At 34.5% G+C, this 72,089-nt stretch overlaps 3 protein-coding genes, 1 non-coding gene and 1 pseudogene across 5 annotated transcripts; 3 read left to right on the forward strand and 2 right to left on the reverse strand.

The window, feature by feature from the left end:
• Positions 1-4,021: 4,021 nt before the first annotated feature.
• LOC122306420 lies at positions 4,022-7,218 on the reverse strand (annotated as a pseudogene).
• A 10,479-nt stretch (positions 7,219-17,697) lies between these two features.
• LOC122306673 (IQ domain-containing protein IQM1-like) lies at positions 17,698-21,168 on the reverse strand. Of its 2 annotated transcripts, none has more exons than XM_043119135.1 (9): positions 20,821-21,168; positions 20,132-20,611; positions 19,914-20,028; positions 19,740-19,805; positions 19,331-19,419; positions 19,110-19,197; positions 18,760-18,990; positions 18,564-18,665; positions 17,698-18,415 (listed from the first exon to the last, which is right to left on the reverse strand). In XM_043119135.1, exons 2-9 carry the CDS (start codon positions 20,539-20,541, stop codon positions 17,978-17,980), a joined length of 1,539 nt encoding a protein of 512 aa, XP_042975069.1. In that variant the 5' UTR covers positions 20,542-20,611; positions 20,821-21,168; the 3' UTR covers positions 17,698-17,977. The 2 variants fall into 2 exon arrangements, with proteins under 2 accessions (XP_042975069.1, XP_042975070.1); XM_043119136.1 differs by having other exon boundaries at positions 20,132-20,590; positions 20,822-21,167.
• Positions 21,169-34,029: 12,861 nt separating this feature from the next.
• On the forward strand, positions 34,030-35,145 carry LOC122306421. The gene has a single exon (XM_043118848.1). It carries the CDS (start codon positions 34,030-34,032, stop codon positions 35,143-35,145), a length of 1,116 nt encoding a protein of 371 aa, XP_042974782.1.
• Positions 35,146-54,246: 19,101 nt separating this feature from the next.
• LOC122307915 (BTB/POZ domain and ankyrin repeat-containing protein NPR1-like) lies at positions 54,247-59,073 on the forward strand. Its single transcript, XM_043121043.1, has 4 exons — positions 54,247-55,132; positions 55,662-56,409; positions 57,577-57,777; positions 58,561-59,073. Exons 1-4 carry the CDS (start codon positions 54,578-54,580, stop codon positions 58,788-58,790), a joined length of 1,734 nt encoding a protein of 577 aa, XP_042976977.1. The 5' UTR covers positions 54,247-54,577; the 3' UTR covers positions 58,791-59,073.
• A 5,008-nt stretch (positions 59,074-64,081) lies between these two features.
• Positions 64,082-64,188, forward strand: LOC122308607. Its single transcript, XR_006242126.1, has one exon. It is a non-coding gene; the product is annotated as a small nucleolar RNA R71 (small nucleolar RNA).
• Positions 64,189-72,089: the final 7,901 nt, after the last annotated feature.

The following is a 72,089-nucleotide window of genomic DNA, read 5'->3' on the forward strand; positions in this document are numbered from 1 at the left end:
AATTTGCAAAGAATAAAGCTCGAGCAAATGTCCAATCTTACAGTTGGTCCCAATAAGTTGACTTCTCTGAGGATCCTGTACATAAACACCATTGTTGAAAAAGGTTAGCGTAAAACCTAACTCGCAAAATTGACTAACAGAAAATAGATTTAAGGATAGCTTGGATAGGTATGTGTTTGCAACAAATAGTGTGTTGAGAAAGAAATAGAGCCTATATGACTAACAAGTAAATGAGAACCGTTAGCAATGTAAATGACATGATTAGGTGAGAGTGCAAATTTTTGTGAAAATAAGGTAGGGTCAAAAGTTGTGATTATAATACATAGAGTCAATAAACCAAGGAGATTTACCTAAGGTGAAGGTCAAGTTGGTAGAGGATTGAGATAAAACTTGATGAATGAAGACCTTAATGTCAGCTACAATAAGTGGAGTGGATTGAGAAAAAGACTTTAGTGTAGAAGAAGCATTGGAAGCTATAGTGCAGCCTGTGAGAAAGAGGTATTTGCTTGATTCTTATGCTGTAGTGTTCGACATTTAGAGACAAAGTGGCCTGACATTTGCAGTATTTGTAGAAAGCAATCTCAGTTGACAATGGAGATAGTTAAGCTCTAAAGGTAGTGCTAAGAGAAGAATTGGAAGACACCAAAGAGGTAGGGTTGGAACAAAATCTAGAGATTGTAATTTCACTATAGATCACTGATTGCAATCTCAAGAGTTGGAAGTGGAGTGCAATGCAAGAGAGAGGCCTACGAAAACTTAAAGCCCTCACGAAGGGCCATCATGAAGTGCATAAACTTCTAACAATCATGATAGGCTGCAAATAGTCTAATATCTTCAAAACATTTCAACTAAGGATCTGCAGTAGATAGTTGCTCCTATAGATTATTAACTTGAGAATAGAAATTAGCAATAGACTAACCTGATTCTTGTTGCATCTAATAAAGCTTAGTCTTAAGCTAAAAGTGTAATAAAGCATCATGCGTACAATTATATTGCTTCAAAAGAATACCCCATGTAGTTTTAGTATTTCTAGTTTAGGAGGCAAGTTGTGAATAAAAGGAATGAAAGTGTTGCTAGACCAAGAGAGCATCTTGTAGTGCATACTATGTCAATCTTCAAGACAGCTTGCATTGACTTCAATACTTTCACCATATTGTTGCTTAGGGCTAACAGTATCTCCTGAGACGTAGCGCCACAATTTATGGCCACGTAGAAAAATTTTAATGTTTTGAGCTCACAAATTATAATTGAATCCATCTAAGATATTGTCAATAGGGAGGATAATATTATCAAGGTTGGAAGAAGAGGACATTTTGAGAGGTTTTTTGGTCAACAATCAAAGTCAACTAAGAAAGTCAATAGTCAAAGGTCACGATCAACTGTAGGTGACATGCTACTGACTATGGGCTATGGGCTAAGAGAAAATATGGGCTTAAGAAATATAGGTAGCTACACAGTTAAGAGAAACTTACTTAAAGTGGATTGGATTTTAATGGGTTGAGCTGGGCTGAAATATGAACTAAGCTATTGCAAACAAGAATGGGAGCGTGGAACACATGCAATGTGTGTACGGAAGCACCAAAGGAACGATCGGCATGTGGAGGTATGTAAAGTGTGTGGAAGCAAATGCGCAAAAGACTCAAGAGTTGCATGTGGGCACAAGAAGGACCAAAATAGTATGATTTTGGCACTGAATCACTAGCGGTAGCTCTAAGGGGAGGTTTGGATATAAAAACCCTCTCAACTCATCTCATTTAATCATTACAACTTTTTCAAATTTCCTCACAAAATACAATAAATAATTTAACTTTTTCAAATTTCAAAATAAAAATAATATTAAAAAATAATATTCTAACAAAATTTTGTTCAAATTTAATCTCATCTGAACTCACTATCTAAATCTCCCTTGAGTCATATGGTGGCTTGAGTTTATAAAAAGTATAGGCTTACATGGAGTAGAAAGTGTGAGGAAGTGGCAACTGTCAAGTATAATGGAACCAACATATCAATTGTGGTAGACTGCAAATAAAATAACAAGGGGATACCAATGGCTACTATAAAAATTAAAAAGGTGTGACATAAATAGTAGTGACTAGAGGCACCAGGAAGGTGTCCTCTATTATACTAGGTAGAAAACTATATGTGAGAAAACCCTAAATTTTTCATATTTTTTGACAATGTACATGGGTGACTTATTCATAGTGTAATAATGCCTATGTAACAAAGGAAATGAAATAAATACCTAAATACAAAATATTCTGACTTAGAATATTTATAGAATATTACCATAATTAAGAATCTTAGAGAAGATACTAATCTAATTAAGTTAAATATATGCTAATAGTATAATCTCACAATTGAGACCTTCAAAATGTGTTAATGATCCATGAATAAATTCTTAGGTATTGATTTACTCCTAAATATTAGTGAAACGGGAAAGATACCTCTTGCATATATTTTTATAATTAAGTTTCAAATATTCACAATTATTGAGAAGTGAAAACCTTTGAATGACGAATAATCATCTCACTTCTATATCACAAGGAACCTTAAATTGAAAATTAGAGACAAGTACAGGGCAAAGAGGAAATGATGCAAAGTGCATGGTTATCAAAGGCATATAAGGGCTTAGAGGATGAGATGGCTTTAAACTGGAAGAAAATCGCACAGAAAATGGTCAATCCGAGAGTTTGTACGACGCTTGTTTGGCATTTGGTCGAGGGTTAATGAACTAGAGACTTCACTCGAGACCTTGCCCATGACTTGAACTAGTGAAAATCGCTAAACTAGTTTAAATTAAATCCACATTTTAGATAGAGTTTTAATTTAATTTGAGATGTAATTAGTATTTGAGATAAAGATAATTAGAACATCTATCAACAACATTACTATTATTATAGGGAGTTGGTTTTTAACAAATAAGGTTTTACCTAGAGTTTGATTAGGATTAATTTTAGAACTCTATTTTATTTTAAAGACTTCAATTATAAAGCTATAAAAAGGCAAGCCTAGGGTTATTTGAAGTGCGTGTTGATTATTATTATTGCTTAGATTTGATTATGAAAATACTATTTGAGAGAGGTTTTCCTGTTACCTATTATCTTAGAGAGATCTTTTTTAAACAAAAAAATATAAGGATTCATAAAACAAATTTGGGTGGTATTTCATGTTGAGTCACTTGAGTTCGTGTCTGATCAATCAAGTTTGAATGATTAAAATATAGATGTGCTTCATAAACATGAAACAACTCTTAGGTCTGGTTTAAATAGTGATATGAAATGAGATATTTTATATGAAAGTTGAATAAAAGATTGTTAAAATATTAATTTTTAATATTATTATTGTTTTAGAATTTAAAAAAGTTGAATTATTTATTATAGTCTGTGTAAAAATTTGAAAAAATTATAATGATGAAATGAGATGAGATGAGATTAGATGAAAGTGCAAATAATGTTTGGCCTCGTTTAGATTCGGAAAACATTTCATTTCATCTCATCTTATCATTACAACTTTTCTAAATTCTCACACAAAATATAATAAACAATTTAATTTTTTCAAATTCTAATTTAATTTTTTAAAATTTCAAAAAAATAATAATATTAAAAAATAATATTTTTATAATATTTTATTCATCATATGAAATGAATATTGCATAATGCATATTGCTTAAGGAAGCAAATATTGGAATATGAAAAAAAAAACACACACACACACACAAAAAAGGCTAAAAGGATACAAAAATCCTATGAATATTTATTAACTCCACTTTCTATTTATAGGAAAGAATAATGAAACCCAATAAGCAGAGATTTGGACAATGACCGAACATTTTTGGCACCCTCAATAAATAAATTTGACACTAAAAATCAAGGAGGAAAGAGAGAGAGAGAGAGGTGTTAGAATCAGGCCCTCTGGGCCCTCATGTGCTCTCGGTCTATGTCAAGTGCCATTGGAGCCATAACTACTGTCTTGACTCTTTATGAACAGCAAGTAACCTACTCCATGACCCTTTATCTTTTAAGAGAAATATTCATTAAATTATTACGAGAAATACAAAAAGAAGGGGTGGAAAGCCCTATAAATATCCCATTACAAAAAAGACAGTGCACAGAAATTAAAAAACAAAAAACAAGGGACCATGGTGGTATCAAAAGTTTGGCCGAACCCATGCCCCTCGACCAAGATGGAGAAATTGACCTTCATAAAACATGATTTTTGTTGGGGGTTGAGACTCTACTCCACGACCCTGCCTTTGGAGCCATTTTCCTCGGGTGAATTGGCCAACTTAGATGTAGAAATGGGGTCTTCACTCTCAGACTCGGGCAAGCCTACAATATCAATCCATACTGGCTCTTTGGGGTAGTCACGGACACAACCAACGCGAGGTCCAGCCCCTGTTGCCCATTTGCAAGGTAAGGGCTTGCCCAACCGATAACCGGGGGGTGTATCACTATCCACATTAGCATCGTCGGCATTCTTGTTTGCTTGTGGATAGGCGGATGTGATTTTAATCTCCTCTGGGACCAGTGTATTTGTATCGTCTGATTGCATAGATTTAGCGCCCCCTATAATGGGTTTTGGATTTGGCTCTTTACTGGTACTGACCTTAATTGGTAGACCTTCATCATCATTTTCATGATACCTCCGAAGATAAAATTTGTCAATATCAGAATCAACTATTTAATGATGTTGTAACTTAGGAGTGTAATTAGTTCAATTCGGTTTTGGATGTACTGTTGAACCGAACCGGTCCAAGTCAATATTCGAATTCTGTGAACCAGAAACGACATGATCCGCTCATCTAGGGAATTAGATTTTTTTATTTTTTTTATTTTTTCAGTTCAATTTAGTTTTACAGGTGTGGTTTGGTTATGGACTTTTTTGTTGGGTCAGTGTATTTTTTTGACTCAAATGAATAATTATTTTAACCTAAATATGAGTTTTTGAGCTAAAAACACTATTTTCAGCTCAAAATACATGCGCATGAACTTAATAGGTACTTATGCTACATATATATGCGTTACACTACTTGTATCATATTATATATGTAAATTATATAACTTAATTAATATGTAAGTATAAATAATAACATGTTAATAACTCAATATTCATATTCATGTTTAAGAGATAAGTTTACATTAAGGAAGCATAAATAATAAGATTAAAATTTCTATTATATTTTGATTCGATTTGGTCCAATTTGACCGGTTTTCAAATTATAAAAATCAGAACCATACCAATTTTTAATTTGTTTCCATTCTTGAGAACCGAAACCGACCGAATCGGTATTGAACCGGTCGGTTCGACTTAGTTTGGTCGGTTTGCCAGTTTTTTGTTTTAGCCCTAGATGTGTTCTCTTTCCGGAATTTGACCATCAAATTCGGTCAAAACGTCATTAGAGAGAATTTCAATTGCAAATGGTATGGATTTGATGAGGTTAAACACAGAGAAATTAATGATATGTACCTCAACATTTGTAAGATCTACATGGTTCTCATCAAGGAAGCTAATGAATTCCCTGAAGTTCTCTTCTGTAGGGTGATAATGATCACTGTATGGCCAAATACCCTGAAATAGTATGGTAAAGGTTAAAGTTGCATATTTAAGTAGAAGTTCAACAAGCTGTTAACAAATACAAACACAGGCATCGATGAGAATTGTACCTCAAGAACCCCATCGTGGGCCACTAATCTTCCAGCTGCTGTTGTGGCACCCCCGGCCAGAAAGCTCGAATGTTCAAACGCACCTTTCTTCTTCTGACCCACATACAAAGCTCTTGTTGTACTGAGAACAAATATCCACTCAGATCCTTCCATGGTTTCCAGGAGCAGTCCACTTTGTCTGTAAATAAGTTTCCCATCTTCTACAATTACTTCATATGCTTCCCTTTCTTTCTGAAGTTCCAATATCAAAAAGATCATCTTACACATATACATCAATTAATGCAACATGCATTTGTATATTAGAGAGTTAAATTGCAGGTTAGTTCAGAAATACAACGTACAGGTCCAAGATATTTAATGCATTGGCGTTGCAGAACAGTCCTCGGGCATTCATCGAGGCTTATATCTCTCCCATCTCCAACATCCAGCCTTCATTTCAGAGAACAGTGAGTAAATAGAATCAAGCTGACATAAGATCCCAATCTCTAAATTCTTTCCAACAGTCAGGGATCAACCAAACGGAGTAAAGTAAACAGAAGGCAGGGGTTTCTAAAGGAACTACTTACCAATAGAAGAATGGTTGAGTACTCTCACTTTGGAACCATACATCATAGTACAAGTGGAGATTGTGCCCATACCTATGGTTTGGGTCAATCTGTAGGTAGAGATAAAAATTAAAGGAGTCTGATTAGATCGCTGGATCGGTTTGCTGAATAAGATAAAGGGTATAGCCGCATGATGTTAACTTCAACCCTTCTTTCAATTGAACCATACAGAAAAACTTAAAATGTCATGGAGCAAGTTCAAAGTCAATTTTGACAACAATGATGTACCCAAGTGTCAATGAAACTTTCCCATTTTGATATATATATATATATATATGCATGATACAGCATCAAACCAAAGTAGTATCCAGATCATTGAATCTCAATATGATTTTTGGGTAAAAGCATCTAAAAATGTTTGATAACTCACAGCTTCAACCCAGTCTTGCAGCGCCAGTTTTTGAGCCTTCTCATCCTTGGACAAGCCCTTTCCCACCTGCACTCAGTAATTAATCTCTTGATTTCTGGGCCTTCTTAATTTTTCTATTAGTAATTCTTCTTAATCAATATCCAAATAATTCTCCAGTAGATCCAGATATAAATTCACGTTATGCAGAAGCTTGGAATTCTTATGGTGTACAAATACCTTGGCTGCTCTAGTCTTTGCCCTCTCCCACCTTGAAACAGCGGTTTCTGGTTCCTCAACATTGAAGAATGAAACAGAACACCGCTTTAGATCAGCGAATTCCAATGCTTTCCTCCTACTCATCGAACCAAGTTCTCAAAATTAAGAATTCAAGAAACATAAAAGAATTCACAGTGCAGATAACGCTGCGAGAAACTAACCATAGCTCCTCCACAACCACTGCACAATCTGCAAGGTTTCTTCGAGTCCTGTAACCCTTGTAGACCTTTTGGAGCTATATCGCTGCAGCATCGATCTCACTCACGGGTCTTGGCGAAGAATGTAGAGCTGGTTCAGGAAGAGAAATTGAAAGGAATTGGTTTATATTTCAATACATTGTAATCAATGCAAGCACAACATTTTCGGGTTTGCAATCTCTTAAACCAGCTTAAATGATTAGTTCTCATCTTACTACAACCATCTGAGAGGTTCATGGTTTCTGAATTCTGAATCGATTTTCTTAAAGTCGTTTGTTTTCGAAGCCGCACGAACACCTTTGGAAGTTAAAACTGATGTTGTAAGCCAAACCGATAGATTTACTAGCACCAAGAAAGTAGTCAATATGTGAGGCAAGTGAACACCTGCCCAAAATGATTAACAAGTTTAAATTAGCCAACTGAGAATGAAATTATAGGTGAAAACAAAAAAGAAAACAGAAAGAAGGAATCATGCATTGGGAAGGCAAAGAGAGAAGATACAGACAGACAAGAAGGCAAGTTGCTTCGAAGATGTAACAGATCCGAAAAACAACTGTAAAGATTAATGATAAATTTACCAGCAAAATAGGTATCAAAGATGTCCTAGCTACTTCTGTCAGTTTCAACCAAATTCTCAATGGATGAATCAACCAACAATCCTCCAGTGTAGAAGCTAGATGTGTATGATTCTTGAGCAGGAAACGTTGCCTGGCTTGGCTTGTATATATATATATATACATATATATACCTTCTTAAAAGTAAAAAGGATTTCCACCTGAACTTCAAACTTTTTCTTTAAACAATTCGTCTACAGCTAGGAAAAGAGCTTCTGGGTTGGGGTGGGATTCAACGGAAGGCTCTCGTCGTTCAAAAACACGACAGATTTTATGAGTTTAAATTAAGATTGGCCTTTTTGACCATGCGTGTTAATTTGATTGGCTTTTTTTAAATTTAAATTTAAATTTTTAATATTTTTAATCTAAAATTCTAAAACAGTAATTTTTATTTATTTTTTTATACATTCTACTGTTATAATTTGCTGCATCATTTTCTTAATATAAAATAATTATTTGAATCAATTAAATTAGTAAGATATGCATGGAGTACACAAAAATGAAGTATAAGCCAAATCAAACATTAAACTAGAAAGAATTACACCATGTATATACGAAAATGCCACATAAAAAAATAAAAAAATTTTGATCATAAATATTACATTCCGGAAGAGCAGCAAATATTATTATATATTGTATTTCTAATCCAAATTAGAAATATTAAATTTTTGCATGATTAAGAAGCAAATTAAAGGGCTGCTGGAAGCAGTGTTGATGCTACCTGTAAGGTTTACATGCAGTAGTACTAGCATTAATGAGGTTGAAGCATAAATGATTTCGGAAAAATTTAGTTGTAAATATAATTGTGTGTTAATATATGCACTAATTTATTGTGATTGGTTAAAAAATATATTTTATTAAAAATAATGCTAATTAAAATTTTAAATATGAAAGAATCAGTATTAGTACACAGATTAGTACGCGACTTTGCTTGAATGTAGTAAAACTCTTACTTACTTAGTTAGTGGGGTAACCCGTATCATTGTTCTTGCTTACAAATGTTAGAAAATATATAAAAATATAAATTAATCCATATACATTTTTAGGGTATGTTGAAAGAATAAAATGATGGAAAAATATAGTTGCAAGCATAATTGTGTACTAATCTATACATTAATGTGATGTGATTGGTCAAAAAGTAGATTTTATTAAAAACAGTATTAATTTAAATTTTAAGTATGAATGAATCAGTATTGGTATACAGATTAGTACGTAACTGTGCTTGTATATAACAAAACTCTAAAATGATATGAGAATTTTATGAATAGTAATAAGATAGTTTGTTAATAATAACGAAGTAGTTTGAATTAAATATTTATTGAGTTTTGGAAAAAGAAAGAAAAAAGATTAAATAAAAAATATTATAAAATTAAAATATTATTTTTGTTTTAGAATTTAAAAATTTAGAATTGTTTTTTTTTTATTTAAATATTTGAAAGAGTTGTAATCATTATTTTAAAAAAATTATAATGATTATTTTAAAAATATTTATATTTAAATGATATTTAAAAATAAAATAAAATAAAAATAATTTCCAATAATTTCCTTAATAATTGTAGCAATTTATGGTATATATTTAATATTGAGGGAGTCGTCCACGTGATTGACGAAGATCGAGCAAAAAAGGAACACATTTGACGTGTTGAAATCGGAGGCGGCAACACTTCTCTTTAATTGGAGAAATACTTTTTGCAATCGGTAGATGTAGTCGGTATACAGTCAATTGTAAAAAAATAAATTAATACAGGATTTACATGAAAAAAAAATTATTTTTATAACTATTTTTATTCATGTAGGTCCTTCTGAATATAAAAAATTTTTTTTATAATTTCTTTTTATTCATTCTGTACAGCCAACTGCACACCGATTATATTTATCGACTATATGTAGCAAAGCCCCTTTAATTGACTATTCTTGGGTGGAAGGACAAGTCATCGTGATCATGAATCGTCATGATGAGTCATTAATTCGATGTTTGGGTGGATTTATTTAAGAGCATCTCGATGGATTATCTAAACTTAAAAGATATTTTTAATAAATGTAAGATAAATTTAAGTTTTGCTTATTTCATTCATATAAATTTTTATATTGAAATAATTATTTTTTTATAATATATAAAATAATTTAAGATAAATTTAATTTTAATTATTCACATCAAATCTCTATATTGAATTATCTATTTATTTATTATATAGTAATAAGTAATTAATAATTAAAAAAATATTTAATTTTTTTAATTATTAATTTATTTTATTTGATCATATTTTAATATTTTATTTATAAGTAATCATATTCTAATTAAATTAGTAATCATGAGTAATATAAAATAATAAAATAAACATTTGCTCCTTAAATAGTAACAAGCAAATTTGATTTTACTTTTATATATACTATAGCTCAAAGCCAACAAATTTGAGTTTGTGTAATCCATTGCAAGCAGTTTTTCATCTCTAATAATTAAATGAGACTTTATTTTTACATTTGGATAATCCGTTAAGGATACTCTAAGGTGGCACTAAAGCCTTCGTGAATTCCTCTCAACATTCTCTTGACAAATGTATTTATTTATTTTTTCATGAATTTTTTAATCCTTTTTAAATATTTTTAAAAAATCACAATATCATGATTAAAAAATACTTTTTTAATTATTAAGTAACAAAAAAAAAAAAATCAAGACTCATCATCGAGACCCATTATCAAGATACTCATTGTTTGTTTTTGCATATGAGATGAGATAAGATACAATGAGTTAAGATAAAAGTTAAAAATTAAATAAAATGTTAGAATTTTTTTTAATATTACTTTTGTTTTGAAATTTACAAAAATTAAATTTGATTTAATTTTATATAAAAATTTGAAAAAGTTATAATGATTAGATAAGATAAGATAAAAATAGTTATAAAAATAAACAAGGATTTCCTTTTATATAATGTACAAATTACATGTGCAATGGTCTATGCCTCTTCACTTCCATTATCAATCCAATTATTTGAAGAATGGAGAACTATATGGTGTTTAATGGATCGTTTATACTTTTCAGACTCAATTCGTTTTCTAAAATACCAGTTCACAAACTTAAAATTTTAGTCGATTATTAAACAATAACACTAGTATAAAATTCAACTCGATTTACGATTCGGGTTACGAGCAAGTTGGAGATAGATTTTCTACAAATCAAGTCTAATTTGAAATAAATTTTAGAGCTTGGCCCTCGTATGAACTGAATATCGGCCGACTGTGACTTTTTAATATTCGAGCTGAGTTTGGATAGTCTCGACTCTTTTAAACTCAACTCGAATATAGCCATAGGTTATATCTAGTGTGTGTACAAAACTCGAGTTTAGACATCTTATAATTCTTATTCCAATTATAGGATATAGAGTAGGAGGAAGATACATATATATAAATGAATCCCCCAAAACTTATACTTAATTGAATAGTTTTTTAGGCAATATTAAATGCTTAGTAAATGTCGAGAGACCTATTATATGTTACTTTTTATACTTTGGGCCTTAGATTTCAAAAATACTAAAATTTTAGGAAATGTTTGGGAAATGAGATGAAATGTAAATTTTGTAAATAATAATAAGATCATTTATGAATAGTAGTAAGATAATTTGAGTTAAAGATTTATTAGGTTTTGGGAAACGAGAGAAAAAAAATTAAATGAAAAATATTATAAAGTGAAAATATTGTGAAAATATAATATTTTAATATTATTTTTATTTTGAGACTTGAAAAATTGATTTTTTTTTTTTTATTTAGAAATTTGAAAAAATTATAATGATTAGTTTGAAATTGTTTGTATTTGAATATTATTTAAGAATGAAATGAAATGAGATAAGATGAGATAGAATAAAATGAAACATGTTTCAAATATCTCCTTGGACAATGTACCATAATTTTGCATTCTTAACTTATTAAGAAAATCCATAGTCAAAATTTTGTAAGATATCCCCATATTTGTCATATGTACAAATTTTAGAATGAGAAGAATGTGCTATATAGAGGGGTGTAAATGATCCGATTTTGTAGAATTTTTATAACCGAATCGGTTACACCGATTTTTCATTTTCAAAAACTAATTTCACACTGATTATCCTTCTAAATCGATACGTCTGATTTTACCAATTCCAGTTCGGTTCGGTTTGGTTTTCAATTTTAATCAAGTGTCAATTTATATTATATATTAATATATCATAGTATTATAGTGTTACTACTATAAATTATAATATTATGCTAATATCATAGTATCATACTATACTAATATCATGCTATAAGTCTTATAACATATGATTAGACAAATTATAAATGTTCATATTTAAAATTAAAATTTTATGTTATAAACTATAATATAAAATTATTTCATATATGATATAAAATTATATATAATTATATATAAAAATCATATATATATAAGATATTTGATATAATATTAAAAATTAAATTTATATATATATATATATATATATTTAAACCGATCTTAGAAATCACATAATCAAAATCAGATGAGATCTAGTCAGTTTTTACAATATAGAAATTGGTTTTGAACCTCCAATACCGAACCAATTTGGACCCATTTTTTGATTCTTTTAGTTTAAATTTTCACCCTAGTGATAAATATTTCGTGTTAAAAGGATGGAAAAATTTAGTTGCAAGCACAATTGCGCATTAATATGTGCACCAATCTATTGTAATTAGTCAAAAAGTAGATTTTATTGAAAACAATGCTAATTTAAATTTTAAGTATGAAGGAATCAGTATTAGTACGCAAATTAGTACGCGACTTTGCTTGTATGTAGTAAAACTCTTTTAAGCCTTACTGGTTAGAGAAATGAAAAAGTCTAGTTACAAGCACACTTGTGCATTAATATGTGCACCAATTTATTGTGATTGGTTAAAAAGTAAATTTTATTAAAAACAGTACTAATTTAAATTTTAAGTATGAAAGAATCAGTATTGATACACAGATTAGTATGCGATTTTGATTGTAAGAATTAAAACTCTAGAGAAATTAAAGCCCTTCTACGTCTAGGCACTTTGCACACTCATTCCACGGACAAAGCTGACACGGTACTCAGCTTTAATTTTTTTTATATAAAAATGAAAAAACAAATCACGTCAACAACCCATCTCCTATTTGAAACCCATCTCAGAAACTCAACCAAAATTTTTCTCAACCTCCTCTCTGAGACCGTCTAAGAACTTCCTAATTCTAGGACCCACAATCTCTAAAACAGTCTCCTTCCTCCTAGATTCGTTTGAAGAAGCTCAAGAATTCCTACTCAGGTCTAGGAAATCACGGTTTGACGCAAACCCATATCAAACAGTACTTATGCCCAAATTGGACGTGTTTGAATACTTGGGATTTTCTTGCTCTAGTCTCACCAAAATGCTTAGCAGATACCCAACTGTGCTAGAAAGTGATGCACACACTTTTGTTGAGTTTTTAAAATCTTATGGTTTTAGTGATAAGCAAATAAAAACTTTGACAATGAAGCCTCCCACATTGTGTACGTAAAATGCTCAAAAGATTTTTAAGCCAGTGTTGGATTTTTTTTCAAATTGTTAGGCTTGTCAGATCTTGAAATTGCAAAGCACTTATCTGCAATGCCTCATGTTCTGGCAAAGAGCCTCGGAAAGCAAATCATTCCATGTGCTCAAGAGCTTAGGTGGATTCTTAGCACTGATGAAAATGACTTAAAGGGTATAAAGGCATGCTGGGCAGTTTTTCTCAACCTGCCGATGAGATTCTGGTTATGGTCAAAGATCTAAAGGACCAGCGATGCAAACCATTTGCTACTCAATATCTTTCTGGTCGTGCAACATACCGTTCGTCATTTTTTCAGAAAACTTTGTAATATATGTTTCCCACCCTATACACTTCTTACTCAAGCTTGAGGACTGGAAAAATAGTGGACTTTGTGAAGATTTCTCCTCTCCTGTCTCTCCATTTCTCCTTCCTGACGCATCCCTCATTGAAACGCACCATATCAATTTCCAGCTGGCCGCGCCAAGCTTTCTTCGTGCGCAAAGGTGTGTGCAACTCGGCTGCATTAAGCTGTTTCCGAGAAGTTATGATTCTAATGATGACAAAAAATAGTAGACAACATTGTCAGTGTAGCAGAAGAATAACAAACAAGGAAAGAGCTAAACTCACGTTGAATTCTTCATAATTTTTTATTTTATTTAATTTAATAATCAAGAAAATATTTTTTAATTACATTGTGATTTTTTTAAATAATATTTAAATATATAAAATAATAAATAAGTAAATAAGAAAAACATTTGGCCTTATTGTGATAAGCCACGGCGATCTGGGAGGGCCCATAAGCCAAATCCCAGATATTTGGGATGAAACCATACATGAAAGAACGTTGCATGCAGCATGCATGCAACGTAGTGGGCAGTCGACGGAACCAATAAGGCACGTGGAAAGTGGTGGGCAGGACTGGGTCGTCATCCAGTAGAGAGACGTGCGAATGAGTCAGTCTTCAGTTGCAAATGGATCTTCAGTAGTTATTGTTGCGTGATTTACGTTCCTTTTAATTCATGTAGTTGTGTTATGTTTTTCTTGTATTGTTTACGTGTGTTTGTGTCTTGTGGTTAGTCCTATTATTTCGGTTTATGTGGTTTACGTTGTATGAGGTTTTGCTTATTTAAGCAGCCTACAATCGTCAATGAAGGGGTAGAAAATCATTTGTTATTCAAACTTTGTGGTACTTTCTCACCCGAAGAGAAACTTGTTTATTTACTTTCGCATTTTTCTGAGTTGGGACCTATCATATTGAGAACTATCCTCGAACTAAGGTAACACGTACGACTTTAAACAAACAAGATTAGAGTCTACAGAACCCTACATCTGTAATCAATTTCCTGGGTAAACATGGAAAGTAGTGCATTATGTTACAAAATTAGGGTCAAGCAAATGTTCTTGGACAAACATTCACGCTGGTCTACATACAAAATTAAGGTCAAGTAAATGTTTATGAGTACGAAATAGACGAAAGCACGTTGGACTAATTGTTAGAAAAGAAATATATTATACAAATTTTAAATAGATAAATCCGTGGAAGATTTTATATAATAAAAGTAGATCTCACTTTGAAAAGATGTAAAAAAATCAATTTTTTTAATAAAACTTACTTTTTTGACAAAAGATTTACTCAAAATTTATCTATTTAAAATTTGTACGTATCATTAATCTAAAAAAAAGACTATGGTCTCTTGTCTCTATTGTGCGCGACGAAGTTGGCACGTCGATGCATCTCTTATAAAATCATAGTGACGCTAAAATGGGAGGCAATACGGGCAACATGGACTGCGTCCAAGTTTTACCATGCATCCTTACACGGCCTACCTTCAACAAATCCAGAATATCATTTTCATGAAGACTGGACCAAAATGAGTTGAAATACATGTTTTGTTAGCCGAGTAATGAAGAAAACATCTTTGACTCCATAGTTTAGTGGGAGAGCTGGATACAACTATTAAGAAGACAAAAGGACAAACCAACGAAGGCACCAAGAAAATGAAAAGGCAAAGGCAAGTACGCTGGATAATGAAGTGGATCCCTTGTTTCACCTTATTTCTAGGTCTCCTTAACGTTTCTAACAAGTTATTAATTTATTAGCCCTTACAATAATTTAAAAACAAGTACATACAAGTTAACTACATTGCTAATTTACCCCTTAACTAAGCTCAAATTCAGGAATTCCACACTCGTAAGATGGTGGGTCACACTGTTTTATAAGTAGATAGTTTTTGCATCTCATATATCTTATCTTGTGTAGATGCTTTCTCGAACTTAACTGATATATTTAGTTATTTGAACTGGCTTAAAGTTTATTTATTTATGACCTCAGAATTTATCAACTCAAATGACTTGATATGAAATGTCACATCTAATTTTTATGACATGAGCCCTTATATTTGTGTTTTATTATTTTGTTGTACAATTTTATGTAATGTTTGTCCTATCTTATACTTTACGTCAGGATGGCAATATATGACACGAGTCGTAAACTCAACACAATCATGATATAATAAAATAAGTGAGTTTGAGTTTTGATATATATGAGTTTGGATTAAAACATGATGACCCAATAAGATATGATTAATAAACGGATCAATTGTAGATCAATTAATGAAACCCATAATCAACTCATATAACTCAAATAAGTTATAGTATAAAATTCTGCAAGTGTTTATTTTTATATGATTTCATTGTTATTGAGATATAATATTAATATTAGTACATGACACAATCATTTTTCATCCATTGTAAGTGCTATCAAAGAAGATACTTACCTTGAGCACTGAAATTTATTGGCCTGTCATTGATGCTCCAAATCAAAATTTTGAATACCGTTTTGGTAATCGTTTTGACGAAGACATTAAAATGAAATATTTAGATACTAATACCATTCGGAATAGTTTATATATAATAAATTATTTATATATGTGTAAATTATATTTTAAAATAATATCAATTCAAATCTTAAAAAATTAAAACATATATTTATAAAACTCAATAATATTTCTAAGTTCTCAATCTAATTATTTAAAAATATAATTATTATCTTCGTCACAAAAAAGGGAGTAGGGATTTGATTTTCAATTCTTGAGAAAAAAATATTAAAAAAAAATAGTCTTCAAATATGAGAATTATAGTAAAAATTATAAAAAAATCATAATTATTACATTAATTATAAAAATTTACTAATTTCAACCAGTACCCCAAAACAAAATAATACACTGAAAACCAACCGTATTGATCAAAAAGTATCAATACGCCTGGTATTTAATTCAATACGAAATACATATATTCCCTATACCAGTTACTCTGCTCCAAACTCCAAATCCAGTTTGCTGCTACTGTCCTCGCACGTGAGTCTGGAACTTCCGGAAGTGGAGGGTGCATTTTGGGTTGAACGAGGGAGTAAGAGTGAGAGTGAGAGAGAGAGAGAGAGAGAGAGAATGAGAGATTTTGCATTTTATTTATCTCATTTTGCCTAGATGTTTTCTCGAACTTAACCTATACATTTAGTTATTTGACTCGGGTTAAAGTTGATTTATTTATGATCTCACAATCGACCAACTCAAATGATTTGACATTAAACATCACCTCTAATTTTTACGATAAGAGCCTGTATATTTGTGTTTTTTTTAATTTCTTGTGCAACTTTATGTAATGTCTGTTCTCCTTTGTATTTTGTACTCTAGAGTCCTAATATATGGCATAATCTGTAAATCCAACATTATATAACTAGATTTTGATTTGATATAAATAAGTTTTGGTCAAAACGAATTGATCCGATAAATGGTGGTTAATAAACAGATCAATTGTTAGTCAACTAGCGAAACCTACTATCAACTGATATAATTCAAAAAATTCTATTATCAGATTTTATAAGTGTTTAGTTTTGTATATCTTTATTGTTGTTGGGATATAATTTTAATATTATTATGACTAATTAATTATTTTATGGAAGTATGGATTTTCTTATAAATTATTGGTTTGAATATTGATTATAAGATATTTTATCATAAATCTAGTTGTGATTGTAAATAATTTATATAGTCATTCTTGCATTTTATTATATTTGGAATTATATTAATTTGATCAAAATATAGGTCAAGGCAATCTATTTATGCGAAATAAGTTGAAATAGATTTAAATGGATTAAAAAAGCAATATTTAGATTAAACTAATAAAAATTAATTATCAAACAATTCTTTTGCAGGCCGAGTCGTTATTTATTATCCTCGTTTTATTTTAGGTTATATCCCATTTAGGTTTTAGGGTATAATCCGTGTTTAATTTTAGGTTATATCCAAGTTGATTTGTTTAATTTAGTAATCATGACTTGACACGAATACGACTATAAATCCGATTTTTTACCCATATTGTACTATTTTTTATTATATAAAAGAATATTGCCTTTTGGGAAACAAACATTGGAATATGAAAAGAAAACGAAAGTATAGAAAGGAGAACAATAATAGAATTAATATATATTTTATAACCTCAACTTTCTGTTTACAACAAAGAATAATGAAACCCTCAATGAATCAAAATTGGAAGGAAAAAAAACATATTTGGCCCATTTAAGCCATCTAAAAAATGAATCAATAAATTGTGAGGAAGAAAATAAATTGATATTAAAATCATGAAGGGGAATAAAAAAAGAGTTAGCCCCTTTGTCCCCTCATTTGCTGGAAATGTTGTTACTAGAAGTGCCCTTGAGCCATTCCCCTTCGATGAATTGGCTTAGTTAGCTGCAGGAATAGGGGTCCGGGGACTCATTGGGAGTCCCATGGATGCAAGCCTGGGGGACATCCTAACCTTTGGGCTGGGCCGTGGGGAAGGAATTGGACCGTATTTGTGGAGAGGTCCTGATGGCAGCTTTGGTGATAGGTTAACTTGTTCCAATGCTCTCGATTGTAACTCTGTAGGGTAGTCCCGGACGCACCCAATTCGGGGTCCAAGCCCTGTCGTCCATTTGCAAGACAAGGGCTTGGCTGAGGCGAAAACTGGTGGCACACCCACGTTAGCATTCTTATTTGCGGCTATGATTCTAATCTCCTCTCGGGCCATTGTCTTTGAATCCTCTGATTGCATAGATTTAGCACGCCCCATAAATGATTCTGGGTTTGGCTCTTCACCAGTGACCTTAAATGATACACTGTCATCATCGATTGCAAATCTCTGGAGATGAAAATTGTAGAGATCAGAATCAGCCTTTTAATTTGAAACATTGGTTCAAAGTTATATATATGTGTGTATATATATATATCATAATTTATGTATTTGTTGAGGTTAAAGGCAAAGAAATTATTAAATTAAGAATATGTACCTTCACATTGGTGAGATCTACTTGGTTCTCTTCAAGAAAGGTAATGAATTCCCTGAAGTTCTCTTCTGTAGGGTGATAATGACCACTGTATGGCCAAATAGCCTGAAATATTACGTTAAATGGTTAAAGTTAGATATGTACATAGAAGTTCAATAAGCTGTTAACAAATACAGACATGCATGCATGAAAATTGTACCTCAAGAACCCCATCGTGGGCCACTAATCTTCCAGCTGCTGTTGTGGCACCCCCGGAAAGAAAGCTCGAATGTTGAAACACACCTTTCTTCTTCTGACCCACATACAAAGCTCTTGTTGTACTGAGAACGAATATCCACTTAGAACCCTCCACGGTTTCCAGGAGCAGTCCACTTTGTCTGTAAACAAGCTTCCCATTTTCAACTATTATTTCATATGCTTCCCTTTCATTCTGAAATGCCAACATCAAAAAGGATATTGTAAGTATACATGAGTGACATATTTTGTTTGATTTGACATATATATGCGTTAGAGAATGAAACTACAGTTTGGTTTAGAAATAGAACTTACTGGTCCAAGATACTTGATACATTGGCGTTGCAGAACAGTCCTCAGGCATTTCTCTAGGTTTATTTCTTTTCCATCTCCAACATCCAGCCTTCATTTCATAAATCAGCATGTTAATAGAATCAATTAAGGCATAAGATTCCAAATCTCTCTATTATTTCCAACAGTCAGGCATCAACCAAACAGAGTAAACAAAGGAAGGGGTTTCTAAAAGAACTACTTACCAATAGAAGAATGGTTGAGTGCTCTCACTTTTAAACCAGACATCATAGTACAAGTGGAGGTTGTGCCCATACCTATGGCGCGGGTCAATCTGCAGAAAAGATAAAAACAAAAGGAGTCTGATTAGACCACTGGCTCTACTAGCAAAGTTTCCGAGTTAGCTTATGTCATGGACCCATAGGGCAAGTTCAAGTCAACTTTGATAACAATAATGTACCCAAGTTGCAATGAAACTTTACCATTTTGATATTGATTTATAGAAAATTCTATATACCATAATACCATTTTGAGGCATATTTATTACTACTAAATGATCATTTATTATATATTTTTTATTATTAAATAATGATAAATGCACCACATCATATATAGTGTGATGCAAGTAGAATTGTTATATAGTTGAGAACTTACAGCTTCAAGCCAGTGCTGCAGAGCTAGTTTTTGAGCTTTCTCGTCTTTGGACAAGCCCTTTCCAACCTATAATCAGTAATTCTTCTTAATCAATATCCTAAAATGATCCAATAGATCAAGAAGATATAAAATCATGTTATGCAGAAGCTTGGGATTTTAGAGGTGTATAAGCACCTTGGCTGCTCTTGTCCTTGCCCTCGCCCACCGCGAAACAGCAGTTTCCGTTTTCTCAACATTGAAGAATGACACAGAACTACGCCTTAGAGCAGCAAAGTCCAATGCTTTCCACCTACATTATATGAAGCAATCGATTAATCAAACCAAGCTCTCAAAACTCAGGATCAAAGAAACATCCAAATTCACATGTTTAGATAACGCTGAGATAGACTAACCATAGCTCTTCCACAACCACTGCACAATCTGCAAGGTTTCTTCGAGTCCTGTAACTTTTGTAGACTTTTTGGAGCTTAACCGCAGCAGCATCAAGCTCACTTTTGGGTCTCGGAGAAAAAAATACTGCCTGTTCTGGCAGAGAAAGTGTTGGAATTGGGTTATGTTTCAATCCATTGCAGTTAGTACCTATGTTCTCCTTTTCTTGAGCAAGACTCTTGAATGAAAGACCAGTTTCGAGAACAACATTTTCGGGTTTGCAATCGCTTAAGCGGCTTAAATGATTACTTCTCGTATTATTACAACAACCCGACAGGCTCAAGGTTTCTGAATCAGTTTTCTTAAAGCTGTCTGTTCTCAAAGTCGCACGTCCACCTTTGGGGCTCAAACCGATGTTGTAGGCCAAACCCATAGATTTAGAAGCACCACGAAACTCAATATGTTGGAAGGAAAATGAACGCCTGCCCAAAATGATTAAGACATTCATATTAGCCACCAGGGAATGAGATTATACAAAATAGAAAAATAGTAGAAGGAATCATGTTCATGCCTCAGGAAGGCAGAGAGAGAGAGAAGAAACAGACTCTGAAGAAAAGAGGCAAAACTGCTGCTCTTGTACCATCAAAAGCACAACAGCACCAAAAACAAAAAACAAATATGAAAATCCACTATGAAGAGTAATGATAACTTACCAGCAAAATATGTTTCAAAGATGTCCTTGTTCTTTCAGTCCCAACGGAATTCTAAATGGATGAATCAACCAACAACCCACCCTACGTACAAGCTAGATGAGTATGACTCGAGTCTTAACAAGTTAAGGTTGCCTGGCTTGGCTTATATATACGTTAAAAAGGAAACATGATTTCCAGTAGTTGACCTTCAAACAACGCGTTTATAATTAGAAAAAAGAAGCTAATTTGGTTCAAAACCACGAGTGGTTGATTTGATGAATTCAAAGATTGGCATTCTGGGTACGCTTTTGAAGGTGGGAAACTCTTTTATAAAGGGTCGTGTAACGTGTTCCCATTTCCCCAGAGTACGGACCATAGCGCCAACATATGAGTTATGAAGATGGAGATTGACGGTCAAAGAAAGTAACCCTAGCGGGCTTCCATGAAAAAACACGAATCTCCAGGACTTGGGATTTCGTTTTGTGTGTATTTCATTAGCGGTCAACAAGTCTTTGGTAATGGCTTTGGTCACGCACGCACGCGCCTGTTGGAACTTCCGCGGCTTTTTGTTGCAACCTGCGTTTCTGCGTGTTTTCTCACATATCTTTATGGACCTTTCTTTCAGCAGAGACACAGACAGAGACAGAGTTTACTATAGTGTCTCTTGACTCTTCCGTTCCTGCACAGTGAAATGTGCATTATCTTGAATCTTGATGTGCCATCCCCATCTTCCCATGCAATTATTAATTTTTTTAATACAAAACATAATAAATAATTTAAAATATTTAAATATTAAAATAAAAATTATATTGTAATAATATTTTATTCAACTTTTAATAAAATATCTCGTACCATTTTATAATCCAACTAGACCAAAAATATTGTTTAAAGAGTTGTATACTCAAAAATTTTTATAGTTTTTATATAAAAATTATAGAAATATAAAATATTTTGTAAGTTTTAAATTTTCAACTAATAATTATAATTTTTTAAGCTTGCAAACAAAATATAAAAAAATAATATTAAAACATTTTTTTTAATTTTATAATATTTTTACTTAACTTCTCTCATTTTTTCAAAACTTAATAAAATATTTTATTCAAATCATTTCATTATCATTCACAAATCATTTTATTATTGTTAACAAAATTCTCATCTCAGTGATCTCATTATTCAAATATGCCTTACATTTTTTTAGATATTTTCAAAACTTTTCATAATTTTCTTTTAAAACATCATTCAAACAAAACGCTTTTCAATTTCAAATTTTTAATTTTTTTTTTCATATAATCAATACTTAATCATTATCTAAACATAAAATCCAACACAACTTTATTAAAATTTCAAATAAAATATAAAAAGCAATACAAAATTTTCAAATTTCGAAATAAAAATTATATTCAAATAATTTTTATAACTTTATAATATTTTTACTCAATGTTTTTCTCTCATTTATCAAAATTTAATAAAACATTTTAACTCAAACTATTTAACTATCATTTAAAAAATTTTAAAATATTATAAATTTCCAAAATAACCTAATTAATCGAGAATTGAAGAGGTTTTGGAAAGCAGGAAAATCCATTATAGCCTAAGACCATGAGAATATCAGTGGGAGAAGATGTTCCCTTCTGCATAATATTTTCAGGGTCAAACAAATGAACGTGGATTTGTCAAAAATCGAGACCATCTATGCGTGTTTGATTTGATTGGCCTTTCCGTTTATGATTTTTTCCCGTTTGCTTTTCAAACTTGACTTTTCGTCTAAATCAGATTAGACTGAAATACATTGGTGACTTTGATTTAGAAAAGATAATTCATATAAGTGGGATAGACTTTATTTACTTCTCTTTTGTCAAGTATAAACCAAAACAAAAATATAAATTATACAACAAGAAATACCAAAATAATTACTTAAAATATATACGAAATTAACAAAGTAAAATAATATAAAAAAATAAGACCATAAATATTACACTCCAATCTATCTCAAAAAGCATTGAATTTATATGCTGCATGAAATGGTGCTAATGTTATTGAAAGGAGAAATGATAGTTATAATTGTAATTATACAAATGACGTATAATTATTTAAAAAAATAAAATAAATATGAGACTCACATGAAGAAAAAATTAATTTTTTAATAATAAACTATATTATTTTTCAAAACGATTGTACGGTATTTATATACTTTATAACTATACGTAGCATTATTAAACAAATACGTAATTATAATGTATTTAATAGTCGTGTCAATTTTTTAAATAAATTAAAATAAAATTTTATTTAGAGAAGAGCAATTGTTAAAGTGCTGATGTATAATATATGTGTTTTATTTAGAAATGTGGGAGTGGAGTCGTCCACGTGATTGAGGAATTGATGGAAATGAACAAATTTGATTATTTCCCTGTAATTTCACTGGTTGTGGACGACTCAACGTGATCACCATCGGCCATTCATTCAATAGATAAAGTGCTAGCTTGCTTTAATAAATATCTTTTATTTAAAGGGGGTTTGGGGGACCATATGCTTTTGGCTTATCTATTCAATTATTTGAACAAAATGCCGTGATCATCATGGTGTTTAACGCATATTTTAAAAATATACTGTGATATAATTTTTTTTTTAAAAAATTAGTATATTTTAAATAATAAAATCATCTTACAAGTTACAAGGGTTATGACACCGAGATTATTTCTAAAAATTTACAAGGGTTTCTGTATATAAACAACCCATCTTTTCCTCCTCTACCACAGCCCCTCCTTGCTGTGGCCAAGGCCACCATAACTCAGACCCACTAATGGGAGCCACCACCAGCCACCGAGAGCCACCACTGCCCAGCTTTGGCGCCCAACCACTTAGGATATAATTTCTGTCCCTTTTTGCATTGAAAAAAATATTATGTTTATGTGTTTGTTGGATGTTGGTTTTGTGTTTGAGCACTTGGACAGTTGGACAGATTTGTTATGTGTATATGGTTGTGTGGATTGTGGTAGCCTTAGAAGAGGGAGATATGGTTATGATTGTGATTGATGAGTAAGTGTGGATGTGTAGGTGTAGTTGCACGATATGGTGTTTGATCATGTCATGGGCTAAGGAAGTTGAAGTGGTGCTAGCAAAGTTTTGTAAATGGGTAGGTTGTTGTATATGGAGTTGCATGTGCAAGAAATTAATGGTTTAGGCAGCAACCATGTTTTATACATTAAGTGTGCTTATGGGTAATTGGAGTAGGATGATGTAAGCTAGTAATAATTATTGAAGTGATAAATTGTTGTAGTTTTGTGGAGTCATGATTGTAACTCATAAAGATTTATAAATGTGTAGTGTATGTGTATAAATGGTATAGACAAACTTCATGTATGTGTATTGGTTTGAATTGCAAGGGACAGGATGATATGTATTTGGGCAAAGTATGTACCTTGAGTGTATTATGTATGGATGGCCTTTGTTGATCTTAATTGGATTATATGTTGGTCTTAGGTGATAGAAGGGTATGACACGTGTGTTTGTTGGATTGTATGAGTATGCTTGGTTGACTTGTGTGGATTGGATTATGCTTAGAGGAAGGCAATTATTTAAAGATTGGTATTGTGACTGCGAAGTATGGAGTCCTTCTCTTTTCTCTCTAGAGAAAGAGTGAGGTGTTTGAGTACCCTTGCATGTGCAAGGGTGTAAGTCTCTTCTTGTAAGAGTTTGAGTCTTGTTGTTGAGTGCATGGGAATGGAGGAAGAGGAGCTAGCGAGGAGATGGGAGAACCTCACACTGTCAAAGGAGGAAACTGTAGTCTTCTTGGTTTATCCTGATGAAGCGAAGGAGAGTGTTTTACTTGGAAAGTTCTGCATTGTTGGGGGTGTGATGTGTGAGAAGGGAATGAATAACGAAGCCTTCCATATGACCATGTCACAAATATGGAGATTAGAGGGTTGGGTGAAGTTCAAAGACTTGGGTGACCATCGCTTCTTAATAGACTTCCAGTTCCTTGTTGATAAAGAGCGAGTCTTGGGTGAGCGTCCGTGGTTCTTTGATAGGAACCTAGTCTCTCTTCAAGAATTGGATGAATCTATCCCACTCAACGCGGTGCACTTTCAGTTTGTGCGTTTTTGGATCCAACTATATGGACTACCTTTGGCTGTTATGAATGCAGAGTTTGGTAAGAAGTTTACCTCATCGATTGATCATGTGATCTATGTGGAATCTAATTCAAAAGGAAGGACATGGGGTAAGTGTATGAGGGTCCATGTGGTAGTGGACTTGACCAAATCATTGTTATGAGGAAAATGGTTGCAGCTGGAAAACCAGAAGTATTGGGTCTCCATGAAGTATGAAAGATTGCAATCCTTTTGTTTTTATTGTGGCATATTATCTCATAAGGCGAAAGGGTGTCAATCTCAGAGAGGTGTATATCTTGTTGGTGACTCCAAACCCACGCAGTTTCCGCTGAACTCCAAGATCTTTGAAGCAAGGACGTACAATGGTGCTATCCACCATCCTAGGAGGCAGCAGGCCGAGGTCCCTGGAGGGATCTGTGGTGAGGAACCCAACCCTGGAAAGAAGTCTGATCATGATTAATTCATGGGCTTCCCAAATAAGGCAGATGTAGAGTCTATGAAGCCAAAAGCACAACCTAACTGCTCTAAACTTGGAAGCTTCCTAAAGGGGGAGGACCCGACAGCACCTTTAGATAGAGTCTTTTTAGGCTGTGTTTGGACCATAGTTGAGGCCTCAACCGCTGAACTCCAAGATCTTTGAATCAAGGAAGTACGGTGGTGCTACGGGGGATATCCACCATCCTCGGAGGCAGCAGGGCGAGGTCCCTGTTGGGACCTGTGGTGAGGAACCCAACCCTAGAAAAAAGTCTGATCAGGAGCAATTCATGGGCTTCCCAAATAAGGCAGATGCAGAGTCTATGAAGCCAAAAACACAACCTAATTGCTCTAAACTTGGAAGCTTCCTAAAGGGGGAGGACTCGACAACATCTTTAGATGGAGTCTTTATAGGTTGTGATGTGCAAACAGATATTCCTTTTCTTAAACCTAAGGAGGCTCCAGAGAAAGTTGTCCAACCGCAGAAGGAACGTAAACCGAGTAACTTGGTTTTGATGATAGTTTGCTCTTTTGTAGAGCTAATGCAAGGGAGTGGGCTACTCTTAATAGGATACTTGGCATCTACAAAAAGGCATCAGGGCAGCAACTCAACAAAGCCAAGACTTCCATCTTCTTTAGTGCCAATACTAGGAAAGCTACCAAAGATTATATCCTGAGCTTGGCTGGCACTCGATCTACTTCCTGCTATGAGAAATATCTTGGTCTTCCTACTCTCATAGGAAGAACAAGACATGCTGCTTTTAAGGGTATCTTGGACAAGATGAGATGTAGGATCAGCAATTGAAAAACCAAGTTCTTATTACAAGCAGGTGACTCTCAGATTGTAGTTCAAAGCCTTCAAAAGCATACTGATTGATGGGATAGTGTGGGTTTGGTCTTACATGACATTAGAGTCTTGTTGTCTAATTTTAATAAGTGTATGGTGAGTTTTATAAGAAGAAGTGGCAACTATGTTGCTCACTGTCTAGTCAAGGAATCCCTTGAGTTGGCTGAGGATGTGGTTGAATTGGGTGCTAGCCCAATTTTGTAATATGTTTTCCTCCGCTGTTTCTCTAGTATCAATATAGTATTGATGTTTTACTCAAAAAAAAAAAAAAAAAAAAAGAAAGAAAAAAAGAAGGTATTGTGACTAGAGTTGGGTTATATGGTGGAGTGTGATTTAGTTGTAGGCTCATGAATAATGGTTAGAGATTGAAGTGAAGCATGGAAGCTCACTTTGTTAGTCAAAAATGAAGTTGGGATTTCTAGGTTCATAGTCTAGGCTTAAGATTTATGAAAATGGTTATACTTCAAGGATTTGATGATGACATGTGTAAGTGAAATGAATGGATATTAGAATACCTAGAGGTGTAAGTTTGCACAAATAGAGATGTCATGAAGAAGCATGCGAGTAAATGGTTAAAGGAGATTAATTGGACAATGACTAGTTTAAGTCAAGAACCAATGAGAGGTTAAGGTCATGTGGAATAGAATGGACTAAGAGTTAGGAATAGTTTTATTATATAAGTTTTACATTTAGTGTTCTTTCAAATGAAAAGGAAATGACGTGAGATTATGAATGCATGTAAGTTGTCATCTGACACACACATGAACGGACTGGATGAAATGTTCTTAGCGTGGAGCCAGGCTGTAAGTATTACGATCATGCTCTTTTAGAGTTTTTAAAAGTATGAAAGTATGAAAATGAAAATGAATGCTTTATAAAATGCTTTTACAAAAATAGTCTTTTATGAAATGAAATGAAAATAAATATTTTTCTTAGAATAAAAATACTTTATGAATCTATGCTAAGGTATTAAAGTTTAAGTATATATATGTACTAACTTTATTTGGCAATCACTTTTTAGGCACCCCAAGAATAGTTGTATGCATGTGAACGGTTGCTATATGTAGTATATATTGTATGTATATTTTATGAAATGAACGATGAATTTTATGTTTTATGTTACGAAAAGATGTTCTATGAAATGATCTGATACACCTGATGAATGACAATAAAGGAAAGAACTGGAAGGAATGAATGTTTTAATATATAAAATTACGTAATGGTCATGACTAATGAATGATGGTACCAAAGGATTGGGTAAATTCCAATACCGAGTAAGTAGTAATAGTAGTGCACCTAGTGCTACCCCTTGACTGAGAGATTTCCAACTCGTAGCCACGGACAGAATTAGGTCCAAAAGATCACTAATCCCAACACATGGGGCATAATTGTGTTTACTGGACTGAGGAAAGTAATAAGATTAAATGTATGCCTGAATTGTTTTAGTTTTATGAAGGAAAGTACAAGGTGAGAATGTTTTGAGGAAAGAAAACCATTTTAAAGAAAAGAAAACATTTTATGTAAAGTATGTATGTGAGTGAGACCGCATGAATAAAAACTATGTTGATAACTATTTTTTTTTTCACAGTATAAGATAATGTTTACTGAGTATTCAATACATTTCGTTTTTATGCGTGCCCCACTCATGAATGAAATGAGGATGAAGTGTCAAGACAAACATAGCTCAAGAAAAAGGTGACCGAAGCCTAGACCCTTTAGTGTAATTTATGAAAACCATTTTTGTAAAAGGACTTATATTTTAAATAAATGATTCCGTTGCAAAACTTTCTCTTAGCTTTGTAAATGCAAATTTTAAATCCAATCTTTATAGCCTTTTATATTCTGGAAAGGGAAGGAAAAAGTTTTAAAAAGTCAATACTTTTCATCTTATTTTCTAAAATCATTTTTTAGAAGTTTCACCATAAGGACGGGCATTACACACAAAGCTTAAGCCGTATATAAGTTTACCGCAAACATTTAAGTAAATGAGATTTTATACTGCATGCAAGAACTTTTAATTTTCCTTTCAAATAATATTGGATTTTACTCACCATCATCATATACTAATCTAATATATTAGGAATTGCATGTCAAGAGAGGTACTCATGCATGGCTCATGAGCCATAACCTAAGTCTCTACCTCTATGCATGGCTCATGAGCGATAACCTAAGTCTCAAATTTAGATCTTGTGCTGGCTTTTTCGCACATAATATTGCACCCTCTTACAAGTGTTCGAGATTACGCACGTACATGTTCTATGCTTTTTGTTGCATTTTTGGAATAGATATCAATTGAAAAATATAGACATTTCCATGTTATTTGATCACACCTCTTGAAAATCAACCAATTCTTTAAGATCAGTTCCTGGCTCATCCTTAAGATCATCGTCCCATGCATTGCCACCAAACCACCTCAGTAATTTTTCGACCATGCATTCTTGTTTGGGTGTTACGTACCATGATCGCTAGCTTCTTTCTTAAAAAAATAATGCGAAATTAGTATTAATTTCTGAATCACATATATTCAAAAATATTATCGCATCCATTATGGGTCTTGAATTAGTTAATCATAGTTTTAATATATCTGTATTCAATCTTATGCTAATAACATATAGTTTTCCATAAACAGTTGGGATGTTGCTCTAAAAAATAAAAAAACAATTGGGTTTTTCTCATTTTTCTTGAAGTAAGATATTTGAAATTTTAATATAATTTTACTAGAGTGTGTTTTGGATTAAGCTAATGTTACATACGGTCTTATATGCGCGTGTAGTTTTTGCGCATTTTATTTGCTAAAATATAAAAGCACTATAAAAATATATTTTTAATATAAATCTTAAATTTGTTAATTTTTTTTAAAGAAAATATATCAAACTTCTTAAGAGCATTCTACTTAGCCAAATCTAAATACAAATTAAAATTAGGCTATCAATCCCTTAAAATGGTCTACATTGATATTTTATCATTTTTTTAAGTCTCCTATCAGGTTAGCTCTCGAGCAAAACCAGAGGTGGTGTCGTCCAGTGTTCTTAGTTTATCTCAGGTTATGTTTTTCAGTTTAGTTTCTTCCAAGTGAAGTCATTATACAGCTCAGTTATGTACGCAGGAGTGAATCACAGTGCTAATGATCTGGAGGAGTTATGGAAAAATTTGAAACTAACAGAAGAGGAGGAAGAGGTGGTAGAGATAGAGGGCTGTGGGAACGAAGAAATACGACGGAAAGGTGAACTAAGTCTGATTGGGAGAGTATGCTCGGATAGGGTGATAGGGAAAGACCTGATAAGCAATACCATGGCAAGGATATGGAGGATCAGTAGGAAGGCTTCTTTCCAAGAAGTTGGGAAAAATACCTATGTTATTACTTTTGGAACACATGCGGACCTACAGAGAGTAATGGAAGGAAAGCCATGGTTTTTTGATAACGCTATGTTTCTCCTCATGCTATATGACGGAAAAATGAAACCGGGGAAGATAGTTTTCGACAGTGAAGTTTTCTGGATGCAAATCCATAACTTACCCTTAAGTTGCATGTTGGAGGAATGGGGTAACAGAATAGGGAAGACGGTGGGTAAGGTGGTAGAAGTAGATATGCAAGAGGATGGGACTGGATGGGGTAGATGGTTAAGGGTAAAGGTGGAGATAAAACTCAGGAAAGAAATTGCCAGGGGCAGATTCATAAGTGTTTAGAATGCTAAACACTGGGTTCTGTTTCGATACGAATCTTTACCAAAAATTTGTTTTCAGTGCGGCTGGCTTCTTCATGATGATAAGGGGTGCCAAGCGAGCAAAGAAAATCAGAGAGAGGATGTGATACCCCCAAATTCCGTTTGGGATCGGACGAACATTTGAAGCGTCGAGACATGCAACACAAGGTTACCTGCCCCCGTTCATGACATATAAGATGCAATGTTCCTAACATGCATCTAACATTATGCAATATTCGCAGCGGATAATTTTTTTTTTCTTTAGCAATACTATGCACCAATTTGAAAATATCCCAAATGCTTAAAACATACTTCATACATAAAGACCCATTGAGTAGATCACAACACTAGTCCAAAATGGTTATGATCCAAAAAATACTAAAGATGCAACTCCATTGTACAAGTAGTAATTTACGTTAACTACTATATTAACATTGACGTCGCACCATCGCTTAGTCAACTGTGTCTAGTTGATCAGCTCCTGATTCTCCTTCAGGTCCTGTAACAAGATCTACCATTCGGGGGGAATGGTAGTTGGGACTACCAAACTGAGATTTGATTACAAATCTCAGTAAGTTAACAAAAAACTTCCACACAAGCTAATGATGCATGCATGACAGTAAAAGCATAAATGCATAATCAAATTCATAAGTAATTAAAGCATAACTTGGCGTACAACATAGCATAATTGACATAACTTAAATTGAAACATGAACTGAACTTGACTTGATATGAACTTGATCTGAAACTTGACTTAACATGAAAAATACATACTCCACAGTTGTTGTGGCCCCATGTATTCTACGTGTAAATACATACTCCACAGTTGTTGTGGCCCCATGTATTCTACGTATAAATACATACTCCACAGTTGTTGTGGCCCCATGTATTCTACACAAACTGAATGTATTCAAGATGAAACGTGACTGGAAAACGAAAGGACTGGAGCCCTGACGTAACATAACGTGATTTGAACATAACTTGAAATACATGACCAACTTGAGATAGAAACATTTCGTAACATGGCATAACATATAATAGACAACATATTTAACATGACATACTTGTAATGTACAGTAATACATGACAGAATATATTATGTAACAGATAAAAATTGATGACAGAATAAATTTTGTATAATAGACAATTACGTGATAACTTGGAATGGCATGACATATATGATAACATACATACATACATACATTGTAGTTCCTTTACTTAGCACACATACACAGTAGACTGCTAGTAAGTTAAAAGCTAACTTACCTCGATCTCCGCGTTTCTTATAAAACTTCAAGTGCGACCACGAGGAACTGTAATTAGTGATTCTAAAAGTTAGAACTAAATCAATAAATATTTGAAATATGGAAAATACTAACTTAAAGAGTAAAATTTTCATTTTACTCTCTACATGAGGAAAAATGACCGTTTTACCCATAACTTAAGGATTTTGCATACTAACTCTAAAAGTTTCTAAAATTTACATTCCTCATGTAAATTTTGTCCTAAACTTAAATATCAACTCAGAAAAATTTAAAACAAAACACAACTATGAAGAACACACTATGGTTGAAACATCCATAGGCCATTTCCCTTTATTTTTGTTGCAATTCCTTCCAACTTCAAAACTCATGCTTAAACCAAAATTTTACAACAAACATCTTTCAATCCTAAGTTCAAAACCATACTTAAAACATCCATTTAGAAAAAGCTAATAATCAACACCAAACTTTTTTGTAAAAAGATCCAAGCACTTGAATCACAAGTTTTGACCTTAAATCAAAACATCTCCAAGAATTTCAAAAATCAAATCTTACTTCTAACATATTCATAATATCATCCTAACATCAACCATGCTTTAAATCATCAAACTAAAGTCACCAAAATCACAAAATAAAATTTGGAGTTTTTGGTTTTACACTTAGTCCAAAAACAGAAACTTTTTCCTCAACTAGTTTTGATAAATCTCTTGATCTATGACTTATAAATATATGATCTTCAAACCAAACCATTACATGGTTTAAAAAGATGTCCTAAAACATATACAAGCTTCTAATTCAAGATCACATGGTGAGAAATTAATCAAAACATAAATTTAGCCAAGAATATCCACACTTTGGCTTATCTGAATATCTCTTTGCATAAAATTTCATATCTTTGAAACTAACATCAAATATCTTCAAAATAATAATATAACATGTATATAAGATGTTTAGGATCCTCCAATAAAATTATCAAAGTCATTAGAATAGGTTTAGACCACCAAAGAGTTAAACTTTCTCAAAACAGAAACTGTTTTTCCTCTTCCAGTTTCTAAGTTTCTAAATCTAAGAAAATCTTTCATCAAAACCTTTAATCATGCAAAAATCCTCAACCAATAGTCATATATACATGTTAACAATACTCCATAAAACTTTCAGACCAATATCTATCCATTAGCTTGGTCAAAAACTCCAAACTATAACATATTCTGCAGTTTACCTCCCAGAATGACCTTTCTATAGTTTATATAATATTTGACTGACCAAATGATCTTCAAATGGGACAAATAAGATATCCATGTAAACTAGACTCAAAAAGGAACAACTTATATGAAGGAGACTTTATGATAAAACACTTACAACAGCTTCGAAATTGGCGTGCAAAATACCTCCTAAAAGCTGTCCGAGAGAGAGTGTTTGATATTCTTTCAATGGAAAGTGTAAATGAAGATAATTTCGTGAGGAGAGGTGGCTGGAGATAATTATGGATGAGATATGGAAGAGATGAGGCTGGAGTTGAGAGTTGAGTGTAGTTTACTCTTACCCAAAATATCTATAAAAGATTATCTCATAATATTCTATCCAATAGTATCTACAAAAAATCAACTTAAGATATTTTTATCTAATAATATCTATAAAAATCAACTCAAAATATTTTTACCCAATAATATTCATGAAAATTACCTCAAGATATTTCTTTTTATCCAATAATATCTACAGTTTTGAACAGACGTTTTGTCCAAAAAATATGAAAAAAAGTTATTGCGCCATAAGACTTTAAATAACCCTCCGAGTCTAATGGCACAAACCATAATACATTTTGACATTTCTAACTATCTCCAATAATCAAAAACACATTTCTGATACCATAGTAAATAATAACACTAACTATGTAGTTAGACAAAAACCTATACGATTAATGGATTCGTGAAAACTTATGGGTTTTCACGAGGTTCCTAAAGTTAATAGAAATTTCATAATTGAATTTCTAGCGGGCTGTTACAGAGGAGGACCCTGATGGAAAGCCACAGTTCGGCCCATGGCTTCGGGCTGAGATGGCTCCTAGACGTTGGTCTGGCCAGGCGCGTTACCCAAGCTATACGGGAGCAAGGGAGAAATAGAATTTCAGTGATGAGGGGAGGGCAGTAGTACCAGAAGATAGTGTTCGCGGAGGGAGGCTGGCGGAGGGGTTGGTTGGTGGACGGGAGACCCTTTCCGGCTTGTCTCACATACAGAAACCTATGGAACCTATGAAGGGTGACATGGCAGACACTAGCTGTCAGAGACAGCGGGGGACAATACTAGAGGAAGGAGGGGACGTGATGGAAGCTGACCTTCTAAGCTGCTTGAAAGAAAAGGAGCAGTGTACGGCGGGGCTAGACATTTTAAGGCGGGAAAAGGAGGAGGAACTGTACAAGGTAGGGAGAGATAGTTTTAGGCAGGAAAAGGGGAGTGAAATAGAAACTAACATTGGGCCAGGTGAAAAGGCTGGGCTCCATGCTGCACTGGGTCGGCCTGTAGACCAGGAAGGGCCCAACTCCCTTTCAGTAACTAACCTGGAAGAAGTAGCGGTTGAGACAGTCCTGTTTAAAGAACAAAGCAAGGCTCAGCAACAAGAACACCGTAGCTGGAAACGTCAGGCCAGGGTGCAGAATTGCTCAACATCCTCCTCTATCTCCACCAGGTCAAAAGGGGCAAAATGAGGGTTAGAGGTAAGCACTACTAACCTTGGATCTCAGAAAAAACAAAAAAGGCTTGGTTTTTCAGTTTCTTTGGAGAAAAACAATGATCTTTGGGATAAGGTGGAGGCTGCTAGGCAGCCCCACCGGAGGTTATGAGGATTCTCAGTTGGAACTGTCGGGGGCTTGGGAACCCCCGAACAGTTCAGACCCTTCGCATGATAGTGAAGGAGAAGATGCCCGATGTGGTTTTCCTAATGGAAACCAAACTCCCATATGGTAGAGCAGATGGGATTGCAAAGACCTTAAAGTTTGAGGGCTGTTGTGTTAGTGAGGCGGTTGGTAGAAGTGGAGGTCTTATTCTACTGTGGAAACATAAGGACCAGTTAGAGCTAGTTAATTTCTCAAGACATCACTTTAATGTTATGGTGAATGATACCCAGTGTAACTTTAAGTGGCTATTAACTTGCTTTTATGGGCACCCGAATGCAAACTTGAGAAAGCAGACCTGGGATCTATTGTCATCTTTCAAGCCTAGTGAAGGAGGTTGGGGGGTGATAGGAGATTTTAATGAGATCTTGTTAAATGATGAGAAGGAGGGGGGAAGAGGAAGGAGTGAAAACCTCATGAAAATGTTCAGGGAGCTGATAGAAGAAGGGAATTTGATTGATCTGGGATGGAAAACAAACAAGTTCACATGGTGCAACCGACATGAAGATGAGTCTTTCACAAAGGAAAGACTAGACAGAGCTTTAGCAAACCAAAGGTGGAAAGGAGTTTTCACAGAGGTTTCAGTGGATACCCTTCCAGCTATCTGTTCTGATCACAACCCAATACTACTTTCCTGTAGTTTTGAGAGGTGCTCAGAATATAGATTTCATTCTTCTTTCAAGTATGAAGCCAACTGGATAAACGAGAGGGGTTGTAGAGAGGTAGTTTTGGATGCATGGCAGGGGAGTTATAGAGGGGTGTCTGGTATGGAGAAGGTCTTATATAAGCTCGAAAGAACTAGAAGGGGTTTTCAAAAGTGGAGTAGAGGCATGGCAAGAGACAGAAACAGAGCTATAAGAGAAAAGACACAACAGCTAGGTGAGCTACAAAGCCAAGAAGAACCAAGCACCATAAAGAGACAAAAAAATCTGCAGTTAGACCTGAATTTTCTATTGGAACAAGAAGCCATAGGGTGGAGGCAAAGGGCAAAGAGACACTGGCTGATTGGTGGGGACAGAAATACAAAATTTTATCATGCCTGCGTAAATCAGAGAAGGTAAAAGAATAATATCACTAGGATCATTGATATGGAAGGAATAGAAGTGAGAGAGAAGAAGGAGATAGCTGCAAGTTTTCAGAACCACTTCAAAGCAATATACAAGTCAACAAATCCCAATTCAGCAAGTATAGAGCAAAGCCTGCAGGGCCTGGAATCAAGACTAACAACCGAGATGTGTCTAAGACTGGAAAGGGCTTTTATAGACAAGGAAGTAGAGTTGGCACTCAAACAAATGTCTCCTCTCAAGTCACCAGGGCCTGATGGGTTTAGTGCAGGGTTCTTCCAAGAACACTGGGGACTAGTTGGAAAGGAGGTATCTCAGGCAGTGCTGAACTTCTTAAATTCAGGTACCTTACCAGGGGAGTTAAACCACACTCATCTTGCCTTAATCCCTAAGGTTAATTCCCCCACTTCAGTACATGAATTTAGACCTATATCTCTATGTAATGTGTTCTACAAGCTGATCTAGAAGGTTATGGCAAATAGAATGAAAGGCATGCTGGACAAGGTGATATCAAGGAATCAAAGTGCCTTTATCCCCAAGAGGATGATAACCGATAACCTAATGGTGGCTTTTGAGGTTCTTCATTCAATGCAACAAAGGAAAAAGGGTAAAGAGGGGGTTATGGCAATCAAGTTAGACATGTCGAAAGCCTATGACAGGGTTGAATGAGATTTCTTAGAGGCCGTGTTATTAAAACTGGGTTTTGGGCAGAAATGGTCAAATTTGTTGATGACATGTGCCAGGACAGTATCATACTCAGTTATCATCAATGGACAGCCAGGAGAGACAATAATTCCCACTAGAGGACTAAGACAAGGTGATCCCTTGTCACCCTACTTATTCTTATTATGTGTTGAAGGCCTCAGTAATTTATTACAACTAGTTGAATCGAAAGGCATGATTAAAGGAGTTGAGGTGATGAGGGGAGGAATAAGAATTAGTCACCTTCTATTTGCAGACGACTGTGTTATTTTCTGCAGAGCAAAGATAGTGGAGTGGTACAGAATTCGGGGACTCTTGGCCTTATATGAACAAGCTTCAGGTCAAACCTTAAACAGGGAAAAGACCAGTGTATTCTTTAGCACCAACACAAGAGAAGAAACAAGAGAGTTCATCCTACAACAGATTAACGGTTCAAGATGTATTGATTATAACAGATATTTAGGACTCCCTACAGTGGTTGGAAGATCAAAGTATAACTCTTTTAGGAGTTTGAAAGAGAAGATATGGAAGAAAATAAACAGCTGGAAAACAAAATTTCTCTCATCTGCAGGCAAAGAAGTTTTGATTAAAAGTGTACTACAGGCAATCCCTGCTTATGCTATGAGTGTATTTAAGCTACCAGTTATGCTACTAAAAGAGATTGAAGCTATGTTGGCAAGATTTTGGTGGAACCATAAAAGAGAAGGGAGAGGCATACATTGGAAGAGCTGGTGCTTCGTAAGCACAGTTAAAAACCAAGGGGGATTAGGATATAGAGACCTCAGTTCTTTCAACAAAGCACTACTAGCAAAGCAGTTGTGGAGGTTTATAAAGGAACCAGATCTATTGGTGGCTTGGGTCTTCAAGCAAAAGTACTTTCAAGAGTGTGATCTGGTGGATGCAAAGCTAAAAGGGTCTCCATCTTTTGTGTGGAGAAGCCTATGGTCGAGCTTGAAGTTGGTTAAGGAGGGCATGGTATGGAGGGTGGGAAATGGCAAGAACATTAGCATTTGGAAAGACAAGTGGTTACCTCGACCTGTATCTTTCCAAGTTCAGTCTCCAATGAATACTCTGGACAGTGAAGCAAAGGTGGAAATTCTGATAGATGAGACTACTAAGTCATGGAGAAAAGAAGTGGTGGAGGCAGTTTTCAGGGAAGATGAAGCAGAAATGATCCTATCCATTCCTCTGAGTAGTAGAGGAGCAAGTGACAGGAGGATCTGGGCAGCTACAGCAAGAGGAAAATTCTCTGTTTAGAGTGCCTACTTCCTAGAAACTACAATGCAGAGAAGAAACTTAGGGGATACTTCCTCACGTGGGTCAATCAGCAGTATGTGGAAGAAAATGTGGGGCCTCATGATTCCAGGTAAGGAAAATATGCTGATATGGAAGTGTATTGGTAGGATCCTTCCAACTAGAGACAAACTTTTTAGAAAGAACATAGTGGAAAGTAACTTGTGTCCAATCTGTCTGAGGGAACCCGAAACTGAAGTGCATGTGGTCTGGGAGTGTCCTGCAGCAGCCGATGTGTGGGGAGGCTTTTCTCTTTTTAGTAAGTGGAAAAGGAGCTTCAATGACTTTCACTTGTTGTGGGAAGAAATGGTAGTAAGGTTGAATCAGGAAGATTTGGAACTGGCAGCAATAATTTTCTACCAGCTGTGGACAAGAAGAAATGGATTGGTTTTTCAGGAAACCTTTCATTCTCCTAGTTTGATTATTGCAAAGGCTTTGTTTGAACAAGCAATGTATAAGGAAGCACAGTCAGGGGGTAAGGACAGAACAAAAGGAAGACAAGCAGATGATATGAAGCAGATTTGGAAACCCCCGGAATGGCCTTTTTCAAAAGTTAACTTTGATGCAGCCTTTGATCATGACAAAGGAAGAATGGGTCTGGGAGTAGTAGTAAGGGATTCAGAGGGAGAATTGTTGGGGTGTCTGGTGGCACCTAGGGAGAATATCCAATCAGCCTTCCAAGCTGAGTGCTACGCCCTTCAAAGAGCAATGGTGTTGTGTCTTGAGCTTGGTCTGTCACAATTGTGCTTTGAAGGGGATGCAAAAAACGTTGTAGATGCAGTGAATTCAAATGAAGAGGACTGCTCCTGGTTAGGACAAGTGATCGAGGACCTGCAACTTATCATGGCAGCTAATCCAGAGTGGGTCTTAAGTTTTGTTCATAGAAGTGCTAATGTAGGTGCACACACTGCTGCAAAACTTGCTATTAATGTGGCAAATGAAGTAGTTTGGCTGGAAGATGGTCCTGATGTAGTCAAAAGAGTTATCTTGGATGTCTTAGTTTGTATTGCTAGTAATGAGCCTCCTCTATGAATGAAATTTGGTTTCCTTTATCAAAAAAAAAAAAAAATGGTCTACATTGGAATAGGTAAAAGACAAATATTTTGCTTGCTAGCTACAGTAACTCTCTATATTTGTATGATTACTGTTCACTCTCCATTAAATAATTTATATTTCTCTCATTTTGTTTCTACATAGCAATTGCACCACTAATTATATATATATATATATATATATATGAGCTCGGGTTCATATAATTTACATTAGATTTGGATTGCAAGATAGGAGAAAAATATATTAGATAAAAAATTATAAAAAGTATTAAATTAATAATATTTATTATTATTTTGGTAATAGATGAATAATTTAATATGGAAATCTCCCTTGAACGGAGTAAAGAAGAGGTAAAATATGTGATTTTAATCAACTTTTAGCTTTGTCTTTGTCCAAACCAATAAAAATGCTCTACAATTAGACAATTCATTTCTTCGAATTATAATTATTATTTTTTTGGAGATAAACTATACTTAGGCTTCGTTTGGATAGGAAAGTTTTCACAACTCATCTTATCTCATCTCATCTCAATATCTAAATACTACAAATACAAACACTTTTTAATGTCAAAATTTTAATTTTTTATTTAATCATTATCTAATTATTACAACTTTCTCAAATTTCTAAACAAAATACAAAAAACCAATTCAACTTTTTTTAAAAAAAAAATTTTTCAACTTTTTTTATCTTATTTTTCAAAATCTCATAGACATATAAAATCAAATTATTTTATTATTATTTACAAACCATTAATTACTATTTACGAATCTCCTCATCTTATCATCTAATCTACTCTTAGGTTTTATTTAGATGTTAAGTTGAGTTAAGATAAATTGAGTTCTCTATAATTAGTAGTGAGTTGAGATGGTGGAATGAGTTTTGTAAGGCCCACATAAAATGAGTTAAAATGTGTTTGGATGTTAATATGAGTTTATATGTATTTATGGAAAATTAAAAAAGGTTGTGAATCCCGCGTATAAAGAGGTGTTGAATTGAAAAATGTTGTAGGTCTCACATGTAAAGAGATTTTGAATTGAAATAAGTTTAGTAATTTGAAAGTTGAGTATTTAGATGTTAGACCCAGTTTAAAATTAGACTGAATTGAATTGATCTCAATTTAGTCTAAATTCCAAACGAGACTTGGATTTACCCATTAGAATTATAACTTTTTCTGCATGTGGTTATTGAAAAGAATAATGATATGATTATTACTCTTCTACTTTCCTTTTACTGTTCTTTTTATTATTTAATTTTTTTTTTGCTTAATGGTTAATGAAGTAACTATTAATAAAATTGTATATATATTATTTATTTATTTATTTATTTATTAAGAATGTTAAAAAAATACTTACAAGAAAATAATAAAAGAATAAAAATTCAAAATATATTAGAATAATATATGGTTGATAGGAGAGTAGTAAGTGTTTCATTATCCCATTAAAACGTTGAGGCAACAACTTTTGGGGTGCAAATTTTGTGGGCGGTGGTGATGACAAAACTCGAAATTGGCTTGGACCGAAGAGTCCACAGAGATAGTCGTGTGTTCATCGCACGGTACGTGACACACAAGTTTATACTATCGGATAACGTGGATTGACGGCATAGACGCGCTATATCAAGGGACTTGAGTCTTGTCTCTTGGGAGTGTAATTTTAATTTTTACAGATCTTAATAGTAATTTTATCAATATATATATATATATATATATATTTTTTTTCATTTCCATTTTCCATAATTAAAATAAAATAAAAATTAAATCTTAAGAAAGGTTCACATTTATCATTAAATCCCATCACCTTTTCAAAGTTTTAAAAAACATATTCAATTATTTTTTTAATTCAAACATCCTTTTAATGAGTATCATTATAGTAAGAAAATAAAAAAAATCTGAGAAATTTTCTATGAAAATCTCATGCAAACATGTTCTTGTCTCAAATTCTCAATCACGTGTGACTAAAATGAGGTGGCATTGTTCATTCATTTATTGTTCATTTCTTTTTGTATAATTAGAGTAATGTAAATTTTCATAATTAATCTTGCTATATTCAGCTATACTAAAGGATATGTTTAGATAGTGAGTTGAGATGTGATGACTAGAAATAAAAGTTGAAAGCTGAATAAATTATTATTAGAATATTATTTTTAATAATATTATTATATTTTTAAAATTTGAAAAAATTGAATTATTTATTATATTTCGTATTGTGAATTTGAAAAAATTATAATGATTAGATAAGATGAATTAAGATGAGTTGGAGAACTTTTGTATCCAGACCGAGCCTTTATATTGTGATGATAAGTTTTAAATGGTTTTATATATTAACCACTTAAATGACAATCACTTTAAATATACCACATAGCATGTATGATTGATATAACCTCATTTAAATAGATTAAGAATTTAAAAATTGGCTTATATCCAGTTAAAAATTCACTGGACACATTTGTTTGAAAAATGAATAGACAAAATTGTTTTAAGGGAAAAATAAAATTGTATTTTCATCTATTAAAATAATAATCTTGTTCATTTAATTTTCAAACATGATGTATTCAATTAAATTTTAACAAGATGTAGGCTACGTTTTGCCTCTCACATGGCACAGTACATACAATTTCCTATTGTCAAGGTCGCCACTTCTTGAAGCCACCTAACTCCTTGCAGATAAATAAAAGCTTTAGCGAGAGATTTCGATGAAGGATAGGGAATCTGATCTGTTACCTAAGTCAGATGGTGAAGCAAAGTTGCAAAAATGCACTTAAAAGATAAAATATGTTTAGAGAACTTTACCTTGTCCTTTGGGATATTTAATACGTAAACGGTGAACTTGTGGTTCTTGTGTCAGAGACATCTCTGTGGGGTCATCCTCAATTATCTGGATTCAATGAAGGTCTCATTGCTGCTTTATTAAACACTAGGGCAGCATTAATATCTCTGCTCTACCACTTGATCCCTAGTGTCTTTTTTGGCTTTGCATGTGCCATAAATGGATCCCTTGCTCAGCTTGCTTGTGCCTTTTCACATTGATCGCCCATCTATTGATTGCTCACTAGCACCAACTTGGCGCAATGTCCCCCTTTTGCTTGCCTTTGGCTCATTTAGGCTTGTATTCGTAATTGGCCTAGCTCAATCTCCATTAATATACAGTGAGGTGAGCTTCTTGAATTCTAGTGAATTATGCAATTATAGTAGCATTTGTTGCATCGTCTCCGAGATCGAAAGCTTCTCCTTCGAGCCTTCATGTAGGGCTTTTGCAACTCATAGCCCCTGTTTTCAAGTTAGAAGACCAATTGAAATTACACACAATTTCAATTTTTCAAGTAACACCCTTCAATAACATATCAGTTGGGTCTTGCTTCCACAGATAGGATTGTACATTGCAAACCTGGCCTGACATGAAAATTCCAAATTTTTCACATTGAATTACTCGACCTGGAATGAAGCAATTGGAATTAGAACTCTTCTGTTTTACTTTCAAAATACTACGGTTAGGGTCTATTAATACTCGTAACTGAAAACTGGTCCAATCCCCGCAAGATTCAACAGAGAGTCTCAGATGAAGCTATTCTGTTTCTTCGGTGCCAAGGCGTTCCTATTTTGAGTTTGCACTCCTTAACCACTGGGGGCAATTCCCGTAGAGAGAACAGGAGAAAATCAGCAAATGTGAAAATGCAAACATAAAATAGAGCAATTCGAGAATTCTTGCTAGGTTAGCAAATCGAAGTAGAGAACTTCAAGCCTTCAACATCCTTTTCCAAGGTTCTTTAAAGAAAGATAGCTTTGGAGAGAACGACAATGGCACAGAGAGAGAGAGAGAGAGAGAGAGAGAGAGAGAGAGAGAGAGAGAGAGAGAGAGAGAGAGAGAGAGGAGTAACAGAGATATGGTTATGTGACGCCCCCAAATTCCGTTTGGGATCGAACAGAAATTTGAAGCGTCGAGACATGCAACACAAGGTTACCTGCTTCCGTTCATGACATATAAGATGCAATGTTCCTAACATGCATCTAACAATATGCAATATTCGCAGCGGATAATTTTTTTTTTTTTTTGCCATTACTATGCACCAAATTGAAAATATCCTAAATGCTTAAAACATACTTCATACATAAAAATCTATTGAACAACTAAAATCACAACACTAGTCCAAAATAGTTATGATCCAAAAGTACTGGAGATGCAACTCCATCGTATAAGTAGTAATTTAACTACTATATTAACATTAACGACGCACCGTCGTTCAATCGACTGTGTCTAGTTGGTAAGCTCCTGATCCTCCTTCAGGTCCTGTAACAAGATCTACCATTCGGGGGGAATAGTAGTTGGGACTACCACAGTGAGATTTGATTACAAATCTCAGCAAGTTAACAAAAAATTTCCACACATGCTAATGATGCATGGATGACAGTAAAAGCATAAATGCATAATCAAATTCATAAATAATTAAAGCATAACTTAGCGTACAACATAGCATAATTGACATAACTTAAATTGAAACATGAACTGAACTTGACTTGACATGAACTTGATCTGAAACTTGACTTAGTATGAACTTACTTTGAAACTTGAATTAACATGAAAAATACATACTCCACAGTTGTTGTGGCCCCATGTATTCTACGTGTAAATACATACTCCACAGTTGTTGTGGCCCTATGTATTCTACGCGTAAATACATACTCCACAGTTGTTGTGGCCCCATATATTCTACGCAAACTTGACTTAACATGAAAAATACATACTCCACAGTTGTTATGGCCCCATGTATTCTACGTGTAAATACATACTCCACAGTTGTTGTGGCCCCATGTATTTTACACATCACAATGCAGTTAAATACATACTCCACAGTTGTTGTGGCCCCATATATTCTATACAAACTGAATGTACTCAAGATGAAACGTGACTGGAAAATGAAAGGACTGGAGCCCTGACGTAACATAACGTGATTTGAACATAACTTGAAATACATGACCAACTTGAGATAGAAACATTTGGTAACATGGCATAATATATAATAGACAACATATTTAACATGACATACTTGTAATGTACAGTAATACATGACAGAATATATTATGTAACAGATAAAAATTGATGACAGAATAAACTCTGTATAATAGACAATTACGTGATAACTTGGCATGACATGACATATATGATAACATACATACATACACTGTAGTTCCTTTACTTAGCACACATACACAGTAGACTGCTAGTAAGTTAAAAGCTAACTTACCTCGATCTCCGCGTTTCTTATAAAACTTCAAGTGCGATCACGAGGAACTGTAATTAGTGATTCTAAAAGTTAGAACTAAATCACTAATAATTTGAAATATGGAAAATACTAACTTAAAGAGTAAAATTTTCATTTTACTCTCTACATGTGGAAAAATGACCGTTTTACCCATAACTTAAGGATTTTGCATACTAACTCCAAAAGTTTCCAAAATTTACATTCCTCATGTAAATTTTGTCCTAAACTTAAATATCAACTCAGAAAAATTTAAAACAAAACACAACTATGGAAAACACACTATGGCCGAAACATCCATAGGCCATTTCCCTTGATTTTTTTGTTGCAATTCCTTTCAACTTCAAAACTTATGCTTAAACCAAAATTTTGCAACAAACATCTTCCAATCCTAAGTTCAAAACCATACTTAAAACATCCATTTAGAAAAAGCTAATAATCAACACCAAACTTTTTTTTTGTAAAAAGATCCAAGCACTTGAATCACAAGTTTTGACCTTAAATCAAAACATCTCCAAGAGTTTCAAAAATCAAATCTTACTTCTAACATATTCATAATATCATCCTAACATCAACCATGCTTTAAATCATCAAACCAAAGTCACCAAAATCATAAAATAACATTTAGAGTTTTTGGTTTTACACTTAGTCCAAAAACAGAAACTTTTTCCTCAACTAGTTTTGATAAATCTCTTGATCTATGACTTATAAATATATGATCTTCAAACCAAACCATCACATGGTTTAAAAAGATGTCCTAAAACATATATAAGCTTCTAATTCAAGATCACATGGTTAGAAATCAACCAAAACATAAATTTAGCCAAGAATATCCACACTTTGGCTTATTTGAATATCTCTTTGCATAAAATTTCATATCTTTGAAACTAACATCAAATATTTTCAAAATAATAATATAACATGTATATAAGATACTTAGGATCCTCCAATAAAATTATTAAAGTCATTAGAATAGGTTTAGACCACCAAAGAGTTAAACTTTCTCAAAACAGAAACTGTTTTTCTTCTTCCAGTTTCTAAGTTTCTAAATTTAAGAAAATCTTTCATAAAAACCTTTAATCATGAAAAAATCCTCAACCAATAGTCACATATACATGTTAACAATATTCCATAAAAATTTCGGACCAATATCTATCCATTAGCTTGGTCAAAAACTCCAAACTATAACATATTCTCCAGTTTATCTCCCAAAATGACCTTTCTATAGTTTATATAATATTTGACTGACCAAATGATCTTCAAAGGGGCAAATAATATATCAATGTAAACTAGACTAAAAAAGGAACAACTTATATGAAGGAAACTTTATGATAAAACACTTACAAAAGCTTCGAAATGGGCGTGTAAAAGAACTCATAAAAGCTGTCCGAGAGAAAGTATTTGATATTATTTTAAAAGAACGTGTAAATGAAGATAAGTTTGTTGGTGATGGCTGGAACTACTTATGGATGAGATAAAGAAGATGATAAGGCTGGAGTTGAGAGTTGAGTGTAGTTTTCTCCTACCCAAAATATCTATAAAAGATTATCTCATAATATTCTATCCAATAATATCTACAAAAAAATCAACTTAAGATATTTTTATCTAATAATATCTATAAAAATTAACTCAAAATATTTTTACCCAATAATATTCACGAAAATTACCTCAAGATATTTCTTTTTATCCAATAATATCTACAGTTTTGAACAGACGTTTTGTCCGAAAATATGAAAAAAAATGTTATTGCGCCATAAGACTTTAAATAACCCTCCGAGTCTAATGGCACAAACCATAATACATTTTGACACTTCTAACTATCTCCAATAATCAAAAACACACTTCTGATACCATAGTAAATAATAACACTAACTATGTAGTTAGATAAAAACCTATACGATTAGTGGATTCGTGAAAACTTATGGGGTTTTTACGAGGTTCTTAAAGTTAATAGAAATTTCACAATTGAATTTCTAGCGGGCTGTTACAGGTTAGGAGGGAGGGAATTTGATAAAGTAACCAGGGTTAGTAGGAGATGTGACACATTCTTGGTCAAATGTTTGTATTATTTCTTTAATCTTCATGCATCTTTAAATTGGTGGATGATTTTCTCTAAGCCCCTCTAATATTTTTGTATAAAATGGCAATCGAATTTTTCTAGTATATATATTATTAAAATTAAAAAAAAAAATGGTTCGGGTCAAAACATCTGATTATTCTGAGAATATTTTCTATTTGGGTAATCGGGAAAATGGCTAATCGGAATAGCCCTGATTCTGGTCGGGTCGGAAGTGTGTTTTTTCAGGTCAGGGGGTTGGATGAACAGTCCTATCCACAGATATGCTTAAGTAGCAACTGGCCATCATCAAGTAAAGATCGAATGAAATGAAACTTGATCTAAATATGCCTAGTCCTAGAATGAAATGCAAGATTCTTGGCAAGGAATATGACACTCTGACTGTCATTATAGAGAGTGTCATTCTCACTCTTTTTACCCAACTCCTCCTAGAAACTCTGTAGCCAAATCATCTCCTTTGAAGCTTTTGACACCGCAACATACTTATCTTCTGTACTAGATAGTACAACTATCTTCTGTAAGTTAGAACCCCAAGATACGTCAGTACCACTCAAAGTGTATACAAAACCCATGGTACTCTTTTTGCTATTAGTGTCTCCTGTCAAGTTAGCATCAACATAATCCTGCAGCTCCAAACTTGCTCTAGTGAAACACAATAACAATGATGATAAATCAATTTCCAATGATAAAATCTCGTGGGTGGCTAAAAGTGAGTATTTGTAAATTTTGTTAGGATAAACTTTCATCAACATGGCATTTGCAAGAATAGGGTAACGACATATCGTCGTTGCAAATACTCTTTTCCAATGAAAATTAGACTTTTTGCAATGATTTTTTTTTTATTTTTTTATTTTTTGCAGAAAGCCATTTTTGTTGTAATCACCACCTCCCTATGGCCACTAAGTGGGGTTTAAATTATTTGTTCATTTCTTAACAATTACTTTGCTGTAGAAAATTACATAACCCTTATATATCTATTGATCTTTGATCTTCCAAGATGAAGGAAACATAAATAACTATAGTAGAAATACTTAATCTATATGAGACTATGCAACTCAGGTCCTAAATATGTTAATTATGCAAAATCCTAATAAAGCGACATTAGCAATATGTGAGTAGATTGTAAAACCTTTGTTTTCCACAAATTCCAACTTTGTCTTAGAGTACTGACTTGCATGCATCATGAAATCAAGCAACTTAACCAATGCTATTCTTCTTAATGAGACATAAACTTATCCCTATGTTGGCAAATTGTTTAGGAAGCTAAACAACATTAATCTTAACATATCATTCTTATCTATTCACAGCTAGATATAACACAACTCAACAACAACAACTAAATCAACTAATAATTTGATAGTGTAACAAGGCTAGCTTCTATCTGATAGGAACTTTTAATCAAAGAAAACCAAGAATGGCTGGTATGAATCTTGATGGGATTGTTGTGAAACATTATATCTTGCATAGGTGATAAATCATTTAAGAAGGATATGTAAATCCATTCAAAAGTTGTTTGACAATAAATTTGAATCTTGATGAAAGAATTTGAGAAAAACTAGTAATGCTACATAATTCACCCTTGAATCATCTTTTATTTTATATTTAAAAAAAGTTCAAAAGTTGAAGGACAATACCACATTATCATAGTAAGATAAGAATCATGTGATTATAGTGTAGTATGTATAAATTTTCTTTGAGAAAATCTGAAGATCTCTCAACTGAGTAACTTTCAAAATTGTTGACATAACAAGACTTGATTTATAGAAATAGGTTATAAATTAATTTTTTTTGCAAATAAAATCACGATAAAAATATGGTTTCCAACCTTGTACAAATCTTGGTGTCCTTGGATAATTTTTTATGAACTCCTAGAATCGCTTATAGAGTTTTGCAAAGTAATTGAACCCTAAATTCTAGAGTTTATCGTTTTCAAAAGGCTGGAAGTAGAATAGGAATCCTAATCTCTATATGAATTAATTTCTCTAAGTTGAACTTAGAGACTTCAACATGATAGGAAAAAGCTCCTAGCATGTTTTAGGAAAGTATGTCCTAAATTTTAGGCTTTATACTAATAATTAGAGCTGTTCATTATGGGAAAAGTTTTAGGAAAACCTTATGCACGAATATGGATAAATGCGAAATGTTAGACTACTTTATTTAAAAAAAAAAACTTTGTAATCTATAATAAGCCACATTAATTTGTGGTTTTACTTTTGTAAATTTTTTTGTGAACCATATATTTCTCTTAATTTCTTTTGATTATTCTTGTTAGATAATGAGTTGGTCCTTGTCACAAAATCACACCTTACTTCTAAGTTATAGGCCGTAAAAAACCTTCCTAAAATTCTTGAAAGTCCATAGAATGGACCGAGGGTACTTAAAAGAGAAACATATTTTTCAAAGTCCAACCGGTAATCTATTTGGTTTGTTTTTCAGCTGGATAATTGTACCCAACGTGAAGCATAGATAACAAAGCATAACTACATGAGATGCAGAAGAGTTTAGTCATGTACTTCTATCTATCAATAGAAAATTTATGTTATTGATAAAACAAGGGTAGCAATTAGAGTTTGAAAGTCGTATATTCATGTTGCATATATTCAATCTGGGTTAGTTTGGATTAATATAAACACTCAATCAGTCAATATATGTCAGTTGAATCTTAACCTAAGATTTTTGGATTATATTGCACTCTTAAGTGACACGACTCCGATGTTTAAGTCAGTGAGGAATCACATATAATTACTCGAGTATATAAAAGAGAGAGTGCCCTTAGGGTTACTTGGTATCTATATATATACAGGCATTGGGCTGAGTTGGATCACTGTATCAGTTAGATCACGCTCATGTGATACTTACCTTTCATGATGCTTATCAACTTGGATTATCACTAAATGATAGAAGTGATCTGATGGCCGTGGTAATGTTTATCTACCATGTTAGATGACAAAACGCCAAACTTTCATTGGCTTTTATCTCGTGACTTGGGCCTAGTCTATCATAACTTGGAGTTGGGTCATCAGGTGCACTATTTTGACCCTCCAATTACCCCGCTAATTTCCTTCACCCATGGACATAGAGAATTCTTATTTTAATGAAACCACCTTTGCAATAGTGATGTCTTATCCCGGAGTGGGAATTTAATTTTCATACTATGAATGACTCTGATTGGGCTTCAGAGTTTTAAATGTCCCGCTAGCCTTTTACCGAAATTGTGACTCAGACTGGGCCTTGGCTTTTCAATCAACTCTCTATTCTTTTCACTGGGGTAGATGGGACTTTTTATTCACCACAACCTGTTGGGCTACCTGTTGGCCTATTCAATATTTTATCCTACCAGTTATATCCTTTTAAAATTACAAGATGGCTAGTGACTAATCTATGACGTCGTGGTGGTTACTAAATTGTGTGCAACTATTCCCATTCTGCCGTGCTTTGCTTCAAATCATGATGCTTAATGCAGCTATACCTTCGTATCCCTGACTTTATTTGTATACTACCTTTTGACCTCTCTCTTCTTCCTCTCTTTGACTTTTCCCTTTCTGCTCGTGTTTTTTGTGATTTCTTGCTGCTTCCTTACTTTCCTAGTTAATATTCTTCCCTTCCATTCCCCATGGCTGAATACGACTACAACACTTTTGCCCGCTCTTCTAATGTGCAATCCTCCCATGTACTGGATGTTCCAACCTACGTGGGGTATGGGTGGCGTTTAGGCCTCCGGGATTAAGACATGAGACCTTTGCCAAAAAAGTACTGCATTCCAAATATGGCTTTGTTAGAGGTTCCCCCCCATGGATGCATAGATGATGAAGGTTTCACCGATAAGGTTGCTCTTAAGTATTTCTTCTTTGGTCCATGGGTTAAGGCTTCATTTCTATTGCCCCATTCGCAATATTCTGGATCTCCTTAGCTTCACCCCGCTCCTGCTTAGCTTCACCCCTTTGTCGTGAGGGCCTTTCTTTACTCATGAATTGTGTTCTGTATAGCTTTAGAGCCAATTGGGGAGTTTTACCCTGACCTAACTGCTCGAGAGTTTTATATTTTTACCACTTGTGACCATCTGAGGATAACATTCTTAGCTTCCATAAAAAAGACAAAGGGCAAACACTGGCCTGATTTGAATCTCGCCACTCTAACGCAAAGCACTGGATGTAGAAAATTTTCTTTATTTCTGGTATTGGTTGGGACATTCCCAACTATGAGATTCCTCAACGGGATTTTCTAATTAAGGCGAACTGAGGCATAATCCCTAAGGAGACAGGCTTGTGGGTAGGGATGGAACCCCTGTCCGATTAGGAGCTGGCCTAGATTGAGATGGTTCGTGGTTAGGCTGAGGATCACCCTAACAATCTTTGGACTGATTTCTTGTTGATTCCCACCCATATAGATCGTTTCTTGATGTCTCCCAATCGCTCTCATGTCTAGGTACGTTTGTTTCTAACATTAGTCGTGGCTCCACCCTCTCCGCCAAAGAAATCCCCGAAAAAGGTCAAGAGGGATGGTCAAGAAAAGAAAGAAAAGAAAGAAAGAGAAGAAGGACAAAAGGGAGAAGAAGAGAGCCCGCTTGGAAGATGCCTCTTTCCTTACCCCAAAATAGAGAAAAATCTTGACTTCTCCTATTAGTGACATTTCCCAAGTATCCACTCCCTAGATTGCTATCCCTCCAGCTGCCTCTAATCTTTTACCTATGCGTGCAACCTAGGGGGAAGTTCGATCCTGTCCAGTCTGGTCTCGGGAGATTTTGTGGATCGGACATATTCGGTCCATGGTTTTTTCACCCTGGACTGGATTGAACAGCCTAAGGCCCAGATTAGTCCGGTTCAATTCGGTCGGTTCTTTTGGTCCAATCTTTTTTCTTTAATAAAAAAAAATTTATTTAAAATACTAAATTAAAATTAAGTGATTTATTAAATGAAAATTACATAAGAAATTGTACAATTATTAATATATACTAGTATTATATATTATAGTTATACATTAAAGAATATAATAATACATTGATCTAAATATATATAGTTATAGACTTAGTACTAATACTATAACTAATAACTATACTAGTAGTATTACTAATATACTATATGCTATTGATAAATTGATAATACAATATTAAATAATACTCTATGTATTTATAGTGATTTAATACTAACATATTAAGTTAACTATATATTAAGTTAACTATATTAATACTATTATAAATTTATACATATACTATAATTTATACTATAACTCTTACAATATGTTAATATATTAATATATACTAGTACTATATATTATAGTTATATATTAAAGAATATAATACTTATGTAATATTGTGATATATTAATAATTAATTATATACAATTATTTTATAAATAATATATATAAATAAGAAAATTTTGTATATTTTTTAATTTTCATTCGGTTTGGTCCTGTCTGGAGTGAAAAGCCCTTGGATTGGGTATCAGATTGAATGAATTCGGTCTTATATACTTTGGATTGGACTGGATTGGACCATTTAGGTTCGGTTTGGTCCTGTCCAAAAATGGCCAATCCAGTCGGTTTCTTCTCCGGTCCTGACCGGTCGAATCTTACCCCTAGTACGACCTCCCCAGGTCTTGATGATGCCGAAGGTTTAGCTAGTTTGGTCCTTTAGATTTGACCACCACCTTTTAGTTGGAGATTCCTAAAGAGACGCATACGTTGGTATCGAGCCCTACTTGCAAGTTCCCTATCTTTGAAGATTTGGTGGGGGGCGACACATTGAGTGCGGACATTGTGACCGTCCTTGAACTGGATTCTGCGGTGAGTGCAGAGACCCATGCTGATGATGTGGAGGTTCTGCTCGTCGACCTAGTGTTGGTGGGAGTGACACTGGGACTAAGGCCAACTTGGGCGATGAAGTGAATAATACCACTGAGACGATTCAGGGGGTTGCTCCCTTGGGAGGCGAGGAAAGCCAAGATGGTAAAACTGATGATAGGGTTCCTCACCAAGAGGAAAGACAAGTAGAAGGCGAAGCATGGGACTTTCTACTCCAGACGACACCAACCACTATTTCCGGGGGGTCTACCCTTTCTCTTAATGTGGGCGGTGAGTGCCTTTCTATCCCTTCTCCCTACTTACCTTCTTTTGGTGGGCAAACTGACTCCTCACTCTTAGAAGGGGCTATCCTCTAGGCGATCGGGTGGGTGAAGGAGCCCACTTAGTCGATATGGACTTGGCGTACACCAGTACTGTGCACCCACTAGGAGACATTAACAACTCCCTTGGGAGAGGGGTTGACTTAATTGCTGAACTATTCGGGAGGGCTTCTGCTTGGTGGTGGCCATGATCCCAGGGGAACTTGCGGTGGCTTTTCCTCCTCCTTTACCAATGCCCAAGGCGAGACCACCGCCGAGATGGCCAATCAGCTGAGGGCCTTGCTTTCTAGGGTAAATTCGATGCTTTCCTATCTTCAATCTCTTATTTATTTGTTTGTCGATCAGTCTAACCTGGGTTTTGGGCTGCTTGGCAGGGAATTAATGACTTGGCGGCCTGGATCCTGACAGATCGGGCTCACTTGTAGGAGGAGATCCAGGAGAGGCACAAATTATGCTATGTTGCCAAAACCACCTTCGAGAGGTGGAAGGTGGAGAGGGCAGAGATGGATGTGCTATTCGAGAGGAGGAAAGAGCTAGAAATTTTATTGGAGCAGGCTGAGGGTTACTTCCATTCCCTGTCTGGAGACCTGGAGATCCTTGAAAGCGAAGTCTTTGATCTTTGCGACGAAGTGCGACGTGCTCATTAGGTGAAGGTCAGAGATGACTTCTCGTTGTGCCTTTTGAAGCTAGAGAGAGACTCTGCTAGGGCAGAACTTTCCTGTGCTCGTAGAGATTTTAAGTCCAAGGGAGGCTTCCTTAACGTTGGCCTTCTTGCCCTCACAGGAGAGTTAAACTCCATTTGTCAAGAGCTGGCTCACTCTTAAGACTAAAACTGTAGTAATGGGCTCCTGCAAGAGTTGGCAGCGACTTTGAAAAAAGAGCGGTTGACTACCCTTGATTTTTCCGAAGCTTTTAGCAGAGTTGCAACAATGGTATGAGCAATACAAAGAGAATCAGAAAGACCGTAGTGAAGAGCACCAGAAGCTGCAATTGGCCTTCTTGGCAAAGGACTAGAATTTGACTGAGAAGAAGGATGAATTGGCCGTTGCCCAAAAGGAAATGACGTGTATAGGTAAACATCTTATTATTACTAACATAGATAATCTGTACAACTAGAAAAATCGGATCGGATCGGATCGAAACCGGAAGTTTTGGTTTGGATAGTAAATTGCTTTGATATCGGTTATAAAAAATATATAAAATTAGATCGAACCAAACCCATTACCTCCTAATGTTGGGGTTTTCAAGCTGGAGCCATTTCCTGCCACTAAGGAGAAGGAGAATGTTCATACATGAGTTATGTTATAACTGGAAAATCAGCACCTGAATACTCATTCACACAATTCATACCAGTTGGAAAATAAATGACAACTCTAGTTTTAATGCCCAATGCATACCAGCTGGAAAATAAATGCCCAAACAAATATGTTTCAAACAGGATTAAATCAAATTTCCCTCTTCATGGTTGAGGTTCGCTGTAAGGTTCTTGCAAGAACCTTCTGCACTGTCCAGAACACACGCATGAAAGTTATCAAGAATCAATCACACACACAAGATACTCAAGAATGAATGAGCAAGATCCAATAGTGAATCTTGCAGAGAATCTTTGAGGGATTCTCAACTTCCAAGAAATTGACTTCACAGAAAACCAAAGATACGATCTACCAGCCCACCATTGCTTATATACTGTAGTCGTGAAGCGCTTGGCCAATATTTGATCCTAAATGAAACGCAGGCTACAAAGAATAAAACACCAACTAAAACACATGGGTAGTTAAACTCTCCGTTTCATTAATACAAAACGCAGCCCACTAAACACTTAACGACACTTCCCTTATTAAGTCTCAAAACACATCGTTTTATTAATGCATCCTAGTTATTTAAACTCTACTTCAATCCATTTTCGTGCGTTTTAATTTTTAGATATAAAACTTAGCCACGTCGATTAGTAACATTCATCCGTTCCAAATTCTCGTCACTGTAGCAGGACTGGACAATACTAGTCTACTACATCTTTTAATTTATACCATTCATTTTATCTTTTTAACTGTATACGTAACTTGTTAAAAAATAATAATGACTGAGAAAGATGACTTCTAAATCATACCAATAATGCAAATTGCGTTTTTGTTTTTGTTTTTCAAATATATTTTAAATCGTTTTAAATATTTATTAAATCGTTTTAAACATTTTGAAAAAAAAAAAAAATACAAACATATCAAAAGATAATTCTTTAACTAAAAATAGAAAAAGTAATTGATAGCTTCATTTTAGTTTTCATAAAAAAGAAAAAAAAAGAATTATTTTCCTTAAAAAAATTAAAAAAATAAATATAAAAAACTACATACAATCTAACATTTAATCTTCATTTTTAATCTAATTTAATCTAAAATTAGTAACCGTTAGATTTAGATAATGAGTTAAAATGAAATAAGATGAAATAAATTAAGATAAAAATTCAAAATTAAATAAAATATTATGAGAATATTATTTTTTAATATTATTATTATTTTAAAATTTTAAAAATTAAATTATTTATTATATTTTATATAAAAATTAAAAAAAATTATAATAAGTAAATGAAGTGAATGGGAGAGAGCATACGTCAATGACTATCCTGAAAAATCGATTGCGTAGCAGAGCATAGTCTACGGTCTGCGTTGACTTGTGACTCATGGAGTTCCTATGGTCACCATGGCCATGTTTGAGGTGATGAGAGGCTGAGAGCTACTCTCTTCTGACCTTCCCTTTCTGAAAATCCAAGCCCAGCCAAAAAGATTCCTCGTGGCCTTTCGCCTCGCATGGCGACATAACATAATCGTAATTCCCTCTCTCTCGATCACACTTGCTATTTGAAGAGCCTCTACCTTAACTTCACACTCCTTCACAATATCAATCATTGGCTTTTAATTTTGCGTAGCATCTCTCTCTGATGGATGCTACGATGGGTTTCTCGGATTCGAATGAAATAAGCAACAGCAGTAGCATTTGCTGCTTCGCCTCCAACACCGAAACCCTCTCCTCTGAACCTTTACCGCCTCCCGATGTATCGGCCCTTTCCCACCTCTCCGAGAATCTCGAATTGCTCTTCGACTCTCCCGGCTCTGATCACTTCGCCGACGCCAAGATCATTGTAAGTAGTAGTAGCAGCTGTAATGGCCGAGAGATCCCCGTCCATCGGTGCATTCTCGCAGCGAGAAGTCCTTTCTTCAAGAACTTGTTCGCCGGTTCGGCGAGAGAGACAAGTGGCGCCGCGGAGTTCCAATTGAAGGAGCTAGCGAAAGATCACTGGGTCGGCGTCGACGCGCTGGAAGCGGTCTTGGCTTATATGTACAGCGGGAAGGTGAGGCCGTTGCCGAAAGCTGTTTGCGTTTGCGTCGACGAAGACTGCCCGCACGTGGCGTGTAGGCCCGTCGTGGATTTCATGGTGGAGGTGCTCTACGCCTCTTCTACGTTCCAGATTTCTGAACTCGTCGCTCGTCATCAGGTAAACGTTAACAAACGCCACGTTCTTTTTGTCTTTTTATAGTTATTGGTTACTAAGGCTTGGTGGTGGTGGTGGGCTTAAGCTGCCCAGTCCTTGTTTCCTTTGAGCAGTAAAGAATCGCCTAATCTTACTCAAATGCTTTTAGGACACAATCACGGAGCAATAAAAATCTCTGCTATGAAATTGGCTTAAATTAGATATGCATGTTCTCTTGTCATTCTTACTTTCAGATGCACCCCCCAAAAGGAGGCCGCCACAGTTGATATGCATGTTTTTGTTGTTTTATTGCAGGAATCATCTCGCTTTTGAACTTTCTCTTCCCTATGACAGATGCATCTACTAAGTTTATTCCATCATCTATTTAATTGGACCCATTTAGCATGTAGCACGACCCTTGTGTTATGTTTTGCTTAGCTAACGGTAATTGGGATTATAACTGTTTCAGTTTCACATTATTCTAGTTTTTCTTCCCCTTTGGATGGTGTGCTCTGATATCACTTCTGAATATTTTGTTGGTCTTTGGTTGCAGAGGAAACTGCTAGACATTCTTGACAAGGTTGCAATAGATGACGTTTTGTTGGTTCTATCAGTTGCAAACATCTGCGGTAAAACATGTGAAGGATTGCTGGCAAGGTGTATTGAGGTTATTGTTAAATCTGATGTTGATACCATCACTCTTGGTAAAGCACTTCCTCAGGATCCTTTCAAACGAATTGTGGACTTACGAATGGAACTCGGCTTGGGCATGCCTGAAAGAGACAGTTTTCCAGATAAACATGTAAAGAGAATACATAGGGCTCTTGATTCAGATGATGTTGAGTTAGTTAGAATGCTACTTAAAGAAGGGCATACTGCTCTAGATGATGCATTTGCACTCCACTATGCTGTGGCATACTGCGATGCAAAGACCACGACTGAGCTTCTTGATCTTGGACTTGCTGATGTGAACCATGTGAATCGAAGAGGCTATACCGTGTTGCATGTTGCTGCAATGCGGAAAGAACCTCAGATCATAGTATCCCTCCTAACAAAGGGAGCCAGACCATCAGATCTTACATTGGATGGTAGAAATGCACTCCAGATCTCAAAGCGTCTTACTAAGGCTATTGATTATTATAGGTCCACTGATGAAGGAAAAGCTTCTCCTAAGGACCGGTTATGCATAGAGATATTGGAGCAAGCTGAAAGAAGAGATCCAGTGCTAGGAGAGGCTTCTCTTTCTCTTGCCATGGCGGGGGATGCTCTCCTTGTGAAACTGTTGTACCTTGAAAATAGAGGTTTGATTTCCATTAGGCCAAATTATTTTAGTTATTTTTCATTCTTGTTCCTTAGCTGTGTGTGGTCCTTTTTCAAAGCCATAAATAGATTGCCTTTATACTTTATTTCCCTTTTTTTATTTATTTTTATTTTTATTTTTTTAATTTGGACTTCCTTCAGTTGTTTTTAGCAAGTAAATGCTTTTTTTTTGGCTTCTTGTTTTTGGTTCTGTTGTTTTGTTTTCAAAATGTCCCTTAGTATTATGTGTGATACGCGTTATCCATTTCTGCAGTTCTAGCAGATCCATCCGAAGTTTGCAGTTCAGCTTTTTGTAGTGCCCACAACTTCATAATATAATAGTCATAACAGGATGTCTTTCTTATTTTATTAATTTTTTTATTTTTCAAGCTTTATTGGTGGAACATCATGCAACTCTTTAAGCATGGTTATCATTTAAACAATCCTTTGCATTAAATTGTATATCTTGACTTGCAATAAACAACCTCAAGATTTGTTTTTATTTATTTATTTTTTAAGTTGAATAGAGTAACATTTTCTTGACATGAAGGGGATTAGTAATTCACATCTGCCAGAGTCAGTTTGGGTAAATATTTTGCAGCACTCGGCTACTGCATCTCCATGTCAATAATTTTCAAAGTGAACTCTTTTAAGTTTCAAAATAATAATAAAATTCTCAGACCATTAAGGGGACTGGGTATCTTATGCTATTTTGTGTTGGTCTTGATGATTTTCTTTATCAAAAGATTTGGACCTCGAAGGTGTAAAGATTTGCTTCCAGCACTGTCCTTTTTCAAAATTCTCTGAAGAAAACAAGTCTTTGAAAGAAATGCTTAGTTCTGATACACTTGACGTCATCATGATGAGATGGCAACTTTAAGTGTGTATTATCTTTCTATTATACAGAGGAAAGTGGTGACCATACAATATAACTGGAAGGGGGCAGGGCATCTGATCATATTGTCCCTGTCATATGCATGTCCTCCCTTCTTAACTATCGCTTATTCGCAAGTCATCATTTATTATTTGTGGCATCTTTTCCGTCTGTCACCTTCATATTTCTCTGTGATCAATCATGCTAGTTGAAGTAAGGCTCTTGCTTCAATCCAGTATCTGTGGTTTGAAACAGTTTGTAATGATTGTGCTATTGATTTATTAAATCATGATAGTTGGATTGGCGAAAGTTCTATTCCCCATGGAGGCAAAAGTTGCAATGGATATTGCTCAAGTTGATCGCACTTCTGAGTTTCCATTAGGCATCAAGTCTAAGAATTTGGGTGATGCCCAGATAACAGCTGTAGACCTAAATGAGGCACCTTTCAAAATTCAAGAGGAGCATCTAATTAGGCTGAGAGCGCTCTCTAGAACTGGTAATGATGCCTCTCATCTGTATACACCTGTATGTTTGGACTAAGATCCTCTAAATTTCTTAGGGTGATCTCCGGACAGATTTCTTTAAATCTCAACCATTGTTTTCAAAGTTAATGGAAGAGATTTTCCTTATTTTTAAAATGATAAATGATGATATGGTAAAATTCTTTTCATTGAATTTGAATGCAATGGTTGAGAATTATAGATATCCACACAGTAGATTACCATAGAAAATTTAGAGTACCCTGGTCTTTGATGGTTATGTCGTTTTTCTGCTTTTAACACCAAAAACGTAGGTCAATCAGCCCTTGCAAAACCTCACCTTGATGGATAAGTTTAATGGGCTGATACGCTCTTTGATTTTGAAACTCACAAGGATTATATGGGAGAAGTATATTCCCAGATGTTATATTTGAGATTAATTTCTGCAATGAGGGAAAAAGTATTGTCAGTAATTCGAATGTTTCTTAATTCGATGAGAATTTCATCTTTTTAAAGCATTCTCTGTATAAAATGTTATGATTTCCTAAAGCACCCTATTTATAGACACTTTTATTTATTTATTTGTTGGCAAGACGGATACATGCCAGTCTTTGGGATTTTATTTAAAGTGAATTTCATACACAGTCTATCTTTGTCGTTAACTTTTTCCTTATACAAGCGGCAACCCCTTCTCGCTTTCATTTGTTTATTTATTATAAAAATCGATCACTTGAATTGGATTTTTATCTTTGTTTTGGTTATAATGCACAATTTATTACTCTCTTCCTTAATGTGAGCAGTGGAACTTGGAAAGCGCTTCTTCCCCCGTTGCTCAGAAGTCCTAAATAGGATAATGGACGCCGACGATATATCAGAACTAGCATCCCTGGGGAATGATAATTTCGAGGAGCGAAGTTTGAAGAGACAAAGGTTTATGGAACTCCAAGATGTTGTAAAGAAGGCTTTCAATGAAGATAAGGAGGATTTTGATAGGTCGGTTAGGTCTCCTCAGCATCTTCTACGTCCATAGGGCTGTTGAGGCCTCATGGTAAGCTTACCATCAAGAAATAAGTACTCGTCAAATATAAAAGATGCAGACTACTACTTCTTGTGCCCGTCATATAAAATCCTTTTATTCTTCTCTTGATTATTTATCTTTTTGTTTTGGTAACATGTTTGTATTGAACCATTCATAGGAAGAGGGGAGCTTCATAGTTGCCCTCATATTATTTTAGAGATATATAGTGTTATTTTCGTTTCTGTTCTACTAATTCGGAGCTTCTGCTAATGATGATCCCTTTTCTATGAACCTACCCTCTTTGTGTTTAGCTTTTAGGCCCCCCGAGTGTAGATAATTTTGAAGTAGGATCAATGTTGTTTTCTTTCAGTCTGCTGGATGCTTGTTTCCATGCTTTTAGTTAAGCAGGTATGAGTTTTGTTACGTATAAGTAAATTTACGCACTAATTTGCGTAATAATACTGATTATTTTACGTTCAAAATTTAAATCAGTACTGTTTTCGATAAAATTTATTTTTTGATCAATCACATTACATTGGTACACATATTAGTACACAATTATGCTTGTAACTAGATTTTTCCAGCAAGTATTTGCTTCTATAGGGAACAAAATTTCATCGGAAACACACGTTTATTCGCTGTTGCACTTGTCCAAGAGACCCCCAACCGCCAACTAAATAAAATACTGGAGCTTACTATCTTCAAACAATAGTCAGCCTTTTGGGCTCTTGTGGTTTTGTTTGGACTTTCTGATATAAGATCTAAGATTATCCATTTTCTCATACATTGGGCCGGATTCCATCTGCCCAGAGAAGCCTCAAGTTCATTTTCACAGGGATAAATAAATGAAAATATCCTGATTCTATTTGCAATATAGCCAAAATAGTAATATTTCCTCTTCCAAGTTCTTTACTTATGATCCTTAAACCACATATCTATTGAGAAGAAAAAAAGAAGAAGATAAAATGATAAAAAATAAAAATACGGTATAGGGATGATGAGTAGTAATGAGCAGGATTTTTCTTTGTTACAAAAGAATCACGCCATACTATGTTCGTATAGCTGTAGGACTTGAGTAACCCGAACTAGCATACAAACTTAAAAAATAATGAAAAAAAAAAGACTAGAAAGAAAGGCAAAAGAAAGTATGAAACATGCGTGGATTGTCTACAATATTAATAAAGAATAGATTTTTTAACACTTCTTTAGGTGGAGTCTAATTTTTTTAAAAGGGCTTGTATTAATCATTTCTTTTGTAGTCAAATATGTGGCCTCAAGATTATTGCACAGGAGGACAGGAGTATTAGAGGACGAAGCACCTAGTTTGTCAAGGAGTGAATTGAGCCAAAGTAACTCAGTGGTGGCATTTGCAAGTGACCGATACATAGATTCAGTATTCACAACCATAGTTTTTTCTTTGAGAGTTCTATCAAATTAAATGGACCCATAAAAATGTAGTAGGCATTGGTTGGACGATCATCTAGGCACCTTGCCCAATAAACACTAGAATAAGTTTTACGAATGAGAGGCCATTAGGGATGGTCTTCTTGAAATAGCAAGGTAGAGTGGTCGTTGCATAAATTGACTAGAAACAAGATGTCTATCGGGTTAAGGAGAGACATTGTAGACCACCAACTGCACTTTGATACAAGGTAGGGTTCGAGAATAATCCACCTTCTGTAGCAGATAGTTGGGATGAAGTTGACATGGGATTGATGGTGAGCTTGGCCAAAGACATGCAGCTACGTTCAATAGATATTGTTGTTGAGCGAGAGAAATAGACTAGAGGAAGCGATAATTGTTTCCACTCTAAGAAAGTAATGAAGAGACCTAAGTCATTTTATGAGAGTATCTAATGCAGGACAAAATAGTGATTATTTTGCATATTAGTTTTAAAAGATAATTCATATGGAAAAACACAAGATAATAGCCCAAAAATACAGAGAAACACCTCTAATATTCAATTCAAAATTATTAAATTCAAGAATGTTGAATATCAACTCACAAACCGGACTATATAGTTGAAAATTAGCTCACAAGTTGGGCCGTATAGCTAAAAATCATTCTTATCAGAATTTTACCAAAAATAGAAAAATTTTAATAATTATGCCAAAATTAAAGATGTAATAAAATAAGAAATCTGCCAAAAATTTGACCCAAATCGGATTCAGAATCACTTCCTAATCGATAAATGAAATATTACCATAAAAGGAAAAAATAACTAAAAATGGGGATTCGGAAGGGAAAAGAGTGGATTGATCTCGGAAAAGATGCATTTCAAGCAAAGTTGGGTGACCATGACGTGCGTAGCAAAAAGAGCTTTCCGAATTGGGGTCATATGTGCGGTTACAAATATCTGTAGCCAAAATTATGGTCAAAATACCAAAATGAACCCAAAACTGCCCCAATTGGAAAAAAATCACAATTACCTACCCTCTAATGCCCTGATTTGCAACTTAATGTATCTAAGTACTATCAATATACCATTTGACAATTCAGCATTATTTGATTCGGATCCTTCTGCATCAGTATCAATGGAAAGTGGATGAGAGCATGTAATGATAATGTCGTCAATGTAGATGAGGACATAAAGCATCACAAGTGAGTTTGCTATAAATCAATAGTGAGTTGTTAGACTTTGAAGCAACAAAGCCAAATTGTAAGAGATGATTAGATCTTAGAAATTTAGGCTCCCAGAGCCAGTTTCAAGCCATCTACAGAGTGTTGAAGCTGACAAACATGAGTCAAATGTGCCATATCATGAGACTAGGAGGTTCTGTCATGAAAATGGTTTTCATTCAAGAGCCCCTGCAAAAATGCATTCAGTATGTCAATTTGATGTAGAGACCAACCTACCTCCCCTTACCAAGCATGCAAGTGGAAAGTAATATCTTTTAAGTTTCACTTGTAAGACTCCCAATTTAGAATTAGAGGGATCTAACTTGTGCCATTGATGTGATAGAGGTATTACTGAAAAAATATAAAAATGTTAGGTAAAAATATCCAATCCAAGAGAATCACTAGTAGAATGAGAATGAGTAAATTATTAGACACTCTTGTAGTATGGATCCATAATACTCCCATTCAATCATATAATGTTATGTCGATTGAAATTATACTTATATAAGAAATTTTAAAATTACATGATATGTGGTAATAGGATAAGCTTTCCATGCCATCCATACTCCAAGAGTAATTAATAATTTTCTTAAGAGGAGATGTCATCAAACAACAAATCCCAACCATCTCATGGTGAGAGGGAAAACGATACCACTCAACCCTTCCTCCCTTTGTCATCTAACACCAAGGTGCCCCCCAGACACTCCATGGGTAGAAAAGGGACAACATACCCCTCCCTTCAACTCCTAAGGCTGATTTCTAGAAGCATTTGTACCCATCAACAACCCTAGGGGCACACGGTAAAAGGGATGAGGGGGTTGAAGAGTTAGCCATATATGCAAACAATGCATGGTTTATTGTTAAACTAAAAAAACCTTTTGAATTCTAATCCTCATTGGAACTAGAAAGTCTAAACATTGTGCCCTAAAGTATAAGCAGCAGTGGGAGGGAAGAAGGGTTCCCATGAGGCTACCTTAAATATTGTGCTCCTAGTATCTACCCAATCTGATGAACAAATACATGCTACTTTGTATTCTTGCCATTTCTACCCAATCTTGATCATTTTTTTTAGAATCCAATACAAAAGAAAGAAAATGCAAATTCCACACCTAGTATATACGCTTGGAAGTAAAAAGGGTAGAAAAATCAGTATATTAGTTATACTCCAATGTGGAGAGACGTGGATGATGTAGACATATGAAAAGAAAAAGCTACATGTGTTTATTAGCTCAAAGTTGGCTATTAGGGGTCTATGATGGAAAGGGTTATCTTGAAAGGCTCAAACGTTGATCCTAATCTAATTTTTGTCATATCCCAATTATATCCACTATTTTACCCAAACCATGTAATAATATTCTCAAAAGAAGTGTCCAATTCAACAGATCAATGAACGCTTATCACAAATTACTGCATTTGTAGGCTCTCAATCTTTTCCAAAACTCATATGAATACTTAAGCAAAAAAGTTCTTTAGCTACATGTGTCAAACTATCTTACCACAAAGTTTGGATGAGTGCATTAGGGGTTCTTTGAATGCTTTAGCAAAAAATGATTATGGTGGGTTTGGTGAATTCACGAAGATGGCTATGAATGAGAATGAGTACACATGTGAAAAGGATGCACGTGTGATGCAAAAAATTAGCACATGAAAATATGCCACAGAGTTCCAACAAGTATTTTAAATACCGAATTTGTACCACTACCCCCAACTTAAATGAAATAGGACAATGTTAAAGAATCAAAATTGAATGGGGAGTAATTAAAATGGGTAGAATACATCTAATGAGTGACGATGGTAGCTCACTTAACAAAAAGGCAAAGAAATAAAATAAGAGAAAATAAAAATAAAATAAAACAAACAAAACAAATAAAGAAAAACATATCTGCGTGGTGTGATTAAGGTTAATAGTCCAGATCCACAAGTGGAATGTCTTCTACTTTTGGAACTTGCCTATCAATTAATACTTTAAGGCGTTGACTATTTACTTTAAAGATCCGACCATCCTTAGGATCCTTTATTTCTACTGCCCCATTTGCAAAAACATTCTTCACTACAAAAGGTCTGGTCCACCTAGACCAAAGTTTTCTTGGGTGTTTATGAAGTCTAGAATCATATAAGTATATTTGGTCATCAGGCTTAAACGTCTTTCAAAAAATATTTTTATCATGAAATGCTCTCATTTTAATCTTATAAATTTTAGACTTAGGCAAATATCTCAATTTTACTCTTGGTGCTTCCATACTTGAAGGAATCTGATTTTCACCTTTCTTAGGCAACTCCTCAAATTATGGTTGCCATGCTTGTGTTCCATAATCTTGAGTTTTATAAAAAACAGTACAAATATCAACAATATCGGATGAATCACTAATAGTATCAAACTCAGAATTAACAAGAGAATATTCAAGGGGATCAAAATCATGAGTTGTGTGAATTTCCTTGTCTATGAGTGTGTCAATTATGTAAGTTTGGTGGCACTCGTCATCTATTGACTATTTCTCAATATGGAAAATGTTGACCTCCATGGTCATATTTCTGAAAGATAATTTCATCAACCCATTCCTGCAATTTATAAGTGTATTAGTCGTAGTAAGGAAATGTTTACCTAATATGATAGTTTCAACAAATTGACGCTATCTAAGAGTGAGACCTTCATAAAAATAGCTAATTAGATGCCAGCTTTCATAACATTAATGGGGACACCAGCTAAGTAACTCTTTAAACTGTTCCTATGCTTGATATAAAGTCTCACTATCCTTTTGTGTAAAAGTTGAGATTTGCCTTTTCAAAACATTAGTCTTATGATGAGGAAAGTATTTATTGAAAAAAATTTGGGTCATCTCAGCCCATGACCCAATTGACTGTGGTCTTAATGAATACATCCAACTCTTCACCTTATCCTCTAGTAAGAAAAGAAAGATTTAAGTCGAACAACATCTATAGTGTCAGGTTGACCATAAAATGTAGCAACAACCTCTTCAAACTCCCTAATATGCATGTATAGATTTTCACTCTCTAAATCATGAAAAGTAGAGAAGTTGTATTATTCTTAGTTTGAAATCCATTGGAGGAATATTTGGTGGAAATCTAATGCATGATGGTGTTGCTATGCGTGGAGGGTGAAGGTACCCATGTAGAGTCCAAGGTTGATCTTCATGCACGCTCATTTTTTCGAGACTAGATGGATTATCAAACAAATAATTAGAAAAATTAGACACTAACCCTGACTCTAACACAAGTCTACAAGCAAAAAGACCCAAGGCGTCTCTATACCTATGCATGCGAGGTACAGAAAAATGCAACACTAAAAAAACTATAAAAAGAAAAAGAAAATAAAATAAAGATGCAACAAACTAAAAGGGGATGCAGATCGTCAAATCATTTTTGAGTTGCCTCTAACTAATACGAAATAACTTGAGTAGCCTCAACAGGAAGTGTCATTAAGGAGATCAAATAGGGAGAGAAGATCGGCAATTTCAGATGATTACATTATTTATCTCCTTGAGCATGAGTTTGATATAGGATTGGAAGATGATCCAATCTCTTACAATCAAGCCAAACAAAGTGCTAACTCCCAAAAGTGGATAGGTACAATGCTAGATGAGCTAAAATCTACAAAGGAAAATGATTGGGATCTTGTTGAATTGCCTGATGGTATTAAATCAATTGGTTGTAAATGGGTCTTCAAAACAAAGTGACACTCTAAAGGCAATGTCGAAAATTATAAAGCATGTCTAGTTGCAAACAGCTTTACTCAAAAAGAAGGCATTGACTATAAAGAGACTTTCTTTCCTATTTCATCGAAAGACTCTTTTAGAATCATTATGACACTTATAGCTCATTATGGTTTAGAGTTTTATTAGATGGATTTAAAGATTTATTTTCTCAATGGTGATGATTACGCCCAAAGAATAATGTGGTAGTTGTAGCACAGCTTTGGAGTATCGATTCCACAAGAAAACAAATTAAAAGAATAGTAGAAGGAACAAAAAAACTAAAAAAAATATGAAATGATTAATGGAGAACAAAGATTAATTTTAAATGCAAATTAAAGTAAAGCAAATTGACTTACGAAAAAATTACTCAAATTTGACGAACAGTAAAGTATTGGGAATCCCTTGCACAAATATGATATTTTAATTATTTTTAATTCATTGAATAACTCAATTGGGAAGTCAATTTTCAAAATTCTGAATCAGGATGTATAGAATTATAAATCAAAATTAAACCAAATGTAACTATTTGAAAAATCATTTATCAACTTTAAAATACGTAAATTATAATCATTATTGAGAAAATCCAACGACGACAATTTACTTAGGGAGCGATATTGTAGTAAAGAACTAAATAAATATAGATAAATAACTAATCTAAGCACAATCAAAGAACTAATCCATTAGTAGAAAAGGCATGACTGAATCCAAAACATAATAAATTCTATGATTATTCGGAAAAGAAAACATCAACAATGAATTGAGAATGATAAAATAAAAGAATTTTAGTAATTGAAAATCAAATACATAAATTAGAAATAAATTAAAAATACTATATAATGTGCAAGTTCATCTCTAACCTGACTTGAGAATTTAATTACCATAAATATAATGGATAACAAAAATCTCAAGAGAAAAATAAAGCAAAAGGCGATCATGGAAGTGATTTTCTCCTCTATTCAAATTTGCCTCTTGTGCCTATCCCCCCCTCCATTTCATGCTAATGATATGCTTATATAGGGTAGGAAAGAAACCCTAATATTTTTGTAATTTCCACATAAAAAAATCACATAAATTTTAGGACTCATTTTGGCAGTTACGTACGCACTTTAGAAGTTCGAATTCTTATTAGAGATAAATATATAGCCCTTTAAGATATCTTTCTACGGCATCAAGAATTGCATCAATCCAATATCTGAGTCAAAAGTTACAATTAAAATACTAAAATATGTTCAGGCTGTCTCCTAGCGAATTTCAGACTTGGACTTCTTGCAGTTTTCTTTTGCGATTTTTTTTTTCTTGATCCAAATTTCTCTCAAACTCCATGAAAGTCATCCTTTAAATTTGGCTGGATTTTGACTTGCCCTTTTAAAAGTTCTGAAATTAAACATAAAAATCTACTTAGGAGTAACCCAAAGTAAATAAAAATTCAACTCAAGAATATACATTAGTTTCTATTATTTCTATTTAAATTTTAGCATTTTAATCCAGTAATATGATATTTAAAGTGCACTTTAGCGCACTCATCAGGTGACATTGAGGAAACAATATATATGATACAACTGGTTTCGAGATCGAAGAATCGAGTCATTTGGTTTGAAAATTAAAGAAATTCATCTATGGTTTAAAGTAGGCATCTTGCTGATGGTATCAACAGTTCGATTGAGTAGTTTCCTCTTTTGGTTGTAAGGAAAATAATGTGGATCAATGTATTTATCATAATATCAGAGAGAGCAAATTTATAATTTTGGTGCTATATGTTGATGACATTCTATAAGCAAGCAGTGACATAGGCCTGTTACAGGAAACTAGGAAATTTCTTTCGAAACACTTTGAAATGAAAGATCTTGGTGAGGCATCTTTTGTGTTAGGCATTCAAACTCATTGTGATAGATCACGTGGTACAGTTAGCCTATCACGAAGGGTGTATGTAGAGAAAATACTTAGTTGGCTTGGCATGCAAACTTATGCATTTGGGGATATGCCCATTGCAAAAGGTGACATGTTAAGTTTGCTCCATTGCCCAAATAGTAATATTGAAAAGAAACAAATACAGGATATCCCTTATGCAACAACTGTAGGGAGCCTCATGTATGCTTAAGTTTGCACACGCCCAGATATTGCGTATGCAGTTGGAATGCTTGGTAGATATTTGAGTAATCTAGGCATGGATCACTGGAAGCTGCTAAAAGGGTAATGCAGTACTTGCAAAAACCAAAAGATTATGTGCTTGCATTTGGGAGGTTAGAATGTCTTGAGATCATTGGATTCTCAAACTTTTATTTTGCTAGTTGCGTTGATAGTAGGAGGTCCACTTCAAAGTATGTTTTCATGTTGGCTAGAGGAGCTATGTCATGGAAAAGTATCAAACAGACACTTATAGCTTCTTCTACCATGAAAGCAGAGTTTATTGCTTGCTATGAGGCATCCAATCAAGCAATATGGTTGCAGAATTTTATCACTGAAGGAATCTAATGATGAATGATCAAGTGAAGAATTAGTAGAAGAATCACTAGAGGAGGGTACTACTGAAGGTATATGAGAAAATAAATCTAATGTTGAAGATGCACAAGGAAAGAGAAGGTTGGTAGAAGAAATGGGTGAAAAGTTTTTACAAATGAAAGTAAAAACATGCTCATGAAAATAACATGTCTAGAATTAAAACACTGATTTATTTTAAGATCAAGAAGTTTATATCCTTTGATTCCAAAAGGATATCCAAGGAAAACACAAGCACAAGTTTTAGGATCAAATTTGGTATGAGATCTTTGTAGAGTGGAAGCAAAACACAAGCAACCAAAAGTTTTAAATGAGTGTAGGATGGAGATGTTTTAAACAAAATCTCAAAGGGAGACTTATGATGTAAGATACGAGTAGGTAAACTATTAATAATGTAGGTGGCTATTAAAACAGCATCACCTCAAAATTGAATTGGCAGGTGAGATTGAAACATTAAGGCTTCGGCAACATTAACTATGTGCTGATGTTTTCTCTCCACAATAGAATTCTGTTGTGGAGTTTTAACAACGTTGTGTTGGTGTATAACACCTTTAGAATTAAAAAAATTGAAAAAGTAAAAATTATGCACCATGATCAATGTGAAATGCTTTTATTTTAAGATGAATAGATTTTTTATCATCTTGAAAAAAAGTTTAATGAGAAAAGGAACCTCATATTTATTTTTATAAAACAAATTGTAACACTCAGGTCTAGTACCAAGCTGTTTTCAATTTTTTATTTTTTATTTTTTTTATATGCACGAAAAGACTATTTGAGTTTTCAAATATCTGTTTAAAATATAAACTAGGGCTAAAATCTTTGTTTTGCTAGTTTATGATTTTATCTTGAGTTTGATATTTAGTTTAAAAATCTTTTTATTAGCCAAGATATATATTTTTTTAAACTCGTTGAATTATTTTTTTGAGTTTGAGTTGAGGTTCAAAAATTCATAGAAGAACGATTTTATAAATATTTTCTACACTATCGAAACTAGGGGCCCAAATATTTGAAATGGACCCTACCTGATCACCCAAGAGCCCAAACCCATTTACGTAAGAATCAACTATCAGAATCTTTTCCACTTCCATGCATGTTGCACATGTCACTCATGCATGTTGCTCCTTTTTGTTTTCCTCTAGGGTTTTGAACAACGGCTATTTATTCGCCACTAGGTCCTCCCAGAAATTCCAAAGATACCACAAGATACGTCTACCTTTCCGTAGCCAATCAACAACAATTCGAGAGTCACTTTCAATAATCACATTAAAATAAAGAAGCCGTTTGCACAAACGAATTCCTTCCAAGATTGCTTTTTATTCCGAACTATTGTTCGTACCATTGTCAAAATAAGTTGAAAAAGCCGCTTTGACCATGCCATGGCAATCCGAATAATACCTCCACCTTCTAAAGTACCCGGATTGCCCCTACAGCGACCATCACAATTATGTTTTATCCACCCCGCAGGAGGTTTAGCCCATGTGATAATTTTTCCAAGCCTGGCGCAAATGTTTTGTTGCTGAATTTGAAATTCCTTCATAATAGAAATGTCCGGCGTCTTCAATTTCTATACAGAACTAATGTTCTCGGCTAATAATCTAACCCAGTACTGAACACTTCTCCAAATCTGATAAGCACTTTGTTGCACTCCTTCCGTTCTTGCTTTGCATCTTCTATTTCAGAGGCACCACATAATCAAGCACGAATTTTGTGCAGAGTGCAATAATTCGAGAGTCACTTTCAATAATCACATTGAAACAAAGCCCTTTGATAGAAGATTTTTAAGCATAGTGGAACCAGTTTGTAACTTTGTTTTTCCAGGGAAGAACCCACTGGAAAGGTATTCCCAACACCACACTAACCCCAACGCCAAACCTCTGAAGCCACCTCGCCTAAAGACAGAATGTGATCAATGTTATCCTGCCTTCTCTGCACACAACAATCACACACCGAAACCATCAATATGCCTTTGGCCTGAACTCTATCATCTACTGCCAAGCATCTGAACTAGGCTTTCCATAGACAAATTGATATTCTTTTGGGCAAGAAGGAATGCCAAAACCAATCATTCTACACAAAAGTGTCACCTCAGCTTCTTATTACCTCCCATGCTGTTGTTGTTGAGAATTTATCGTCAGGGGCAGGCTTCCAAATGAATACATCCTGACCTTTTTTACCAACAGGCACATTATGCAAAATTTCCATGGTTCTATTGGCACCAACTAGCTCCAGTAATAAATCAGAATTCCAATTGTTATTTAGCCAGCAATCCTTAATACACATCTTGTTGTTCAAAATATCCTCAGTGCGTACAGATAAATGCCTGATGCAAGCCACCTATCAAACCAAAATGAAGAGTTTCCACCTCACACCAAAATTTTAACATTGTCCATAACTTATGGGATGATGGCCACCATAGATCTCCAAAACCGAGAGTCAGTTGGTCTCCCCTTCCTTACTAGTATGTGTTCATTTCTACAATATATGGCCCTAAAAAAACCTAACCATAAATTGTTAGAAGTGAGCAATCTAAAGGCAAATTTCATAAGAAGAGATTTCTGAACTTCTTTAAGGTCTCTCAAACCCATCCCCCCTTCCAAGGTAGGTTTACAAACATTCCTCCAAGAGTGCCAATAAATCTTCCTTTTAGCTTCCACCTCTCTCCATAAAAAATTAGCAAGAAGAGAGTTAATACGAGAAATAGTGACCAGCGGAGTATAGGCATGCTAGAAAACACATGTCTTAATAAAATCAATCTTCCACCTTGTGAAAGGAACTTAAATTTTCACCCTGCAATTTTCTTTCTGATCTTCTCTACAAGAGGCTCCACGATCCAGGAAGTCAATTTTTTAGAAACCAAAGGTGCACCCAAATACGTAATTGGGAATTTGCCTTCCATGAAACCCGTGATTCTTAATAAACCACATTTATGAGCTGGGGTAAGCTGTGACCCCAAGGATTTAACTCATGGATGGGCTCCCTTCCCTGATCCACATCATCGTGCTCATGGTGAAACCTTGGTCCCTCATGGCCGAATTTAGCCCACCTCACGGGGATCTGGCACACCTTGACCCGAGGCAATGGACGATTCGAGCTCAAATACTTCTCGTCGAACAAGATCATATTGTCTCCATACGGAACCTCATGGCCATGGAAGCACAGGCCTCACAGCTTCAACTTGTGGATGTGGTGGTGGTGGCGGCAGAAATGGTGGCTGTGACGAAATGTCACCTGGAATGAATGCTTAGGGAAGTGGTGATTGATCGGGTGGAAACTAACCATTGTCAAATGGACGAAATTAGTTTTGGATTCTTTGGCATCAGATCTAGGTAGTTTCGGATCGATTTTCTTGGGTTCGAATTTGACCATGGTGGGGAGTTCAGACTCGAGTTTCTTACTCAGTAGGAGGATGGTAGTTAAAATTGTAAAGATGGTTTTTTTGAATATACAAGTTGAGAAACTTTGATATGGTATCAGAGACCAAGGTTCCGATCAAGACTTTGACATACCTGCACTTCTAGCCTTTTTTTTTTCAGTCCCTTCCGAATATGGCAAACACTGGCTTTAACACCAACTCCGGTGAAACCTCACCAAACACAGATACTATCCTCACCAACTTCACCAAAACAATGACCGAGGCTTTATCCAAAGCCCAGGTCTTGACCCCAACCATCGAAAATTCTACTGCACTAATGGTATCAAGTTAGATGGCTCCAACTATGCCCTTTGGTCCCAAGTTGTCAAGATATACATCTCCGGCAAAGACAAACTGGGCTACATCAATGGAGATTTCCCTCCACGTTCTCGGACCGAACCAACCTTTCGAAAATGGTGCACAGACAATGCCATCGTCAGGGTGGTTGATTAATTCTATGGAACCAACTCTCATTGGCAATAATTTCATCCAATTCCCCACTGTATAATCAGTTTGGGATGCCATTGCTACAACATACTTTGACTCTCATTGGCAATTTCATCCAATTCCCCACTGCAGAATCAGTTTGGGATGCCATTGCTACAACATACTTTGACGGCAGCGACACCTCTCATGTCTATGACCTCTAGTGAGGTGTGACCCGTTAGCGACAAGCTGGTGGTTCTCTTGAGAAATTCTACACCAAGCTGCAGGGCCTTTGGAAGGAGATTGACTTCCATCGACCGAAGCTAATGAGGTGCACCACTGACATCCAACACTATAATCTTGTCCAAAAGGATTGTGTGTACACCTTCCTGGATGGGCTTGACAACTGTCTTGAAAACATCCACGGCGATGTGCTCCAGATGCAGCCCTTCCCTTCCATTTGAGTAGGCCTACGCTCATGTTCATAGGAAGGCACTTTGACAAGCGATCATGACCACCCGCAACCTAGACCATATCTTTGGCACGGTTTTGGCCACCAAAAGTCTGAAACTTCTACTAGGTCTTTTCTGTGCAAACATCCATACTCTGCTCTTTGTATCCCTAGAAATCCTATGTAATCTCTTA

Source organism: Carya illinoinensis, chromosome 4, assembly GCF_018687715.1.
Source record: "Carya illinoinensis cultivar Pawnee chromosome 4, C.illinoinensisPawnee_v1, whole genome shotgun sequence".
Lineage (NCBI taxonomy): Eukaryota > Viridiplantae > Streptophyta > Magnoliopsida > Fagales > Juglandaceae > Carya > Carya illinoinensis.

What these genes read in the sequence shown, in the direction of transcription:
- LOC122307915 (XM_043121043.1), top strand. Translation starts at nt 54,578, where the DNA reads ATGGATGCTACGATGGGTTTCTCGGATTCGAATGAAATAAGCAACAGC. An exon ending in GTTGTACCTTGAAAATAGAG is followed by an intron (nt 56,410 to 57,576) that starts GTTTGATTTCCA and finishes AAATCATGATAG; the next exon opens with TTGGATTGGCGAAAGTTCTA. An exon ending in GAGAGCGCTCTCTAGAACTG is followed by an intron (nt 57,778 to 58,560) that starts GTAATGATGCCT and finishes TAATGTGAGCAG; the next exon opens with TGGAACTTGGAAAGCGCTTC.
- LOC122306673 (XM_043119135.1), bottom strand. Translation starts at nt 20,541, where the DNA reads ATGGGTTTGGCCTACAACATCGGTTTGAGCCCCAAAGGTGGACGTGCG. An exon ending in TGCAGCACTGGCTTGAAGCT is followed by an intron (nt 19,420 to 19,739) that starts GTAAGTTCTCAA and finishes TCTTTTCTGCAG; the next exon opens with ATTGACCCGCGCCATAGGTA. An exon ending in CCCACGATGGGGTTCTTGAG is followed by an intron (nt 18,666 to 18,759) that starts GTACAATTTTCA and finishes GTAATATTTCAG; the next exon opens with GCTATTTGGCCATACAGTGG.
- LOC122306421 (XM_043118848.1), top strand. Translation starts at nt 34,030, where the DNA reads ATGAGGATTCTCAGTTGGAACTGTCGGGGGCTTGGGAACCCCCGAACA.